Here is a 72,089-nt window from a genome sequence, read left to right on the forward strand (position 1 = left end):
AATTACATGATTGAACTTTTTGATGATATTCTAATTATATGACCAGTACCTGTATACATTTGGCCTCATGAACTCTTAAAGTTGTTGGACCTTCCCTTGCGGATTTTCTTAGGTCCTCTGTGACAGACGGTTCTGCAGATATGTCTTTTGCAAGGATCTTGTCAAGCAGTTTCTTCATAGTAAAGATGCTACAGCATTTTCTGTGATACAATATGGATGGTATTCTACCCTCAGGGAGACCTTTAGCAAGATCAAGGATGGGGCGATAGGCTCTTATTTCAGCTGCTCTCAGTAGTGTGTTCCATGACTTTATGTTCATACAGTAGGTGCCACAAGGTTTATCATCTGAACAATGTATTAAACACTCCCCCTGAATACCACTACTTCCTTCTGCCTTCTCTATTCTGGGATGTACAACAATTTGAAAGCAACCGAGATATGTCAGGAATGATGTGCTAAAATGAGGCCTTTTCCTACTCAGCAACAGTGTGTGTGACTGTGTGTGTGAGAGAGAGGGAATATATGAAGTGTGTGTGTGAGTAAAAGAAAGAGAGAGTGTAAGAGAGAGAGTGTGTATGTGAGGGAGATAACATCTTTGTGTATGTGAAGTATGTGTGTGTGTATGTGAGGAAGAGAAAGAGAGAGAGAGTGCAGTGGCTTGAGCTGTGGCTTGACTGTGCATCATCAGTATTCTGCCACTCTCATCAGTATTCTAGCCTACCAACTGAAACTGATTGATCCCGTGAGGGAAATTTGGTCTCTGCAATTTATCCCAATCCATGAATTAGTGAAACACACTCAGCACACAGTGAAGTGAAGCACACACCAGTGAGCTGCCTGCAACAATAGCGGCGCTCAGGGAGCAGTGAGGGGTTAGGTGCCTTGCTCAAGGGCACTTCAGCCGTGCCTAAGTCCGAAGCGCTAACCAGTAGGCCACGGCTGCCCCTAATTTTTGTCCTTTCTTTTGTTCACACACAAATTGGGGAAGTCTACAGTACGGTTTACAGCAGACATCATTGCTTGATAATGATGTTAGTACCTTACTTGGGCCGGTTGGGTTATTATATCTAGTCTTTCACAAGTAGCCTAGTCATTGGTCATATCCTTACTCATTCTCACACATCTGAATCATAACACAAATAAAAATAAACAGTACTCACCTTGTAATCTGTTTTTGACACTACAACAGCCATTGTTGTTCTGTAGCCTAGCTAAACTGCTTCCATCCACATACTGGCCCTGTGGCCCAGCAAACACCAACACCAGTGTTGCCAAATTGGGTTGAGTGATTTCCGCCCATTCACGCTCAAAAACCCGTCCTCTTCAGAAAAAAAACAAGCCCTAACGATTTTGTCATAGAGAACCATTCAACTCAAAATTTTATTTGCCCACCTAAAGCTTATTTCCCCGCCCGACGAAGTCAAAAGAAGCCCAATCTGGCAACACTGACCAACACACTCTAAAGATGGCAGTTTATATTTGTACTGTAGAATGTTCAGAAAAGAAATCTAATTCCAGACGAATTGAAAAAACAGAATTTAGGCCTAATAGTTATGCAGGATCTACATGCATTCTCTTTAGAATTGAAATATCATGGCATGTCCGATCATTGTAGTTTTGGTATCATTAAGGAAAACAGATTAATTACCCTAAAATATATTTTTCTGAGAAGTCTATATATTCTAGATGTGATATAATGTGCATCTCCCAACTTCCTCCATACTACTATACCTTAGTTCTGTAATGTATCTTGCATTACATTGAAATGCATTGATTTTCAATGGACAGCTTAGTTATGGGTCTAAAATAGCTGTGTAAAGTGTATTCAGCTATCTAACCCATATATTTTCTAAAAGCCTATACTCTCTAGATGTGATATAGCAAGAGTTTGGATTTGACCCACCCACTTTTAGTCTTTTGCCTCTATCTAATCCTATATTATATAGGTGAAAAAGTGTATGATGGATACATTTTAGCCTATGTAATTCATGGAAAGCTAAATTATCCATCTAAACTGTATATTTTCTAAAAGCCTATGCCATCTACATATAATATAACATAGATTAAGACATATCGTATCATCCCACACACTTGCATACACCTATACCTACACAAAGGCATGTATTGTGAATTGTACTGGGTATGGGTATAAAAGCCAGTAAAAATACAACTAAGCTACCACTTAGTAAAGGTTATCATACCAAAACATATCTCTCAGACATAGAGGATTACGAAAATCATTGCTAGATTTTGCCACCTTTGGTGATACCAACTTCTGCTCTGGCCCATGGACAAAATCCCTAGTTTATATGTGAGATTTCTGGATGATATTTTTGGCATTTGGGGTCATTCCGAGTCAGACTTTTTGGAGTTTATTGAGATTTTAAATGGTCATCATGCCTCGATCAAAGTGAAACAGAATCTTCAATCTGAAAAGATTGAATTCTTAGACACTGAAGTTTTTATTGTTAGGGAGACAAATGGATGGGGGAACCTGGGGACGAGAGTTTTTTGTAAAGCTACAGACACATGCACTCCTATATAAGTCTAGTTTCCATCCTAGACATACCTTCAGGGGCATTGTAAAATCCCAACTGATCAGGTATTATAGAATTTGTTCGGAAGCAGAAGATGTGGAGACAGCCACGAGAACTCTTTTCAAAGCTCTAAGAAATCGGGGTTATAGCCGAAGCTTTCTGCGGGGGATTTAAGTGGAGGTGAAACTTCTTTTTGATCAGGGTTTTCAACCTAGACAAAAGGAAGAAAATAATACTTTGGTCCCTTTCGTTTCCAAATTTAGTTCAGTTTCCCTAGCATTAAATCGAAAAGTAAAAAAGAATTTCAAGAGGGTACAGGACCAGGTGGAATCTCTTTCTCAATTTAAAAATCTTGCAGCATTTCTTAGAAATAAAAATTTGAGGGATATTCTGGTACATGCTTCTTTGAGTAGGGGTTCTAATAACAATAAAAAAGAAAGTTTGAATGATTTTTTTAAAACGATTAAATTTACAGAGAATCGATTTTCTTCTTTGGGTGCTCCGGTTTGGGCGGTGACGAGTCCGAACTCCAAGAATCTGGTATACTGTATTAAGTGCAGGATCTGTGGAAGACTTTACATCGGACAAACAAAAAACAGTTTAATACAGAGATTGAAGCAACATTTGTATCATATTGATAAAACAGTTAAAGATACTTACCTGTACCAACATTTTAGACTACGATAATAGTCTAATAATAATAAATAATAAAATACTTCCTTACTACCTTAACTTAATTAATTATATGCTTTACATTAGTTTTAGTATTATAGCCCAAATAATTTGCTGCATACTCTCAGTTTTACTCATATTGACCTATTAAAAGAGATTGGTTGCCAGACCTGTTTGGTTAAGAAACAAGTTCAGGAGAAGGAGTTATCTTAAAATATGGTTAGATTGAGATGCCTAGATTGATGCTCTTCTAATCGTTGTACTGATTGTTGCATTACATGATTTTTTTTCTTAGAATGGAGAAACATCCTTCTTTTTGTCTTACAACATCAATTAAACAGACTTTATTTGAGGAAGGAGACTGGACATTTACAGAGATGAAGAGGGAGATAAAGATATTCTAAATAGAAATAATATAAAATAGAATTTGAATAAATTGAAAATCATAATATTATATAATCATATTACTTTTAGGGTATTATATTGGATAAAAGCATCAAACCAAGATAACTAAGATCAGTTATGAATGAAATAAAGAGACTACAGAAATAAAGAGAGCAGGAAGTTATTGCTAAGTTTCTTCCAGTACATTACAGACACATAAAAGTGCCCATGATAATACATCACAATCTAGACCTTTATCAAATGTTGAAAAAGAATATTGAATGATTTGATAGAATTGTGCCTATTTAAATATTTACAAATATTTAATTATATATCCTCACATATTTAATTATCCTCACACAAAATGTTGAGTGTTGGTTTCCTTATTCCACTTAAAATTGCCATCATTTTGTTAACATGCAAATATTGCCTATGTATTTCTTAGGTGAGGTATGAGCCACCCACCTGTGTTGGTGGTTTGGCAAGGAATGTCCCTGCTCTTTGTCCTCACCTTGTGGATGCTGAACAAAGTTTGCCCATCATACTCAACATGGCCACAAGGAGGGGTTTAGTGAATTCATGGCATTACAGCTGCATGAAAAAGATGGGGGAGGAGCAGTGTTTGGGTGGGGGATCACCAACAAGGAAGAACCCAAGAGCAAAGCATTGATATGAAAAACTCCCTTACAGATCTAGTATTTGGATCAGATGCACATTTTTAGCATTTACCCTACTGAATCACATTGTTTTTATGTAGCCATGGCCTTTTAAGTGTTAAAATAATTCACCCAGCACACTGTTTTAGTTATTTGTTTTGTTAGAGGTGTTACCATTTATTTTATAGGCTAAATGTTATAACAGATCTATAGGCCTACCCTTTTTCTTAAAATAATATATATATATAAGCTCAGATATTTTTTATTTTTAATTAACACTCATGTATTTTCAAACTGTTCCAAGCATTTCAACAGGAAACAGAAATGCATAAAGCACCAACAGGGGGTCAGTGTGTGAGTGTTATAACTATGCATCACCACAAGGGGGCGACAAGACCTGACAAGACATTTGGGCAGGCCTGGCCTGTTGCATGAATGATGTGTGAAGTTAACACTCCCCCTCACCTCCTTGAATTTTGTATCAGGAACTATAGGGGACACAACACAGAATATACACAGAATATAGCAGTCATTATCTGAGTGTCCAATGCATCTGAATTTTAAAAAGGCTCTTTTTCAGCTAACTTAATTTTTTGTTTTTAAACCTCACAGTTTAGAGTTGGTATGTTTACACCAACTGTAGTATATTCCATTAGTATGAATTGGGAAAATCACAAAATGTATAACACTTAATTGAGTTACAGTAACATCACTGCTGTCAGCCCATATCTGGATGATGGTCTCGATGAGGCCCACTTTTGTAATACAAACTCATCCAGTTGATGACTTCACATCCAGTCAGCCCTCTATTGTTGCCATTTGGGCCCAAAAACAGCAAATGAATTCAAGTTTAAATATAGCCTCAGTTGTGCCGTCAAGCCATTCTGATCCTGTGCAGAGATTTATTGTCCATTTGAGTTTGGTTGCCAGGGGCAGCGGGCTGAGATGTGCCGCCTCGCAGACGGTTAGCCACACATGGCTGTCGCTGTACAGCGGGAGTCGCGGGAGAGAGTGAGAAGGAGAGAGATGTGCTCAGAACTGAGGGCCAAAAGCAATGCCGCCATTTTAACGACCAAGACAAACATCCAGCTCCCACGGCTCTTTAGTTCTGGAGGTGGTTAAGTGGGCACCTCATGAAAGACCTGTAGATGGGTGAAGTCACAGTTCTGTATTTAGAGTATGTGTGTGTGTGTGTGTGTGTGTGTGTGTGTGTGTGTGTGTGTAGATTGGTGTGATGAAGTGGAATGCACAGACACGATTCCTATAGGCACCTAAGTAGATGAGGAACAATCTATCTTTCTCATCTATTGCCTCTTGTTAATTGTTCTGCCTGTCATAAGAGCAAGCCAAGGACATTCTGACATACAATTTAATCCTTTTCGGACACAACGGAAGTAACCGTGACAACTGCATGTCCAGTTTCTCCCCTTTTTCCCCCCTCGAAGGGACATCTGTTTGTTTAAAGACAAGAAAGGCCCCAAAGGGGTAAACAAGCATAGGTCACTTAGGCAAACAATAGGTAGGGCTTACGTCACACTGACGTAACACACACACACACACAAACGCACACACACACACACACACAAACACAGGGAGGAGATGAGGGGTCGCTCTTTAAGTTTAAACCCTGGCGCTGTCCAGATCTCAGTGAGTACGGAGCTCTCAGGCAGATCAGGAGTCAGAAAGATAGGAGTCTCAGACAACGCTGTATCTCGCTACAGCTGACACACAGGTGAACTTAGACCCAATTAAACACACAGCTGGATTATATAAGACCAAACTCTTCTGCCGACTACTAGGAATTAATCTAACCCAAACAAACAAAAAAAAGCGCTATAATGGAAGTGGTCCTGACAAGGCTGAGAGATTTCTCATGCAGAGAAGCCACCTTTGATACCTGCAAGTCTGTAGCAGCCCTGCCTCACCGTGACATGGAGAACAGAGGATGTCTGGCTGAAGAGGAGCCCAGAGGTGGTAGCCCACCCCGAGAGACAGGCACCCATCAGCTGGACATCGAAACTGCCCTTGCCTGGTTGAGGAAGGAGCTGGTAAGACCACCCAGAAGCTAACTGCTGATACCTAATATTTTACAATGGCTGTGGCCACATGATGAGAGGAAAATCGACAAAGTAGTGTTCATACAATACTAACGTATTATTTTTTTTTATTTTGCTCGAAGATTAAGGCTATTTCCCTTAATGTTGTGATTACGGTTATTGACTGATAACAGTGTTTGGAAAGTATTCAGTTTAGTTCACAGTCAGGTTATTGACCGATAAGTGTTTGGAAAACATCCAATGTACACATATATGTAATATTGATGGTAGTGGGCAGCAAATACATTTTCCTGTGAATCCCACCGGGGAATTTCCTCTATTGCTTTCCACCCAGAGGAGGTGGTAGCCTTTGTGTTAGCCAGTGAGACAAAGGTCAGGCACACTCACAACAAATGTGTTACTACTCACCTCTTATCTAGCTAGGTAACAGGGAGATAAATTGAAGATTGGGAGGATGCAATGACAGGGTTAAACATACAGAGGGCCCCTTGTCTGTTATTAATATGTCTGTTGACATTCTCTCTCTTCCTCTCTTCCTGTTTTGAAAATAAGTTGTCATAATCAACAAGATTTGTTCCCTTCTCACGAAAGACCAGAAGACAGAGGCCAAGTAAAATGAGTGTGTGTTTGTGTTGGGGGTGTCAGACAGAGACAATAAATAAGAGTTATTGTCAGACTAATAAAGTTTTAGTCTGCGACTGCTGTCTGTCTGAAAGCTTTCCAAGTTGTGGCCATTCATGCCACTCTGACTCTGACTGAATGTTCAGAACTGCTGGCCAATATTAGTTTTTTTGTTTCTGACATAGTAGCCTACTGTGTGCTTTATTATTGAAACTTTTTATTTTACTATACAGCAACAAATAACAAAATATGTTTGGATTTCTAATGCCATGGGTAGTATGCAGACATGATTTGCATGCTTGAGAAATTAAAATAATTGAATTTCCTATTCACTTTCTATTTACAACACATTTGGATTTCTAAAACCATGTGTTTACAGACATGTTAAAATCCCATTAATCTAGATTTGTTTTTATTTGTCTTGTCTGGTCTTTGGAACCGTCATCTTGGTTGTTTGTCTTTTTTCAAATCCTTCCAGGATCTAATGAAATTGTGTCTCAGTGCACCCATTCATATTCATATATGTGATAGGTATTTGATTATTAAGTTTCTGTTCTTCAAAACATGTTTCAAACAACACTTCTCTAGCAGAAGTCACCCAAAATATACAGAATTTCAGCATCTCAACCAACAGGTTTCCCTCCCTCTCAGGACTACTCTCTCTTTGTTGCTGAGTTTTTTCTTTCCTTTTCTATGATGTACTGTATGTGCTCCGACGGTCCTTTATGACTCAGTCCAAGTAGAAGTGCTACTAATTACAGCCTTATGGCATCTGATCAAGTTTAAAGCCTTGGCTTCAAGAGATTTCTCAGAAAAGGAGAAAGAGAGAGCACAACTCCAGAGTGAACAAGCACTTGTTTTGGCATGTCTTTAAACAGGTTTTGTGTGAGTTTGAATTTCTTTCAAAAAGATACAAAAACACAAACACTGTTTTTCACTCTTTCCCATTTTGTTTTTCTCAATCTCTCTCTCTCTTTCTTTGTCACACACATAAACACTGCACAAAAACACATATAAGCACACTGTTATTTTGATCTCTGTAACCGTAAAAGAGAGTTTGTTCTTTTTTTTGGGCTGTTCTCCATACTCTCTGGCGCTTTTTGCTCTGACATTCCTCGGGCTGAGACAAACTCAGTTTACCGAACTCACTCTTATTCAGGATACTATATTCTCACAATAGAGGCAATTAGACTGCCTCAGCCACCATAAAAAATGAAGAATGCCAAGGGAAAAAAAGATTTGCATCTGAAAGAGGTATTGTCAGCCTGAAAATGGTCTTAACACTTTTCTCGCCCCAGTAAAAGGACATGAACTTTGTAAACTGTCTAATACATTTAGTTTCTCTTTCGTTTTTTTTTGTTTTTTTTGCTTAACAGGCCCTGTCTGTCTCATTGCCGGCTCGATTTAGAGTCGCGTCTTTGTCTTGTGTTTACTCATTCATTATATCCATGGCTGTGACCATGTTTTTCCCCCTTCTTTTCTTCACCATGCTGGTTGTGTCCATCCCCCGCAGATTGAGATGCGGTCACAGGATCAGGTGCTCATCCGCCAGCTGATGGACCTCCATGCGGGCATCCAGGAGCTGAAGCTGGAGTGTGCTGAGGCTGAGTTGGAGCTGGAGGAGGAGGAAGAGGAGGAGAGCAAGGAGGATGAGGAGGCGAGCTGGGATTCGGGCAGCGATGCTGGGGACAGTGGCAGCACACTGTCCAGCTCTGGAGAGATGGACTGCTACCTTCCCTCTGCCCCCTGCCTGTATCCTCACCACAGCCCCTGCTCGCCGTGTTCGCTGTGGGGCTCCCCACCCAAACGTCATCTCAGCAGGCGCAGCTCTCTGCCCTAAGCATTTTGCTAGCCCAGATGTGTTCATCTTTACAGTCACTCCAATCATGATGGAAGTCCCATAAGTTATATTTTCCTACATGACAAGTCCATATTAGCTGGATAGATAGAGGTACATGTTCCGTGGATAGCTTGTTACGGCCTTAACAATCCTTTTTTCTGACCTGTGCCTTGCTTGCATTAATCGGATAGCATCTAAAATAGCTACCCATCAAGATTATGTATTGGTTCACAGATAACATATTTGGACAGTTTTAAATATAATTATTGGGGTTTGAAACAGTATGTACAGTTTGACCATGGTGATCTAATCGAAGTCACATCCCAGTGAATAGAATATCCACACATTTTTATCTTTCTCATTCTCAGTAGCTATAACAATGCCACTCTGGAGAGGCAGCTCATGTGTAATCTGTGGTATGATGGAATGCTTCTTTTTCCTGGTGACAAAAGGCAGCGAAATTATGCCTGATGCTTTTGTGTGAATGTGAACGTGTACAGTTTGTAAGTATTGTAATTAGGAGAGAGCTTGATTCTGTAATCTCACACACTTTAATGTTTTTCATTTTTGGATGTGTGTAAGTAGCATAAATTCAAATACATGTAGCAGGCAAGAGAAATTATACATTCACTGTATGTAACTTTTGTAATGATTACATAACTCAGTCATACTGTGACAATAACAAATTCTTTCATGTTTCAGAGCTGTCTTGTGTAACCAACATGACAAATACATACATTGTAAAGTTACATTCCACCCAAAGACCACTGCATTATACACACAATGAGGTGGGAGTGGAGGGGGGACATTTTAATTGTACCATGCTGTGTGTTCAGTGACAAAACGGTGCATTGTTTGACTGGCCCAAGACAGAATCCCAACAGCCTTACAGTGAAAAAGCCTCTGGATGTTAAATTGACAGTAATTGTGTGGATCATACTGACGACCTTGTTGGGCCAGTATCATGTTTCCCTGCAATGCAAAGAGGGAACATGCAGAAAGAGCGATTACACAGCCATGGCAGTGACAATAAAACCATGTCAGATCTGTTTTCACTGAAAGGCTGCCCTCCCCTGGGACATGGACATTGTGTGGTGTCCGCAAAAGAGTTAATCCATTATGTCGGATGACAACCTGCTTTCAGCTATGGTGGGAAATGTTCAGGACAGGTGGACAGAGTGTTCACTGCCACTTGTTTGACTGATGCTCTGTTGCACAAAGTAAACATTTGTGTGTATTATAAAATAAATTAACTTGTCCATTTTTGGTCTTAATCTATTTACATTTCTAATACAATACACATGCTTATTTTGGGTGCTAGAAATACAATTACTAAAAATGTTGTCTTGATTATTCACTTCAAAATTCTTGTCTTTATGAGGATCATACAACAGGTACAGTAGCAACGTGTCCAGACTCAATTTTTTCGCATAACTGTCCACTGTCCACCAATTAATCCATTAGGGGGAAAAACATATTGTCCAATAAAAGCATAACGGGCAGGTTAACAATAAGGTTCCATAACAGCGTGCCCTTTGAAGCATGCTGGCATTTTAACGCAAGCATTCTTCCAGTTCATTTGGGCACTGCCAAAAGGGCACTCTGCGGTCAGTGCTGCCAACGCACCATCTTTTTCTCTCTTTCTCTCTCTAATACACACACACCACACAACACACACACACACACACACACACACACACACACACACACACACACACACACACACACACACACACACACACACACACACACACACACACACACACACACACACACACACACACACACACACACACACACATACCCTCTCTGTATCCAATGCCTTCCCCAAATCCTAAGTCTGCTATTCCCAATCGTCCTCTCTGTTTTCTGAGTAGGGGAAAGCCCTGCTCGGGTGAGTGGGTCAGTGGCTCTGGTTCTGGCCACCCTCTGGGTCTGGTGCAGTGGCGGCGGCGGCGGCGGGCGCTGCTCTCCCTCCTCAGCCTCTGGATCTCGCTGTTGAGCCCCAGCAGCGTCTTGGCCAGCTGCCGGTCCTGCGAGCGCATCTCCAGCTAAACACCAGTGACAGGAGCACAAATCAGGACTTTACGCCTAACCAACCCCACACTGGCTCAACCACCTCCACCCCCCCCTAAGAAGCAGCCAGTCCCAGCTTTTTCAATAGACAAACCCATGACATGAACATTTCAATTAAGAAAGTATAACATAGTAACATGATAACATGATAACAGCAGATAAACACAATTAAAATGTACAACATACTAGTATAGTTATATAGTTATATCCAGAGCCATATAAAGGCCTTTATATGGCTCTGGTTATACCAATCCAGATTTTTTAATACTATCACAACATGGTGAAATGTTCAGTTTGCCCAGTTAATTCACATCTCTCAATTGTAGCACACGGAAGGAAAGGGAAGTAAACAGGAAAGTAATCTCAAGTGTTTTCTCACTGTGAAAATATCTTACCAGCTCAGATCGTATCCAAGAAATTGCTCCGTCAATTTTTGCTCTTCTCAGCTCTTCATTGGCTTGAAAACTTCTCCCAACGCAGGTGGGAGAGGCACCTGAGCAGTCCGGGACAGTCCGCGCCTCTCCTGTTGCCCTAAACGCATGCAAGAGTTTGTTTTTGATGTTCTCCAAGACCATGGTGGACAGCATGTCCTCACACTGTGTGTCTGGATTCATTCTGGCCAAATCTCTCTTCTCAACCGTGACAGCTGCTGTTGTCACTTGGTCAGAGTAAATGAATATGCATGTAGCTGTGTGCATGTGCGTATTCTCTTTGCTTCTGTCCGGTCAGTCGCTCCTGCCAGCTCTTCGTTGGATTTAAAAACTCTCAAGTTTCTTCTTTCTCCTTCTCTTTTATCCCATCACGTGCCTCTGTCAACTCACTGTGGCACCCCTCTCCTACAGTCTCTATCCCTCTTTCAGCCTCTCCTGCTGCCGTGGTCTCTGAGCATTTCTTTAGCTTGTTCTCTCATCGCCCTCCCTGCCAACACTGGGACCAACGTGTTTTGTCACTGTTACTATGGCGAGCCAAACCCCCCTTTTCCCTCCTTCTTGTAACCCCAATAAGAATGGTGGGAGATTGTGGACAAAGGCCATTGTTGGCTTCATAAAGAACTGAAAAGATTCTCCCCCTCCGTTTCTCTGTTGCTCTCACTCCCCACTCTCTCTGTCTACCTCTCATTCATCCTGCCTCGGCCCATACAATGTGCTCCCATACATTTCCCCCTCTGTGAGAAGTGGGCAGGGATTGAGCATTCCTTTACATATGATGCTGACATACAGTCCGCATGGGGTGGATGAGGAATATTGGGTCACTTTTAAAACTGTAATGGATGGCTCAACAGTGTCTGCCCATCAGTTACACTGGCACACTAGAGGAAAATAAGCACATCCCTGGGGCTCCTGAGGCTGGAAAGTGCAAGGCAAACAAAATCACGCCTTTGTTAGTGGAGTCAGCCCAGTTTCTGTAGAAGTGGGATTCCACTGTTTTTTGGCAAGTTGCCTGCAATTCCATGGCTGTCTCCTATAGACACACAAAGTAAGCCTTGGACACTTTAAGCTGTATAATTAATTGAAGTACATCAAAAGAATGTTCCCTAAGTCTTTTACAACAAGAAAACTCTGGTATCACACTTTAGAATCTAATGATTTATCATATATGTCCAGTCCACCTCTAAATTTGCAGTTCCATGCATTTCTACTGCACAACTGCAACACTCTATGTATGTAAGATTATAAGACTACCGGTACATACACATCTCTATAAGATTACATTTTATAGGCCTACATGACTCCATCCTCAGGGTTAATTTATTCTCAATATTTATTTCCTCCGACAGCAATACACAAACCATGAAAAGGTCACACTAAATGAAAGTACTCACATTTTATGACAAGTGTAGTCTACCAATGCCTGAAATATTGTTGCACTTAAACTGTGGCCACTGAAGCGAACTTCTGGGATTGAACTTAAAGGTCAGAGAAGTAAGACTAATTGTGTCGACGCAGACAGAGCCTGTCAATTCAATTAGGTGATATACTTGGTGACGATTGTGAATTTGGTTTGATTCATTGCGTTTTTGGCTTGGCCGTTGCTTAAGTCAGCCCTTGCCATTTATTGTGATGGTGGCACTACTACAAGCAGTCCCTTGGAATCTGCTTGGTCATCATCAGCAGATAATGTCCCCATGTCCAGGGAAAGGGGAGGAGGGACCAAAGACCCCATGCAGACTTCATTTATACTGCAGGGACAATGTCAGCTCTTTATGTCTCGCCAAATACTGTTCCGGTTTTGTTCTGCATTTGCTGTCTATTGTGTTACAGAACTGTGCGCCCTGTTACATGTCAATGTCTTCTCAAGAGCAAATACACCTTCTAGAATCTGTTCTTCATAGAAAGCTGCTGATGAATTTGTGAAACTGTGACTGTCATTTGTGAGCAAAAAAAGGCAATTGAATATGATAATATATTTAAATAACTCAAAGTAATTGAAATATAGGCCTATATATTACTGCATCAACATATGCATTGCTGCACAAAAAGCATGTTATTGTTTATTTGCCTTTTCAAATGACTTTCTAATGATAAAGGTAAAAATCCAAAGAAAACAAAGCACTGAAGGAGTGGTGCAAGTCATGATGACTTACATCTTATGATCTTCCACATGATCGGGTGATGGCATCACACGATGTGTCACCCCTGGACTAACACAATGTGAGGGGAAGGACAACAGACTCGTTTTCTCAAAGGCAAATATTTCTGGAACAGGGGCGCCACCACAGGGTGGCCAGGGGTGTTCGCGGCCACTGTGTCATGAACTCTGGCCACCCCACTGCCACCATTTCATTTTTTTCAGTGTGTACTATTTATTCAAATGCATAATGTGTAAATTCACAATTAGTTATGCTGATAGGCAAAACAATTGTGCATTTTATGACTAAAGCATGAAAGTTTCACCATATAGTCTTCACCCATAAGGTTTAGTTTCAGACATGGAGGCACTTCAGATCTTACCTCTGGGGCTAGATTTGCTGTATAATACACACATCTTTGAGGAGTAAAATATTTGTACGTTGTAAATATTTGTAGGCCTAAGTCATTCCAGAATTTTACTGTGAAGATCTAGAACTTACATTAACTGTCATTAAAACTGGTTGCTTGAGTTCAGCCATGTGATTAGAATATTACCAATTTAAGGTTCAATTTGATAAGGCTGAACCAAAGATCCTTGATTACTAGCTAATAATGTTATTAAGTCTAACAGTGTATTTTTCGGAGATGAATTTACTAACTGTTATAACATCAGTTACATAGAAAGTCTATTTAAACAAATATATAATTTTTGTCTGTCTCAAAGTTCTTGCCAACTATGTTAACTCTTATAAAATTGCTTAAAATCCACAAAGACTTTTAATATGAAGCATGACGCTATAGACAAGTCAAGTCAAGTTTATTTATATAGCCCATTTCATACATAGAGGTCATTCAATGTGCTTTACATAAACAAAAGCAAATAGTAATAACAAATAAAAGCAGAAGGGCAATAGTCCAGTCAACTCTGTTATTGCGTTATTGGAGTGACACTCTCGTTCGATTAAAAAAAATCAATATTAAAATCCATGACACTGGTTTTATCGTGCGGTAACTATTTGAGGTTGTGGAACTAAGCTCCAAAATGATGGGAAATGTCAACTCTGTTATCATCAATTATGTGTTAATTCTACATAGATTAAGGAGAACAGAGTTGACAATGACTTACAGAGTCTTCAATAGAATTTAATTTGAGTGTCAACTCTATTTGTTTAAGATTTTGCTCTTAAAATGATGACTAAATAGCCTATGTATTTTTGTTTTAAATGTATATCAGTGTTACAACTAATATTTTTACCATTTACCTTTTAAATAAATTTAAAAGGTAAATGGTAAAAAAAAGATATATGTTAAAGCTAATAAATGTGTGTGTAAGGGGTGGTGGTGGTATGGTGTGTGGGTGGGAGGGGGATGATGAAATGGTGTGTGTGTGATTCACAAGAGACCTAGCCTACAACCAATAAAGAAGCCTAGCCGATCATCTTAAATAAATACATATAGGCCACAGCTCATAAAGAGCTCAAACAACTGTTGTCTGCCACAACTGGAAAAATATCTAACCCACACCAAAGAGTATAGAAGTAACAAGAGGCAAACTCTGTTGCAGTTTTGACAACGTTCTATTGAGTTTCGCCTCTTGTTACTTCTATACTCTTTGCCCACACTAACCCGTCACCCTAGATTGTATCTTTGTTACAATTTGTAACAATTACTTATAGGCTACTCCCTACAGCGTTCCGCTCGCAAATCTGCCAGATGCGCGTGTTGTCACTGCTACTTAGTGGTTGGGATGTAAGCAGGGGGGACTTGCTTGATGTGGTTAGTAGGCTATTCCATAACTATTAGAAAGGCTTAGATGGAACCCATGTTTGCAAATAATAATAAGCCTAGTGTATTCACACACACACACACACACACACACACATACATACATACATACATAGCCTACATACAGACAGGCACACATTAGGCTAAGACATTTATTATTTTCTTCATGCACATGGCTTATATCTGCCACGCCTACTCTGGCATGACATTAGACCATAAACATCCTGTAGATTCAAACCCCCTTTCGGCGGGCGGATGGAGAGCAGGGGGACAGCGCCATTTTGCTTATTTTGGTGATTCTGTAGGAGGAGGGGTGGTGGAAAGCCACATTGCGGCCGCCTGGAAGGGTAAACCCGGCGAAATTAGTTATTTGATGCAATAAAACGTGTCAATGTTATTGCATGCATGGTTGCTATGTTTTCATTTTGTCTTGCAAATACGTTATACAGCATGGCTTGCTGACGTATCCACTTAGTGACAGCTGAGGCTGAACGCCGACGCTGCTTTTAAAGCTAGCAATAGATATCTAGCAAGCAAGGTATTTTGCCTTTCCGTTTCTTTCGTATGTGGCGAGTTGATAGTCTTACTGCTGGCTGTGTAAATGGAACTGCATGGTTTTATTCGTGCGCGAGTCGGTCAACCTCGCGACATTACTGGCCGCTGTCAGACAGCTGTGGGCACTGCTGTCAAATTCTGCAGCATATCGGTTACAGTGTCAGTCGCTTTTATGGTATGATGTCCTAATCCACAATTTTAGACGGATATTCAGATGGTATGACGTCAACTAATGCGTCTAACCTATCATTCAAATAGCGCTTGTTAATCTTCAAAACATTAGTGATCTTATTTGTGCCGATACGCAAACGCCAGATTTCGTCAACACAAAGTCTGATCACTGATCAACACCACATTTCACAGATAAAAGTCACGTGTAAAATTCAGCCTTAAGTAGGCTAACCTATTTTAAATGATGGGCAGGAACTGTTACAGAGCTGTTACTGTCTGTTTACACTTGGAACTAGGCCTTATCATTTAACGATAGGTTGTCAGTCGTGCAAACTGTTAAGATGCCATTTCCACTCCTCAGGTTTGGTGTCCCCCACCCCTACCACCTGGTGGTCTGAGGTGCCAGGACAATGTTCTACGCCCACTTCGTTCTCAGCAAGCGTGGGCCGTTGGCCAAAATTTGGCTGGCGGCCCACTGGGATAAGAAGCTGACCAAGGCCCATGTGTTTGAATGCAACCTTGAGAGCAGTGTAGAGAGCATCATTTCTCCCAAGGTGAGGTCCTCAGAAAATTGCATGTAAGGTGGATCTCTTCAGTCTGCCAAAATATTAGTATGATGCAACACTTATGAAGTCTTGCAACATGTACTTTGACATTGTAGTATGCTTAAAATGGACATGCCTCAAGTGCATTCTTGTGAAAATGTTAAGTGTTGGGAATCATTAGTCCTTATGGGAACCAGTAACCTATAGAATAATAAATTTTGACAATCATCACATATGTCTGCCGAATACAAATAACAAACATATTTCTTTCTGTTAGATACATGCAGTCTGATACTAGTCAAGTTGTCAAGTTATGTATTTCATTTGTAGGTGAAGATGGCTTTACGGACATCCGGTCACTTACTCCTTGGTGTAGTGAGAATCTACCACAGAAAGGCTAAGTATCTGCTGGCAGATTGTAACGAGGCCTTCATCAAGATCAAGATGGCGTTTCGACCAGGTATGTTCAGATTAATTAATTGTTTATGGATTTAAAAAGCTTGACATAGCCCTAGGAAATCCCCAGTTTGAGTTATGCAATTATGCCATTTATGGGAAAACTGAGAAACTTCTTTACAATAATTCTTCACAGAACTGCATTTTTATTCAGTGCTAGGTAAGGTAACATCTTCTTTAGGCATGTCTTTGACTGGTGTTTGATGATGGTTTGGAAATTAAGGTGTTGTGGACTTACCGGAGGAGAACCGTGAAGCTGCCTACAATGCCATCACCTTGCCAGAGGAGTTCCATGACTTTGACCAGCTGCCAGACCTGGAGTGAGTGGGCTTTCTTCATTTTCCTCAACTGCTAGAGTATTGGACATTATTATGTAGTATGGAATACTCATGATGGCTTGATGTGTCTTGCAGTGACATAGATGTTGCGCAGCAGTTCAGTCTGAATCAAAGTCGTGTGGAAGAGATCACCATGAGGGAGGAGGTTGGTAACCTCAACCTGCTACAGGAGAATGACTTTGGTATGTAGCACTACATCTGTGCTCCTTATCGTCTACTGCTAGTAACTCTTTCTAGACCAACTAAAGATGCATGAAAGATCTTTGTCTTGTGATGCCTGCTTTCCTGGTTGAATTATGTTTAAACCAACCTTTTTCTTTTGCTCCTCCAGCTGATTTTGGGATGGATGACCGTGAGATGATGAGAGAAGCGAGCGCCTTTGAGGATGACATTATCCATGGAGCGTCTGCTTCCAACCTGCTCCTAGAGCCAGAGTCCAGCAGTGGGCAGATAACTGACAAGTCCAACCACCTGGAGTTTGACCAGTACAAGGACGACTTTGGTGACAATCCCATGGAGAGCAGCGAAGGAGGCATGCTGGGTAAAAATAAATAAATAAACAATGGCCAATTGATTTAGATGTTTGTGTGCATAAGTTTGGAAGAAAAACAATTATGCATACATTACCTATCTCAGACAATTAAGCACTAATCTCAAGCACTAACTAAATGAATTTCTGTGTGTGTGTAAACTTGTTTAACTTAAATCCAAGAGTTTAGGTGTTAAGCTCACATTTCTTAAGGACCTTGTCTTTAATGAGCTCTGTTGAAAGTTAAAATGCCCACATACTGAGGCCAAATGAATTAATAGAAGAGTGATTCTCAATCAGTAATGCGATGAAGAGGCTGAACATTTACACGTCTCCCAGTTGACAAGCTCCTGAGCAATGAGGATGGTGGTGGCATCTTTGATGACCCTCCAGCTATCACAGAGAACGTGATGATGCCAGCGGGAGAACCCGGCGGAGATGATGATGATGACTATGACAACATGTCAGGTGAGCGGATTAGCTGGGAGGGATCTCTGATCCTAAAATTTACCCATATACTTATGGCACCCTTAACCCTTAAAAAGATTAGCCCTTTGGGTTATCTGGTTGCGAAGCGCAATAATAAACAAACTTAATATGCTCTTTTCCTATGCCAGTTTCCAACCTGAAACTAGAAAGTTGAAAAGGTGTAAGGTAAAAGGTGAAATGTAAAAGAGTGAAAGGTGAAAAGAATCAGAGTGAGATCATGTATAATCATTAGGATTGTATGAAGGGGATTGTAGGTCACTAGTAGTTAGGAATGTAAAGGTTTGAATTTGGTGTCTCTCACAAATTGCAGTCATAGACTAGGATTGACATGTTTTGGGTTATGAATGGGTGTATTTTCTGATGGGTGATCCTGCAGCCGGAGGCCCTGATAGTCCCGACTCTGGACCAGTGGGGCAGCTGCCTGTCATGACTGACCAGACGGAGCAGACCACACTGGTGCACAACGAAGAGGAGGCCTTCGCCCTGGAGCCCATCGACATCACAGGTCAGAGCGCAGAGCAGCCTCTTTCTCAAAACTTGATCGCCAACTCCTTTTTCAGAGCATTGGAAGGCACTTGCTGTTGAAACCTAAATGAAAGAACAATTTGGAAAGTCTGTAAAGTTCATCTGAAGGAGGGGATAGGGCTTTTACAAAGGGGAATTTTCTAATAGTGCACTTTTCCCCATGACTGGACTGTTCCGTGCTTTAATCAGTATGTCATACCATACAAGCACCAGGAGGCCCGCAATCAGTTTATGTGCAGATATGCTTGAAAGCTCTTGAAAGGACTTTGATGTTCCTGAGAAAAAGCTAATGCTTCTCCTTTGACATTCCATTACACTGTATCTCTGGCTCAACAACAGTGAAGGAGACCAAGGCCAAGAGGAAGAGGAAGCTGATCGTGGACAGCGTGAAGGAGCTGGACAGCAAGACCATCCGGGCCCAGCTGAGCGACTACTCGGACATCGTCACCACACTGGACCTGGCGCCCCCTACCAAGAAGCTGATGATGTGGAAAGAGACGGGTGGCGTGGAGAAGCTCTTCTCCCTCCCCGCACAGCCGCTGTGGAACGGCAGACTCCTCAAGGTCAGGGGACGCGGCTCTCTGCTGTGACGACGTAACTCATGTGTCATGCAGGGTAATCACACATAATGCATTGCATAGCCTTAAGGATATTGACCCTCATTTGTCCTCATTGCCCCTCGTTTTATACTTGGTTGACTTGTGTTGTTAGTTGAGTGCTATGTTTGCGTTAGAAGCTCAGTTAGCCTGTATTATGTGAGCTAAAGTAGAACTCCAGACTCCATGAAAGATCCATGTTGGATTCAATAGGGAAAATTTGTTAATGGTCTGCACATGACATTGTAATACCATAGTTTGTGTTTTAACTCCTGTGTCCACTAGCTGCAGTTAATATCCATAATGAATTACTGCTGGGAAGTGCTATTACTTTTACTCTGCTTTTACATTTTTAGGACTCTGCAGGTCTTGTTGTGTAGTTCAGCTCAGTAGTTGAGTAGCCTGTGTGCTTACTGTATGTGTGTGTGTGTCGTGTCTGCACAGATGTTTACACGATGCCTCACCCCTCTGGTGCCGGATGAGCTGAGAAAGAGGAGAAAAGGGGGCGAGGCCGACAGCCTGGACGAGTTCCTTAAGGATCTGGAGAACCCAGAGGTTCCTCGGGAGGAAGCCATGGGCCAGCAGAGGGACATCATTGGTGGGTTTGTGGCCAATCAGTCTTCATGTGCTCACATCCACAATAATAACCAAGCCTGCTTGACCATGTGCTTGCTTCTGTGTGGTGAATCTGAATTTGTTTGCATCGTATGTTTCATTTATTTATTTAGCGTTTTTCTGATTGGAAATGCTAATCATATATACCGGTAGTGATGTATATTATATTGCTGTAATATAAAAAAATATTCTTTACATATTAATGTTTCAGTTGATAGTTGATGAGTGGCTTAACATGTGGTTAATATAAATAACATTTTGCATGACAGATCAAAGCGGTGTTGTAAAAGTCGATAATTCATTGTGTTTAATCGGGCATCTATAATTTGGAGATGTTAACATTTTGCATGACAGATCAAAGCGTTGTTGTAAAAGTCGATAATTCCTTGGGCAGGATTAGCCACAGGGTTACTCCATGTGGATTCACTCAGAGTCCAGAAAGATTAAACATCTCTGCCTTGCTTGTCATTAATATTGTATACATTCTGATAAATGAATTGATCCAAATCATCCCTTAATTCACCAGTAGGCCTACTCACCAGGAAATTACATTAAGTATTAATAAAGCATATTTTAAGAATGAATCTTTTCGCGCACCCAGACCAGACAATCCTGGAAGAGCCTAGCGTGCTGCAGACATCGGCCATGGAGGGAAGCAGGACCCTGGACGAGTCCATGATGCCCCCTCCCTCCTCACATCGGGGCCAGAAGCGCAAAGCCCAGGAGGTCCAGGATAACATGTCCGTAAGTGCTACTATGATCATGCACATCAGTATTTACTGCTGTAAGTGAACGGGGTTCTGAGCATATGGATTTGCCATTTGTTGTACTGAAGTGAACAATTCCAGAATAATGGATAGTTTTATACAGTTCTCATGTTAATCATATTCTATATTTGTATATTTGTAGTATTTGAGGTAAATCAATTATGTGAAAGTTGAGTGCTAACTACCGTTGTTTCCTACCGCTTTCCTCATGTGAGTAGATCATTGATGATGACCGGGCTTCCATAGTGTCAACCCAGATGCCTGTGCAACCTGTGGAGCTTCCCCCAGAGGAGACACCCAACCTCAGTCAGCTCATCCCAGAGCTGGACCTGCTGGGTGAGAAGAGCAAGGACAAGAAGGATGATGACGAAGAGGAAGAGGTGAGACGTCATCATGCACAATTCAGTGGACATTTTACATTCACATTTGTTAATTTTGCCGACACTGTTGTCCAAAGTGACTTATGTCAGCTATATAACAAGGGGTTACGTTGTCCCCGGAGCAATTTTGCGGTTAAGTGCCTTGCTCAAGGGCACAATGGTGGAAGCCAGGAATTGAACCCATAACTTTCAGGCTACTGCACACTAGCACAGCTCCTTAACCACTACACTACCACAACCGTACTTGTCTGTGCTTGTGTCATATACTGTAGAATAGATTATCCATTGTCATGGAGTTACTATGATACAGCGATACACAGGTAAATTGCACTACACTGATACACAGCTAAATGTTTCAGTTTAGGAGTGCACAGGCAAACACAAATTATTTTTATACCTTGACTCTGAACTTTCTTTTTCTCTTTTCTTCAGGAGGAGGAGGGTCAGGGTGGTGACCAAGATCAGGAGGAGAGGCGGTGGAACAAGAGAACCCAGCAGATGTTGCATGGCCTTCAGGTATCGTACACAGTATTTTGCTTCATTTGACTATTGTCCAATCGAGAATTATTTTATTTAGCGCAATTGATCTCCTAGTACATTTTGCCGTTATAGGCAAGTCAGTAGAGAAAAAGAAACTGAACTTTACCCTATCTGGTGTCTGTGTAGAGGGTTTTGGCCAAAACTGGAGCCGAGTCCATCAGCCTGTTGGAACTGTGCAGGAACAACAACAAGAAGCAGGCTGCCGCCAAGTTTTACAGCTTCCTGGTTCTGAAGAAACAGCAGGCCGTGGAGCTTTCGCAGGCCGAGCCCTACAGCGACATCATTGCCACGCCTGGTCCGCGATTTCATATCGTCTAGCCGTCTTGTCCACCCCCATCCTCCTAAGTCCACTCCTGCTTGTTGGGGTTTGATTCTCTCTATGGTGAACTGTTGTTACTGTTCAGAATGTTTTATTTCTGTTGGTTTATGAAGTGCCCGTTGTCCATGTGCTTTGTTTTTAAAGCTTGGAGTTCAGAAGTCTTATGTTTTCAGTCTAAATGCAGGATTGGACATTTTTTATTATGATAAAAAAAATGTTTTAAAAGAAGTTTTTACTCAAATAGTGTTTACAATAAGCATGCAGTATTAGCCCTGGATTTTTAAACTCATCTTTAAGAAAAATAGGTACATTTTTCTTTGCTCACCAGCATTTGTCTTACAGGCTGACTTATGGCTTAAATTCCACAGGAATTGCATTCCGTAAAATTAGCATGGGCAAAATGCTTTAGATTGTGTTTATGCTCAGCCTTGGACTTTTCAAACTTTTAAAACCACTGATTGTTGGAGATTATATCTTCATGTTGCATGTGACATGACAAAAAGTATTGTTTTTTAATGACTACTACACCATAGTAGTATTACATGGACGGCTGTCACGTCTATTGGTTTAATTTAATAATGCACAGTATAAGCTAGTTGTGTTGTCTCCAGACTTACAATAATGTCATACTGGCACGATAATGTCAGTGTGCATCAATCCCCCTTTGCATTTGTTTGTTATTGTTATTTATTACACCTGTAAGTTATTTACTTAAAACTTTTGTGGCCTGACAAGTAGAGCCAGATATACAGATACAGCGCAAAATCAATAGCGTACATAGAGTGCATGGGATGACTAATATCTGTCGCCTTTATATTGTCCTTGCATTGTTACCGAAACCTTTCTCAACAGAAAAAAACACTACACATTGCACCTTCTACCTAATGCACTGGAGGTTTATTCAGTGCTGCATGTCACTTTGCAGAATGTTAGTAGCATTCACAAAGTTAATTACTTATTACTTATTACTGTTATTATTGTGGCCGGCAAAGCACAACTATGGATCTACAAAACAGCAGTCGTATAAGTATATATACTCTTTTGATCCCCTGAGGGAAATTTGGTCTCTGCATTTATCCCAATCCGTGCATTAGTGAAACACACACAGCACACAGTGAACACACAGTGAGGTGAAGCACACAAACATGGCGCAGTGAGCTGCCTACTACAGTGGCGCTCGGGGAGCTGTGAGGGGTTAGGTGCCTTGCTCAAGGGCACTTCAGCCATGGATGTGGGCATGGGAGAGCGGTGCTCAACCAATTCCCCCGCCCACATTTGTCCTACTGGTCGGGGATCGAACCGGCAACCCTTCGGTTACAAGCCCGAGGTCCTAACCAGTAGGCCACGGCTGCCCCAGTTGTGTAAGGCTATAAGATTAGACTGACTTTGTTGTCCACTGTCATTTAACCTGAGATAATTTGTGTTCTGTGAAACAGTTAACCTCTCCTCATAGTCAGCACTATTTAGTATTGTTAATTCCTGGTGCTATTTGGTTCTCAAAGAATTCTCATGAACAAAGATGTGACCTTTAGACAGTTTCATTCAATGTGACAATGACTCCATAGTTCATACCTACATTTATTTGATGTGCCTGTCATTTTTTAGCAACCAAAATATATCATTGGAGATACCATTGCCAGTATAAGCTAATTGTTACATGTTGAGGAACTGTTTTGCTATAATGCCTGTAGTCTGGAATCCAAGCAACTGTGTAATATGTTTTTTGTAATAAAATGCTTTAAGCAAGTAGCTTTATTGGTGATTCAATTTCCACTTACTTCATGACTAAAAGCACTTCATGTGAGCAGAAAACCCATGAACCTACAACATTTTGATATCCGGGTTTAGTTACCAAAACATCAAACCATGTGCTGTTTCAGTCTTGTTTTTGCACGCACACACACCTTTCCATCTGGGTGCTATTTTGAAAATGACATTCAAAGTCCACGTGCACATTTTGATCCATTTGGTCCTGAAACTAGAGCGTATTTGGGTTGGCTGTGACAGTCTGTCCTCCTGCTCCGGCAACAGCAGGTTTTCGTTTCCGTTTTCTAGATTTCTTAGTCTTCTTCTCTCCATCTGTGCTTTGTTTGGGTTGTGTGGGCCCTTTCTTCTTCTTCTTCATGCAGCTCAGTGGATTTGGGTTACCCGACTTTCGCTTACGCTTGCGTCGGACACCTTCCTCTGCGTTGACTCCTTGTGCTTCCTTCAGCTTGCTGATGCTCTGCTGCTGAGTTGGAGTCACCATCTCCCCGGCAAGGACAGCCTGGACACGTTTGAGGGAACATTCGGAGGGCTTGTCCAACACCATGGTGTTTTGGATGACATACATAATTGGCACACCTGGTATTTCCTTGAGGCCTTTTGTCAGTTCATTATCCTGTATCAGAGAGGGGGGCCAGAGTCAGAAATAAAGCAAAAAGACACAAACAAATACACACAAATGGTCCTATAAAAAATCCGCACCTACACAAGTAAGGCAGCTTTTCATTTAAATTCATGGGTACCTGTGTGGCAATGAAATAGTGATGTGGGTTAGTGCCTTCCAGCATGGATAAGAGACACTCCGACGCTGGAACTGGTTCATCGAAGTGTGGGCATCTCCTGACCTGAAATCGCTGTAAAATGAGTTTGGCGCCGTACAGGTCTTTCCCCAGAGATTCTACTTCTTTCAGAGCGCAACTGAAAAAGAAGTGCACAGATAACAACATGAAGGTGAGAAATGGTTGGCATCTGATGATCTGATTAAAGCAATTAGCCTACTTGCCAAACCTAGCCTACCTGGTGGTACAGAGTTGCACCTCTCCCATGAGATACTTTAGCATTTGCTCTTTGATCTGTATTTTCCCGATGAGCGCAGCTTGGCAGAAAGTCCCGTCAAGTAATATTTGAAAAGGTTCCCGAAAACTGAAGTTATATTTGTAGAAACTTATGGTTTTCTTGGCTTGTTTTTGCCGTTTGATCTTCATGGTGGTCTTCTACCGTTATTACTGACTGCGTTGAGGTTAACTTACACGTATAATCTAACTGACATTAGTGTGATGACCAATCAATTTGCACTATATGAAATACATTTAATATAAAACAACAAATTAGAATATGTACAAATAATTTGATAAGTCTACACACAATTTAGAAACAACATGCCCAATACCATGCTGTTTCCGCCGAGTAACCTTGAAATGCGCTCGTAGGGATACAACATGATGTGTGCATTAACTTCGGTCAAAGCCTATAAACAATATTCAAGAGTAAGTGTTGGTGTTATTAGACAAGTGTAGTATTTCACCAGGATTTCCATTTAGTTTCGCGATTTTTCTCCAAATAAGTTTTGGTCAATGAAACGGAACTATTCTCAAAACCATGCCGGTTGTACCACTACCGGAAAAAGTGTAAAGCACGCTGATTTTGTGACACCACACTACCCCCTCTAGGAGAAAAGGGAGCACTGCAGGGCAGGCTTACGGACGGTGTAACTGTAACAAATGTATACCTTGCAGGTTAAATGTAGCCATGACATGGACACGTATCCTTTAGAAAACGTTTGAAAAGCTATGCACGTTTTGTGATAGATTTCCCGAAAGTATCCTAAAGGCAGGGAATAGGCTATCGCAGGATGGTGCCATCTTGTGGTGGAATCATTCCAGAGAAGGATCACACATGTAGTATAGAGCTAGAATGGCTTTTCAATATAGCCCTTTGGAGTGACTGCACTCACAAAGCATTCAATGAGAGCTCAGGCAGAAAAGTTACATTTGGAGTATTTCTTTCTCATAGAGAGTGAAATTAATCCAGACAAATACCAAAATAATCATGGCGTTTTCATTTCACTGGTGTGGCCAGACAAACTGAGGAACAGGTCAGTTCACTTTATTTCATTATTATTTTAAGATCAAGATGTGGACACATTGTTCAAGGAGGAGTCCAGTGCCTGAATGATACCTGTAAGTCAGAACCCAAACATTGGTAATGTTTAACCAATAGTTTCTCCTACGTGCGGCTGTGAAAGTGTGTGTGTGTGAGAGAGATATGCAGCCATGTCCTGTGAACAATGAAGTGCATCGTGAAGGCTTGCGTCCTCTTTTGAGTCTGCGAAGAATGACAACTGGGTCTCCAAAACTTGTGTAAGTCCTCAAAGTTCTTTCTCCTTTCATAGGAGTATGGGATTATTGCCTGTCTGGTGTGCTTACATTATTATGGCCTTTGATGAGATATTTCATTCTCTGATTAACTGAATCTTTCTAAAAGCAGTGTTGGCTGGCGTCTTTGTACAGGTGCTGGCCCTCCCCGGCTTACTCATCTGAGGACCTCAGATTTGTGTGCGTAGGCCTAATGCACAAGAAGCCTCTTGGCTAGTGAGGTCATTTCGGTGTGTATTACCAACTGGTGTTTGTCATGAGTGGGTGCAGGCTAAGGTGTGGGCCATTTTGATGTTGTGACCTGAGCATGTTGCTTTGCTGTTTGTGATATGGATCAGCCTGGTGTCGATGTCCACCCCATCCTCCCGAGGGCGGTGATGAACTGAGTATGGCAGGTAGGTCACGCCTCGAGCCATGTCTTTCACTAGCCTGGAAAAATACAAACTCATTCACAAAGTGAATACGTAGTCTGGTGACTCTCGATTGGAAAACGTTAATACTGGCACTAACTTTAAAATCATTGGTCCAGCCTTACCAATCACATTGATCAGAAAGGGAATTTAGGGAAGATGGTTTAGACTAGCCATTTTGAGGGGAGGTTGGTCATGGTTTGAACATGGCTAGTGCAAGAGGAACATTTTCACAGCACCAACAGCTGAATGTTTTTGATCATGTGCACTGACAAATCTGCACAGTATTTTTTTTCCTGACGTTTTGAAAAAAATTTTTAACCTCACATAGTAAACCGCTAACAGTATCCATATTGTAAATTAAGATGAGTTGTTGCTTTCAGTCAGGCCTAATACATTTATGATCAACAGCCAAAGCATGGAGACAATAAGTATTAGGGCCACATATGAAGAAAAATCATGATGAGATTAAACTCGACATGTCGACTTTAAACTTGACATTTTGAGATCGTCGTATACCGATTCTGAAGTAGGCTATAATTGTACCAAATCATCTAGGCTACACAAGGCAAGTAGTCATTGGTATGGCAGTCAGATACTCAACCATATAGAGGGAGAGCAGCTTCACAGAAGAGAACTTCTGATGGCAAATTTGAGGAAAAGTTGGTAAACCACACTTCTTACCTAATTTGAGGGTATATTTTGTTTACCAAGCTCAATTCTGAGATCTACGCTGCATAATCAGAATTTTAACATAAAATAGCGATTTTTTTTTTTTTTTGCTTATTTTTCCCTAAATTGGGTTGATTTCAAAAGTAATCACTAACACCAAATAAAAGTGTTCTCTAAATACATGTTTGAGCATTAAAGAAGCCATACTATAGTTTATTAACATATTTAATGGAAACATGATTACAGTTAACATGTAATGAACTCGGAAATTCTAATCAAAACACAACCATAATTTTTATTGCTAACATAGTGAGTCACTCATGTGGTGTTTAATGCATTTCATCACAATAACAAGTTGCACAAATAACCTTCAACTCAGAATATAGCCTACAGTACATATGATCTTAAATAGCGGGAATAAGCCTAATGCAGAACTGCATCTACCGTCAGCAACAACCGACAAGTAAAAAACATTTTACTTCCAGTAACACTGGATTTGGTATATATATATATATATAGTATAAGTATAAGTAAGTATAATTGCTACTAATTGATATTGCTACAAACGATATCCAAATCCTAAAATATCTGGAAAAGAAAGGACGCAGGCCTCCTCCAAGTGTATTGAGTCATTTGTGTTGAATTTGGTGCACTTTTGGTCAATTCTGGGTTTTAAACTTCTAAACTTTCTACATAATTATGACCTTTCTTTTTCGCATGTCCAAATTTCCGTCAAGGATTCCCGGGACACTGAAAGACCGGGGTAGACGAAACTTGGTGGGCATGTAACCCCATATGGATAGCATGGAACCATCGTTTTTTCGTTTTGATCTGTAGCCCCCGGCTGGACTGCAACCCCGAAAGGAGGGTAGGGCAGACACAGTTTTCTGTGAATATCTCGAGAACCGTAAGGTTTAGGAGGACCATTTTTTTTGTATATTGATCTCAATTTCATGGGGCCATGTCAACCCATTCCATAACCACTCATTTCATGTATAATCGCCACCTAGTTAAACACAAAAAAAGTAAAAATGAGGTGTTGTAATATCTGCAGGTATCTGTCCCAACATAGTCAAAACTGCACGAAATTGGAATGGTAGGATCATTATGACACCCTCTGAATGCACGCCAAGTTTCGTGGAATTCCGTTCATGGGGGGCCACATAATAAATTAATTAATGTTACTATACACCAACTGGCCTGTAGGTGGCCGGAGACAGTTTTCTGTGAATATCTCGAGAACCGTAGGGCCTAGGAGGTCCACCTTTTTTTGTATGTTGGTCTTAAGGGGGCATGTCAACCCATCCCATTACCACTTATTTCATGTATAGCGCCACCTAGTTAAAAATTAAAAAGCAAAAAATTAGGTGTTTTCATCACAATATCTCTGGCTGACATGGTCAAAACTGCACAAAATTGAAAGTGTAGGATCATTATGACACCCTCTGAATGCATGCCAAGTTTTGTGAACTTTCGTTCATGGGGGGCCTTACAATAAAATAATGTATGTGTACATTTAGTGACCGTACACCAACAAGGATTCCTGGGACACTGAAAGACCGGGGTACACGAAACTTGGTGGGCATGTAACCCCACATGGATAGCATGGAACCATCGCTTTTCGTTTTGATCTGTAGCCCCTCCGCTGTACTGGACCCCCCGAAAGGAGGGTAGGGCAGACACAGTTTTCTGTGAATATCTTGAGAACCGTAGGGCCTAGGATGACCAATTTTTTCCGTATGTTTGCCTCCAGGGGTCATGTTAACCCATTCCATGTGCACACATGTGCATAAACAGATACACACGCACACACATACATTCACAGTAATCATACGTATGACACATACTCACACAGTAGACATATGTACGCATGCATGCACATGCACAAACACACATACGCAGGCAAATACGCAGGCAAACACACAAGCACGCACACACACACACACACACCCACACCCACACACATAAACATAAACGTGTACACGCACACATGCACACAATTCAAGAATTTCTCAGAATTATGAACAGGCAAGATGGGGGTGGGGTTGTATAAAATCAATTTTACATGTGAAATCTATGAACTAATCATGTCTTGGTACTTGTTGTCTAGCAGATACCAGTGAGAATTGAGTGTGGATAATGCAATTTAGTGAGACAGTTAGAATCATATAGGCCTTTCAGCGTGATTTATTTTTGTGGAAAAAATGTGCTGGACTGGGCGGCGGTCATATTTTGTACCGCTCTGCGGTACATCTAGTTATTATTTTTGTAGTCAGCAAAATAGTAGTTTGTGTGTGATTAAGTCCTTTATTGTTTGTTATAGCTCATTTATATTGTGTGGTGTTTTGGCAATAAATTACCTTTAAATAGCCAAAGTAGGGTAGATCAAGGTCAGTGTTCAAATTACTGCATGCAAATCACTTAATGCTGTGCAGAAGAGCCTAATCTTAAGGCCATCTGATGTAGGCTATCCTAGGCCTTCCCGTGTTTATGGGATTTCTTTGACCGTTGCAAAGGGGAAAAAAAGTGAAGATGGTCTTCTTTGCTCCCAGTGTAATTTAATAAGTATGTTTCAACCACTCATGTCTTAATCAGATAGGCCTATACACCATTATCTTTTTTGCTATCATTTGCTACCACATAACAAATACCAAATAACAATACGAAAGTTTCTCACAAACTTTCCTGCATACCCTTAAATGTGCTGTAGTCAGATGGGTGTCCTAAAGACATATTGTAACTAGATCTTGAGCATCTAATACCATTGTTGAATGAGCAGTTTTTGCAGTGATCACTACTGGACATTCCACATTGCTAGACAGCACCTGTGAGGATAGACTTATTTCCACTTCACAAATAACCATCATTATCTGCAATAGCTACAGTACAGGGACATTAATCAGTTCATAGCTGAGGATTTGTCCTAGGTCCACTTTCCTTTCAGCATCATATGCAGTAATGATGCACTGGAGAATGTTTCTTTTTGTTGCACTATAAAGGATATCTTGTCTAAATTCTTTGTAAATAATGCAATCTCCATAGCACTCTTCAGCACTTCTCAAACATGCACATTCTTCCATTTTTCAGTGAGATGTTTTAACTAGGGCAAGCAGTGAGATGTTTTAACTAGGACAACTGTTCATAATAGTTAGTGACAAAGGACTTTCTACAGAAAATGAGCAGTATCAATTTATTATTATCAAGGAATCTATTTTGTTTCTAAACGTCATACTGACTTTTATCTATTATTTCAATTTATATTTTAATTTTAGCTTATTTTCACTTGCTACTTGAGGGTCATTGGGGGTAATTCCTGTCCTGTCCTACAAAATATCTGATACATAAAGAGTATATTAATGCCTTATTTTTTGCAATTCCTATGATATCTGATGGCAAAACCAAAAAGTATGTGAATTATGCTAATTAGCAAGCTTAAAACTCAAAATTGAGCTTGGTAAACAAAATATTTGAATTCAGCACCCTCAAATTGTGTGAAATAGCCCTACTGACATTTCCTCAAATTTGCCAACAGGACTTTTTCTGAACGTTTGTTAGCTATCTGCTCTCCCTCTAATAGTGATACACATACACACACACTCACATGGCCCAAGGAAACATTTCTCTTTGCTGTAGCGCTTGCAGCGAAAAGTGTTATTGTGACTTGTATTGATCTCCTTTCATTTTGGCTGCCCACGGCTGCTGCCAGTGTGTTTGCTCTTAAGTAAGAATTCGACTGCTTGTTATCCTGTGCCTTCAGGTTAGTTGGATAGTTTCCCAATGGCTCGGTCACAGCAATTCACTAAGGCCAAGACTAAAGGTCTGTGTTGAATTCATGGTGTGTGGATGAGATCTCATACAGCTCAGAGATTTGGACAACGGTAAATGCCACTTCAGACTAGTTCTGTGACTTTTCAGTTGCAGGCAGTATTTACAATCAGACTCAATTACTGTTAAATCACCCAAATAATGATTATGTTCAGTTGTTATCGAAGGGCCTTTGGCTTACTATTGACTTCAACAACTTTACATAAACCCCCTAGGCAGCAACATCAGAGGATGTTCAGAGGAGTTATCCAAGTGACTGTATCCATTTGTAAAATGATTTCAATGCGGATAGCACCAAATAGCTTACCTACTCACCCTAAAGACAGCCTCCTCTTCACTCATGGCATATGTTATAGATGCACAGGCCAAATGAATTCATACAGTAGATACCCCCCCCACACACACACACACACAAACACCTCACCAGACACACACACACACACACACACACACACACACACACAGACATGCTATCCATCTCATCTCCTCTCTCGCAAACAGCTGTGGATCATAAATCAACAATTTTACCCCCGTGCCAGAGGGCCAGAACAGCCTGTGTGCAGAGGGACAGTAGATGTGTGGAATAACAATTGAGCCTGGACATAAATCCCCCCACCTCACAGTCCTTCACATTATTTTCTCCTCCATCCATTTTGGAAAATCCCCCTCTCTGCCGCTTTGGAAAAGTGACGGTTTCAGCTTTAGCAGGTCTTCTGTGGTCTTGTGTAGTCCTTATGAGTCAGAGCTTGGCGTGCTTCGTCCCATGTGGAGGTCATAGGTCTTTCTGAATTCTGTCTTTCCTGGCTTTCGTCTCTCCCCCCTCTTTTTCAACCTTTTTGTTATAATCTTCTCTGGGCACCAAACCAATCACCAGTATCTTCTTTATAATCTGATTTATTATTTTAGGTTATGCATCTCACTGTCATTGTGGCATTTACTGTACACACACTGACCATTTAGGCTACATTACATGCTATGCTTAGGGTCTGGACGTGTGACATCCATTCTAATTCCATCATGTAAATGACGTGTTAGGGATAACAGGCACTGAGGTGTCCCGATACGGAATTAATGGACGAGGCGGAGTCAAAGAACCTACTCCGCCCAATGCCTGCCTGTATAGACCCTTTCAACAAGGTAAACAAAAACAATGCTTGAACGTTCTATTTGGGCCCCAATCTACTTCCTCTGCATTAAGATAACATATGGAATGTTAAAAAGGAAGCCTTGTGGGGCCAACTATGATGCTGATAATGGAACTCTCTTGAAAGGGTCCATACAGTGCCTGTCCATGAACTGGAACCAATCAAATTTTAAATGATACCCAAACCTAGTCAACATTATTAAGAGCTCTGCAGAAAGTTGGAGTTGGAGAAGCCTCCTCTCAGACATCCAAACAAGCATCTTTCAAATGGCATTTCTTGGTGAATCATACCATGGATTGTTGACAGAAAGCCAAAAAGCCATGCTTGATCAGTGAGGGATTGTGGTGGCATTGCATCATTTTAAAAAGTACAGGTGCTGACAGCGTGGTCTTACTAGACACTCCTGATTTGCCCCATTTTTAGCTTTTATGTATAGTGCACTTTATTCCTTTTCTTTCCCGTGTCCAGCTGTAAAATCAGTCACACACACAACAATGCTTTCTTTTTTTCTGAAATGAAAACTATGACTTGACCCCCTCAACCGTTTTGTGAATAGTCTATCCAGAGCTGAGAGTACAGAGCTGAGTAAAATGTTTGTGGGGTTAATTCAGGTCTGCTGAAATGCATCATATTTTGTGTGTGTTGCTGAGGGAGTTTCTTTTTTCTCCATCGTGTATTCTCATGGTGTTTGTCTCCATTCTCCTCATTCTTCAATGTTCTCGTAGGGGGTCGCAGATGAAGTCTAAATGAGTTCCAAATTATTCCATTCCATCCATCTGGTTTGTCAAACTCGTTTAGTTCTGCCTGTTCCATTCCCTCCTGCAATGAGGGTGCCCTATGAGATAGTTGCTGTCACAGAAAAAAATCTGTGTGTTGCCTGCGCGTGTGTGTGTGTGTGTGGCTGCGTCTGCGTCTGTCTGTGTGTATGTGTATAGTGTGTGTGTCTATTTGGCTACACTTGAAAAACATACTTCCATTAAATGTACGTTTTAAGAGTTGGTTTTGTGAGGGGAAATTGTTTTTTGACTGAGGAAGACTAACAGGCCAACAGGGATGTTTTTCAGAGGAGTTTGATGCAGTGCCCTGAGTGATCTTCTGGGTGCCATAAAAATCACACAGCAATGTAATAATGGCCCCCAGAGTGAGCGAGGGGAGGGAGATGGTGGCTCAGCCGTAGCTGCTGCAGACCACCAACAAGGCCAGCAGGGGGCAGAAGATCTCCACTGCTCTCGGAACAGAGTTTGAGAGGAGTCTAGGAGTTCAGTAAAGTTTAAAGATGAAGATGACACAGAATATGATCTTTTCTCTATCTGCCCAGAAAACCCTTTGAGCATGCAGTTGATGTTCTCCTAATTATTTTAGACTGAACACACCAGCGTAGTTGTCAACCAAAACCCCATCTTCCATTATGTCACAAGGTCGGTTCGTTCGCCGCTCACAGGCCTCGAACCCACCACCTTTACACACACACCGGCATGGGAGACGAACGCTCTAACCACTGAGCTAAAAGCCCAGGCTTCCAACTCAGCGGTTAGAAGCGTTCTTAAGGTTAGGGCTGTGAGGATTTACATGGGCAACTAGCATGCTAGCTCAGTCTGCCTCAGTTACAATTAGCCTGCATCTTAAACGATTAACATGCTAAAGAGAAGCAACAGGTCACACAAAGGACCATGGTGTCACAGGAGCAGGTAAGTATGGGCAAGGAGGGGAGGTCCACATAGGGGCACTGCCTGAGTGACAGCGAGGGCTTCCTGCCGCGATTAGCCATTCTGCATGGACGCCGTCTGCGGTTGCCTCAGGCCGGGGGCGGTCACTTCTCCTCATTACGATGCCAGCTGTTGGTGTTTTTCTTCTTAATCCCTTCATTTTTTTCCCTCTACCACAACACTACACTCCCCCCCCACCTCTGTCCTCTTCCTCCTCTCTTGACCCCCAGGAGCGAGATGGTAACTGCTACAGGGGCCTGTGGCAGAGAAGAGAGATGGTGTTGGTGGTGGGGGGAATGAGTGGAGAGTGCTTAGTCTCGCCTCCGTGTCAACAGGATGCCCCAAATAATTGGTATTTATTCCACACTCGATTAGGCAGCCACAGAACCAAAGTTTGCCGCTAATTAAGGTACCTTGTGAGTTTTGGGAGGAGTGTGTGTTGGGGGAGATGGGGTGTTGCTGCGCTGTGCTTTATTTCCTCTCTTTTTCTCCTTCCACCAGAGTTTGAGGGGATGTCGCTGTAATTGGATATTATTTACAAATGGCATGGTGCAGTGTCGATCGATGGATGTTTTAAAACAAGCATCTGTTCTGCGTTTTTTCCCCCCACTCAACCTCCTGTTTAATTGGCATTTGCTTAATTACTGCACTGATCAGCATAAGCTGGCGGAAAAACGCTGATGGCTCTGCAAAGGACAGTGGCATCAAAGGGGAAGGGGGGCCGAGGGGGCGGCTGGACTGGAGACAGGAGGCCGTATGCCTCTTTATTGCCCTTGGCACTTGAGGAGAAGTCTGGGCCCCGGTGCCCACTTGGTACACTCCAAAACCAGACAACCCACCATCTTGAGTCACGGGCACAGACAGTGATACAGAAGGGAACACAGGGCATCTCAGGATGTGTTCAGTATGTAACACATTGGCCTCTGTTCCACTTCCCTTTCTTCTCCTGTCTGCAGTAGAAGCCCCCTGGAGGACGCGGAAGGTAACGCGGAATAGTTAAGATGGCGGCCTTAATGTGGGTGACTGACTGGGTGTAAAGGGAGGTTTACAAGGGGAGGAAGAAGGAGGGGAGGTGGAGGCAAAGGTGGGGTGGGGTGGGTGGAGGCGGAGCAGTGTGCCTAGTGCGCCAAGGTGCAGATTGATAGCCGCGCAGAAAGAGTTGATTCGCTGAAAACTCCATACACTTGTGAGGCTGGCGTAAAAGAGATTGATGGCTGCATTGCAGTGAGGATGCCAGGGAGAGGGAGGGTGAGAGAGGGAGGGAGGGATGAGAGGGATGGAGGGAGAGAGAGAGAGCTGGCGAGTGCACATGGCCTGAAAGAAATAAACCAAACTGAAATTGCTGTGTGTCCTTGAGCACAGAGCACTGATTGTCCCAATCACCACCACCATCCTCACACATACACACACACACACACACGCCACCACCATAACACACACATACGGTATACAAAACTTCCATTTCCTCCTGCTGCTGCTGCACCTAAGAGCAACCTTCACCCACAAACACACACACATACACACACACACTTGCACACATATTTACCTCTCCCACTCTCTCCATTAAGAACATTAACATCACATGTGAGCGACAGCCAAATTCGCACCTCGTCAAAGTTCAGCTCCGGCAGCAACAATTAGAAAACACTGTTGTCATTACACGGCTGACTCATGGTGACTGAAATGCTTGAAAGGGCTGTTTACCAATGTCATTTTGGGGCACCTCATTTCCCGTTCTCAGTGTGTCGCTGAATAGTCCCGCTAAATGACAGCTGCTCCCAGCTAACATGCTCTCTCTTATTGTCAGATAGAGGGTGTGTATGGCGCATGATAAAAGCATACTAATTAGTAAAAGCAGAACAGTAATTATTCTTACATGAAAATGAACTAATAAGTGTAAATTCCCCCTCCTCTGTTTTTCTTTCCTCTGCATTTCTTTTATTTGTTTGCTTCCTGCATCCTCTGTCATCCTCCCATCCTCTGCTTTCTCTCTACATTCATTCCATCTTCAGTCACCATTCCTCTTCTTTTCCTCTACCATGTTCCCTCTCTTCCCCCATCTTCTTTTCTCATGTCTGCAGTCCCCTCTCGTCCTCACCTTCTCTAGTCTCTATCCCCCCTTACCTGGGCTGTGTTCTCATGTCTGGCCAGAGAGGAGTGAGGAGGTGGCAAGAGAGGAGAGGAAAGGAGTGGTGTGGAGGTGTGTCTGACAGAGGGACCCAGGGGAAGAGGGCTCAGCTCTCTCTCTCTCTCTCTCTCTCTCTCTCTCTCTCTCTCTCTCTCTCTCTTTCTCTCTCTCTCTCTCTCACCGCACACTCCCCATCTCCGGTCACTTCAGCCCGTTTGCTGCCAGAGTGATGAGATCTGAAAGCACCGTTTCACAGTGCCAGTCTGACAGGCCATGACACCCGTCTCTCTCTCTCTCTCTCTCTCTCTCTCATCTCTCTCTGTCTTACAACTCTCTCTCTCTAACATCTCTCTTTCTCTATACCCCTACCAATGTGCTTAGCCTTTCTCTCTTGCATCATCCCTTTCTTTTTTCCTCCCTCTCCCCTTTTTCACCTAATTCATCCTCTTTCCTCCCTTTCCTCATTAGAGTCTTCCTCTCTATCACTATCACGCCACTGAGTCAGACATGCTGTCTGGGTCTGTCTTTGTCACTAGTCACTGGCTCACTGCTCTCAGGTGTCTGTCATTGGTGCAGCCGGAGGGGAAGGAGACGCAGGACCCCAGCAGCACCATCCACAAACTTTTGGTGAAGTAGGTGCCAGCAGACCGCAGGGAGGCTTCAGTGACTGCTGGACACTTGACTGGACCTTATTAGCATGTCATGACCAAGTATAAGTATAAGTATAAGTATAAGTATAAGTATAAGTATATATACTCTTTTGATCCCGTGAGGGAAATTTGGTCTCTGCATTTATCCCAATCCGTGAATTAGTGAAACACACACAGCACACAGTGTACACACAGTGAGGTGAAGCACACACTAATCCCGGCGCAGTGAGATGCCTGCATCAATAGCGGCGCTCGGGGAGCAGTGAGGGGTTAGGTGCCTTGCTCAAGGGCACTACAGCCGTGCCTACTGGTCGGGGTTCGACCCTCCGGTTACTGGTCCGAAGTGCTAACCAGTAGGCCACGGCTGCCCCACAAGTAATAAACAAGTAGTAGCATTAGGCTAAGTTATAGTTTATCTTTCATTGTTATCAGTGCCGGCCCGAGCCTTTTGGGGGCCCTAAGCAGAATTTGATTTGGGGGCCCCCTCCCACAACGCAGAGTCACCTGTGCTTGGCGATAATTGACAACTTCACACTATAATGTCATTTTATAAATGAATACAGTAAGGTTATGTATTAATACAGTGACTGATTATGAACCACTGTCCCCCTGGACACAGATGCATAAGGACTCAGTAGGCTCATTTAGTAATCCATCCTTGCTCACATGCCAAAAATGTTTTGGGGCTCCGCTCTAGACTTCTGGCCCTAAGTGCTTGGTAAACCAATGTATTAGTTGTTATTTACCCCAACCCTGTCACCTTTTAATCTTAGAGGGTACTTATTGATTTATTATTTACAGATTTATTTGAAACATTCATATTCAAAGTGAAGCACTAAGGGTGGTTTACTGAAGTTGAATTGACAAATAACAAAATACAACAGCATTTGTATTTGTTGTAAACAAGTACATCTGTTTAATGACTTGTTTTTCAACAGATTTGCAGAACAAATCCGCAAATGTGCATTAAATGAGCAATCTTCAACTACAAAATAAAACCAAAATAGACAAACATTAATAATTAAAAATAAAATGTCCCAAAAATAGATACTTATTCCTACTTCTCCTGGCTTTCAGGTATCTGCAACTCTGCAGTGGACGAACCTGCAATGATTAAATAAATACATAAATAAATAAAACAAAACTATGTTAAATGTGTCATGTCATATTAACAGGCTATGTAACCATTTGCCATCAAGAAAACCTCACCTTCTGTGTCATCAGCCATGGAGGCAGACACTTGATGAGGTAGAGTTAGGTAGTGGAAGAGATGTGCTCCAAAGTACTTCAACAGTGTCTCTGAAAAAAAAAATATATATATTTTGATCATATTTGATCAAGCAGAATGAGTTTATTTTGCTATCATTACTTACACTCATCAACAAGCAATTCCACATGTAACAATTAATATTCTATTGGCAAATGAGGCATAATCAAAAGTAGCCTATACTTAATTGCAGTATGGTGAACGCTTAACATGGTGATCTACTGCAGCCTAAATATTAGGGTATCACTTGCCACTATCTTAATCAAATGTAAGTCTATTTTCATCACAGAAGTCTCCCCACCCAACATGGTATATTTTCTCAAACACTACCATCTCTCTCCAAAGATCTTAGAGCAGAGCGCACGTACTTTGCCTATGAAGCTGGAACGTTACCGATGCCCAGAGTCGCGCTAGTCAGTGGGTTGGGGTTGGGACTGGGAGCCTGGGCTTAGCCTGCTGTTGCTATCAGACTTACCACTATGTCACATATTATAGAACAGTAATAAACTATCAACACTTTCAGGTGCGAAATCAGAAACAATCCCTCTGTAGTAAATTTGCCTTCAGCTACAGTACGTTTTCATGTAGCTACTGTAGTGCTAATGTCCACTTCAGTCAGCTAGCTAACTTTAATTTACAACATAATCCCACCTATGGCTAGGGTACATGCTTGATTGAACATCCAAAACAATCCCACTATCCTTGACATCTGAAATAACCCTAGATAAATATATATTAATGGGAGACATTTCTCTGTTGATGGCGGGGATTTAGCTCTGGTGATGGCTTATATTAGATCATGACAGCTAGCTAGCTACCTCAAGCACAAAACATACTGTAAATTATAATGCAAACATACCTGTATCTTGCTCGTTTTTCTCCTCCTCTGTCATTTTCTTCTTTCTGTTTTCGGCACCAGAGGGATACGTCCTTTTTTGTGACTTTTCTTAACATTACCGTCTCTTTCGATTTTTGAACTTGATGCAGTGTCTGCACGAATTGTCTATGCACCTGAGGTGTCTAGTTTATGCGCATGACTCAAAAGCTGGCAGACACAGTAGAGGTAGGCAGGCGTATTGATCATGAAATCAGAATTTTCTTGTTTTGAATTATTAATTGTTTCATTTATTCATTCATTGATGTCACTTGTTTACGTTATTTATTATGTAAAAAAAAGAGAAATAAACTCGATTGGGGGCCCCAAGCAGCCGCTTAGTTCGCTTATGCCTCGGGCCGGCACTGATTGTTATTGTGATGTTTGTGTAGGTGTATGCTCGAGTGGTTTTGATTATGTGGAAATTTAAAGCCATGGCATCAGTAAAGCTTAAGTTGACAAGAAACCGCTCATTCGATATGATACTAGATGCTTACCAATTGTATCGATGAAACCTTTGTTTTATTTTACATTTCCAAGCACAGTTAGTTTAACTTTCCATTGGCATACATGCATTGAGTGACTTTGACACGACTCCACAGGTGCCTGATGGATATAGTACAGGTGAGCCAAGGGTGCAGTGGGCTCCCGGCCCTGGGCTCACCTGTCCCCTCCCCAAGGGGCCGGTCAGTGCCGACCCGGACCCCTGAGCCCGGGGCCTCTGCACTCCGGCTGCCATTAGTCATGCAGGGGCTGTGTGTGTTGGCACAGGGCGCAGCCCCACTGTTCATTATCCATGTAAACAGAGCCTGCTGTGGAACCGAACACACACGCACCACACACACACACACCCACACACACACACACACACACTTCCTCATTCACATACACAGCTATAAATACACACACAATCTTCTGAATGTTCCAATCTCTCTCTCCTTCTCTCTAACTCTCTCCCCTTTCCTCTCTCTGTACCTCTGTGCTTCCTGTACTCCTTACGTCTCCTTCAGGGCCTGTGACTTTGAGAAGTTGCCTCCTGTTTATTTCTGCTTATGCAGTCGAATCTTGTTGTGGTGTGCATCTCGCGCCTAAACAGGTCACGATGGGGGAGTCGGGGAACGGAAGCACAAGTGAACAAACAAACAAAACAATAAACAACAATTATAGGAAGAAAGAAACGGGGGAACATTGGCAGACCGAGATTGTCACTCAGCCGCTGGAAGAAGACAGATCTTATCCCTCTCAGTGTTTTGTTGGCACAGGTGCGTAGCCTACCACTAATAATCCCTTCTGACAGTCACTTTTTAAAAGAGCTCTAGTCTAGAGAACAAAACCTCTACTTTTGGGAAACTAAGAAGGTTTTTGTACAAATTCTGGATTTTTTAGGTTAGCAGTCACCGCCCAAGACTCAATTCATTGAATTGATGGCACTGTCTGCAAAAACAGATCCAGCTATGAAAAACAATTCTTTACCCTTCCCACATCCACTGTACTAAAAATGGTGGTAGGTGCCAACAATAGCCAAGTGCTTAATTGCCCAAGAGCCCAAGGAAATGCGGTTAAAATGTATTCTCTGTACAGTAAATGCCATTGAATTGAATACTTGATCACTGTACTGCAAATCCATTCTGAACTGAAGCAGTCAAGTTAAGGTCTTAAATGCCTTTCTTTGTCTTTCTGTGGCAAAGTTGTCTGCACCCCTTGCTTGTACTGTGGGTTCCACCATGCAGAGCACTGAGGCTCAGCAGCCTGGCCAACACCCAGAGCCCCCTAACACTGATAAACACACACTATCACCACAATATATGGCAATCCAAAACAAAAACGTCTGCTAACTGTCGGCGAAAAAGGGGCCAAAAAAAGCCAAAACACGCCTCATCACGTCGCAGAGTAGCTCCAGCCAAGCAGCCGAGTCATGCGTCCCAAGGTCAGGCACTCCAGAGAGCCCGGGCCTGGTGGCACATCTGGAAAGACAGCGGCCGCCTGCCTGTTTTGGAGGCCTGCCTAATGGGCCTCTGTGCCTGCCGCAGAAGCTGTCAATGTTATTGATCATCGGATGGCACCTCTCCAGCCGCTGCTGCTCGTCTCGAACAGAGCAGCACAGAGGCAGCGTGGGTAAATGGGGGGGGGGGCAGGATGAAGTGGCGGAGAACGGTCTGCCAGCCAGTGTGCTGCTCGGCTAACCGATCCAGTTCCCCCCGTGCCAGCTCCTGCTGAGTTCTGCTTTTTTTTTGCAGGCTTGATTACTCGAGCGTGAAGCGTTGGGTTTCTCGCACGAGTCGTGGGACATTATTTACTGTTCAGGTGCGCACCTGCCGCTTTGTGACCCAGCACTGTCGATAGCTTACTTTGTTCTGACACGGCCACATATTGTCTGACTAATATAGCGTGTAAGCAGGGTTTTTTTCTCTCTTCTGGCCTAAACAGGCGCTGTTGCATTTAGGCCAGGACCTGTTGCACTACGCCACCCTTACATAGCAGAGAACCTCTGGAATATGGAATATAAGTGGAATTCTCTAGCCAGCTAGAAAAAGGGCAGGAGTTCCATCCTTAATTAATAATACTTACTCTCCCAGCTACTCCCAGTTAACTGCTACCGGTTAAACCGTTACTGCCAAAATAAAATAGTTAGTGAAAATGTCTCAGTTGTGGAAGTCACTGATGTGTGGATGTTGGTAACATACTATGGTTTGTTTACCTTCTGGGTCCAATAGTTTTGATGTATTTTGTTTTTGTGTCACTCAATTAATTTGACACACACAAATGACTTGAATCCAGATGAATCTTCTAAGATAGGTTTGTTTGTCTAGACCAGGGGTGTCAAACTCATATTAGGTAGTGGGCCGGATTTGTTGCAATGAGACCTCGTGGGGGGCCATCATTGTCATGGACATTATCATTTTTCTGCATGGGTATCAGAGTGTTATATGATAATATCACTTATGAGCAAACACGTACAAATAATGTACTGCTGTCATATACTGCTCTTTCTCTCTTGAAATGCGCTACATCCATGTTAGTTTTTACACTTCTTCTTTCCTGAGGATGGTTTGTAGTGCTGTAATTAATCAATTTATCATATCATAGAGATATTGCTTATTACACATTGTTGACAACTGGATGTGAATATCTTTTTTTCTAATTTTCCCTTCCTACTCAAAACATCTAGGGGCCGGGGGGCTGTATGAAATCTGCTGGCTGGCCTGATCTGGTCCCTGGTCTAGACTGTCTAGCAATATAAGACTAACTCTGAGGGCCAATTTCAGTGTGAACAATATTAATGTTTAAACAATAATTTAGCAAGACCAGTAGAGGCATAGTGACAATAATTGGTATATATGAATATATCACACTCATCAAAGAGATAATACTCATATCTTTTGTCACAACCTTAGAGTAACAATGCAATACAATTTGAAACAAATACAATGAAGGGGGAAAATCAGGGTCATGGAAGACAGAGGTCTTATCTTTCGCTGTCCCATCCAATATAAGCCTTTTCAATTCAGGTTCCATTTCAAACAGTCATCGGCCGCCCAGACATTGCCCTGAGCCCTGTGTTGCGGTCGGGCCGATCTCAAACGAGTGTAGCACTGCTTGCTGTATTGATTTTTCTCCCTCTCTCCTCTTGTCTTCTAATCCAGGTCAGGCCCCTCTGAGCTGGGAGCAAGGGCCGAGTCCAGGCCTTTTGAACCAGGATGCTTTTAAGCTGGTGTTTCTCAGCATCCCTCACAAGAAAACACAGGCACACACACGCACACACACAAGCACACACAAGCACACACACACACACACACACACACACACACACACACACACACATCTTCTCGCAACACAGATTCAACACACCTAACACATGAACACACACAGCCCTCAGGTCCTATCCATGAAACCCCCATCTCTCTCTTTGAGGAGTTCATTTCTACCCTGTTGTTGTTGGTCCCTATATATTTTTGCTGTGCTGCTTTAGTGCAAAATTACTCAGAATACTTTGAGGAGAAACTTTTCAAAGAAAGAAAGTGAAATCACACTAAAAGGGAAAAGTTAAGTGTGATGAAGTCCGCCATTGTAGTTGTAGGAGCAGCTTTCCAGACCCCCCACCAACAGCAGACTGTAGGCTTTTGTTGGAAAGTTGTCAGAATGGACTCTTGATTGTGCCTGGATGAGGTTTTTCTGCTGAATCATTCCGGTTCCTCTGGCATTGATCGCGTCGTGGAGTGGTGTGGGCCAACCACCAACCAGCTGGATCACATTCAATTTCACAGACTCTGATAACTCTGCCATCTCCTTCACTTCACTCCTCTCCTTCTCTCTCTCTCTCTCTCTCTCTCTCTCTCTCTTTCTCTCCTGTCTGTCTTTGTTTCTGGACTTGTCATGGTTTGTCAGTAGCGGACACTCTACTTTCCCCCCTACTCTTGTTTGCCAGTTGTCTTGTTTCACTCTTTGCATGTCTTTGTTTATTCCCTTGACTGTCTCCTAAATCCTGCCTTGTAGAGAGACTGATCTTACAGTATTTGAGACACAAAATGTTTTCCCCCGTAGTCATTGCTTGCTTTTGTAAGATATGCCAAACATTCACCCTCTTAGACAACCTCACACCCATACATGTCCACTTTCATTCTCTCTCTTGTTGTTTAATTCCCACCACCCTTTTCACCTTTCTGTGTCCGATTAACTTCACGTCAACGTGTATTTACTATACGTCTGGTCAGTGTTTGACATTTACCTGTAATGGTGTTAAGGTAAATAATGAATGAATCTTAGATAAATAACTGAAAATTGATGGCACACATCTGGCGCGGCTTTACCACAGGTACCCAGGGTTGAAAATGGTTTGTTTTCACTGAGTTTGAAATCACAACGACCAGATGAATGCTACGTTTGCTTATTTTCCTCTGTCTTGCCTTTTCACTGTCTCACCCTCCCTCTTTCTCTCCGTCTATCAGACTGTCACTCACTCTCTCTCTCTCTCTCTCTCTATCTTTCTGATAGACCGCTGCAGATGGAAAACTACATAAAACAAACTCCCAGGAAGAGTGCCAAGGTTGGCGGCCGGCCGGTGGCCAAGTGCTTGCCCAGAGGGATGGAGCTCAGCGGCACTGCCCAGCCATCGTCGCACTGGTGCCCATGAAGGTGAGTGGCTTTGTGGGCAGCGCGCCACCCAGGAGGCAGACTGTCCCCATCTGATCCCCCTTCACTGGCCTCCCCTGGCCCCCTTTTTTGCCTAGGTAGGCTCTCTGTCCACTGGTCATTATTAAGGTAATAACAATAATGAACATCCTGGCTTTAAAATGTGCCCAGTTGACACAAACAGCCGGTACCCTAGTGGGAATGCAGTGTTTCTTATTGCTAATTTATGGCAATGGTCAACATGTCTCATTTGAACTGAAGTTTTTGAGTGTTGATTAGCATCGGACCAGTAGTCTGTCCAACTTAGTTGAAGAGACAGTATTCGTGTGTGTGTGTGTGTGTGTGTGTGTGCGTGTGTGCGTGTGTGCGCACGCGTGTGTGTGACCTGGCTTGTGAGTTTTACTAACCCACTTCAATTTAGATGGTTGGAGATCGCAATACTGCAGGGATGGTTGCTCAGGTTTTCCAACAGAATGGATGCAGACAGAGGCTTTGTTTGTTTATGTTGGCCCTATCCACTCTCCCAGCGAGTAACCCAGAAACAACAGTAGAGAAGGGAATCCCATCAACTATAGAAACAAAGGAGCAAAGATTAAGAGAGCAATGCTAAAAACTGAGCCGCTTTGAACAGTATGGCTAAACTAACCATGCTCACTTTATGCTTTACATATAGACATGGAGTTAATGCCATACCTAGGACAGTAGTACCAAAAATCCTTGAGTACTAACCACTTCAACCCTCTCTGGTAGTACTGCTGTGCAGGGTCCTCTCTGGCAGTCAAGGGAGAACAGTCCGGCTGCAGTCCTATACTTGTCCAGCGATGGGCAACTTGTGTACCAAACAATTTGGGAGAGAACCCCTTTGTCAGGAAGGAATTTACCCAAAACACACAATGAGACACAATTATTGAGCCAACCTGATCACACATGTAAAAGATCTGTGGAGAGTGTCAGTTTGTGTGAGTCTTTGGACAGTAATGGTAAATGTATGTGCATTTATTTCTCTATTCACACTCAAAGAACAGTAAAACTGTAAAACCAATGTAAACTGTGCCAGCTAATGTAAAGTAACCGAGCCAAGGTTCTGGCCAGTGTGGTCAGTTAGACTCTGTGTGTGTGTGTGTGTGTGTGTGTGCGTGCGTGCGTGTGTGCGTGCGCCATACCATGTCATGATTGTTAGTGTATACTGTAGTTTTGTTTCCCAGCTTCAGTAATGAGCAAGCACACAGATGCCTGCTCCTGCACCAGCACCACCAGCACCACCCCAAGTACTCCACTAATGAGACTAAATGTGACCTACACCTGAAGGCCAGCCTGTTCAGGGGCTGAGCATCTGCAGTGGGCTTTCCCTTGACATGCATTTCTGTTGAGGTCACGCCAGGTAGCTGTGCAAAAACAGCAGGTTAGTTAGCGCATAATGGTGGTAAATTGTATTTGCTCTCTCTCACTCTCTCTCTCTCTCACTCTCACTCTCTCTCCCTCTTTCTCTCTTTGTCCATTCTACAATAAGCCAAAACAGATGTAGTTGGAAGTTCAAGGCTCTCGGGCATCAGGATATCCCCTAATCTTAGCCCCTGTCCGTATGTTCGTGTTGTTTTCGCTGGTGTTAATTGGTGCTTGAGCAAGAGAGGAACTTTCATTGTTTACACAAAGTAGCCTCTCAACCCCTCCATGTTCGCAGCTTAGTGTGGCTCAAACATCAGCTTGGCTTCAAGCTCTGCAGCTATGCATTGGAAATGAGGGCCAGGCCTCCAGCAAGGTCACCTTTTTTCCCAAGCAATATGTCTTACACACACACACACACACACACACACACACACACACACACACACACACACACATACATTGAAGCTTTCACAGCTGGCTAGTTGCCCAGAGAGAGGTCTGCTACCTCATGAGTCTTCTAGACTGCAAAGGGGGTGTGGGGTGGAGCTCCATCATCAATCGTGTGATTAGCGCCAAAGAGCGAGAGAGAGAGAGAGGGAAAGAGAGAGAGAGAGAGAGAGGGGAGAGCAGGAAAGAAAGGGATTAAGACTCCCTGTAATCCGAGCACAGGGACCAACCATAGCCTCCCCAGGAGCTGAGAAATGATCCGGTGGCAGCTTCTCCCGCTATCAAAGTGTGTGTGTGTGTGTGTGTGTGTGTGTGTGTGTGTGCTTTTGATTGCTTGACACATTTGTTCACACTCATTCACCCACAAACTCGGTCTCTCTCTCTTTTCTCTTTCTCTCATTCTCTCTTTCTTATTCACCCATTCAGTCACCTACTCACACACACACACACACACACACTCTCATTGCTATACTGTAGGGTCGATCTCCCTTGTCGGTGTGGATGACAGATTGCTACTGAGAGTGGTTACCAAACCCCCGGAGTGTTCTTAGCAGGGAATGAATGCTTAGTCCAGGCCCTTCAATTTCCCTCTTCTTCTCCATCAAATGTGCTCCAGTATTCCTCTTTCCAAACTTTCTCAGCACTTTCAGAATTTTAGAGGAGAGAAAACAAGTAATAAATCTCATGTAATCTCTTCTCTTAATGCCAGTAAATCTTACCCAAATGTCATTTGTTACAGCGATTAGATTAATGTTATCTGGCATTCTCTGTGAATGTCCATGGGGTTATTTAGTGATTTAGCACCTATCACTAAATGAGGTAGAAGTATATCCAGAGCCAGACTCTTGTGAAAGAATCAGCCATTATCAAGTAGTCTGCTGGTGTATGGAGAGGATTCTTTTATGTACTGTAATCTTGACTTGCATACGAACTATGACTCTGACTATGACTTGAATTCTTTTTTGTCCATGTTTGTTTGACCAGGATTGTTTTTCTAGTGAAGGTGGTCCCCCAGTGTTATTTATCTCTCAGTCATGCATGAACAAATCCAATGGACTGGACCAGTCTAAAGGCCTGTGCTTGGAGCTTGTTACTGAAGCCTCCTGCAGCCATATTTCCTTTACTGGTGGTCAGCAGGGTTTCATGTAATAATGATGGATTGAGTTGACCTGTTCCCCAGGAGCTAGGAGATCAAGTTCATATTGTCCTCCTTCCTCACTTTTTGAAGCAATGTTTCATAATCCCCCCCCACACACACACACACACACACACACATACAAATTTAGCTGTGCGCTTCTTGGTATGCTTAGAAGGTGGGATACTGCTGCTAAATTGCAAGATTGTTGAGTTTGTTTTTATTTAAACTGGTTTTTACTGTCGATTTTCACCCACTGGGCTCTACCTGTCTATTTTCCTATCCCGCTGCAGTCTACTCTATTAGATGGGCTTATGGTTTTCTCCACCGTGTTCATGACTGTTATCATGCTCCCAGCTGGTTGTCTAGGGAGAGGAGTAGAGAATAGAGGGAATATCTGGAACGTTTCTACTATCCCACTGCCTTCCCGCATATTTGATTATACAACAAAGTGCGAAAGATTCTGACTGAAATAAAAGTAATATGATAATTGGCCAATGTGACTGCAACAAAAAAGATTAAATCAGATACTTCCTTTTGTGTAACAAAGCACAACAGTAAACACTGTGCAAAATAATAAACTATAAAGATGTTACCCTCAAGGGTATGTAATAGTGCTCCACGGTTAATGTCAAGAAGGCCTCTTGATTCTCTAGGCCTGCTGAGGACAGAGAGAGGAAAGACAAGCAGGAGCAGGAGGAGCAGGAGGTCTCCACTAAATTTGAGTGCAATGGAGCGCTCACCCTCTCTCTCAGTGTGTGTGTGTGTGTTTGTGTGTGTGTTTGTTTGTGTGTGTGTGTGTGTGTGTGTGTGTGTGTGTGTGTGTGTGTGTGTGTGTGTGTGTGTGTGTGTGTGTGTGTGTGTGTGTGTGTGTGTGTGTGTGTGTGTGTGTGTGTTTCTATCTAACTGTGCTAGCTTCCTCCTTGTTTCCTGGGGGTAGAGAGTTGTTAAAAACTTTCACAGCGGTGGGCGAGTCATGCAGAGACACGGCGGCACACGAGCAGTGAGGATCCACGGTGTGTGTGTGCGTGGGGGGGGGGGCATAAGGTGGCATGTCATTTCTGCCGCCCAACCAGCAGCACAAACACGCCCTGGCCCGGGAAGTTGGCTTGATGTTGCTTTTATTTGTTTTACAGGGTCGCTCTGGAGAGTAGTTCAGAGTGCCAGCTCATCAACCGCGTGGAGGCGGGGTGCCACGACGGAAACGGCGTCCCGTACGGGTGTTATAAAACGCCACACTGCACAGTCGACGACACCTTTACTACTCCCTGGACCTGCATGTCACGGGGACAGGGAGACAAAGCAGAGTTGTTAAGAGTCTTCATGGACCACCGAGATGCTTAGAGCACAACACATCAGCAGAAACACCAAGTCCTCTGGGCCCCTCAGGTGATATACTCATAGCGTATGAAAATGTCAACATCCAGCTTTTTTATGTAGGCTATCTGATTTTTAACCTCATTAGGCAGCAAGATTCCATGTCCTGTGTGTGTGATTGGAAGCTATTTTAAACCCTTGAGGACCCTTTTGAATAGAAATGAAAAGATATTTAGAATTTAAAAGTGCAAAAGCAGAGGCGATGTAAGAATCTATATATTCTACATTCTTGATCACAGCCAAGGGCAATACAGTACATTATGCTCTTTTTACGGAAAGCATACTACATGCTCATTATGTACTGTTTACTGCTTGCTATTATTTTGTGAAATGGGAATGTTATTTAAAAAATTTAGTGGTGTACACACAACAGCCATATTAAAGAGACCACATCATCATTTCATTTAAATTGGTTCACTATGTACAACAGTCCCCAATACAAACCTAATGTCAGTGCAAGTTCAGACCCCAGGAATTGATTGATGCCTTGACATGGGCTCATCAATGATACTATCAGCCGGATGTTGCAACCTTGACCGCAACTTTTGCCTCAGCGCATGTCCCGGCTTTCTCGCCATCAGATGACTCGATTGCCTGCACTAACGATGTCTTCGTTAAAGATCATTACCAAATGAGCTGAACTACAGTAAGCGCAGGAGGTCCCAGATTCTCCAGTGCCCGAGACCCCCACTTTGCCGCAACTCCCGCAAATTAGCCTGCCTTAATGGATATTTAAACACCGTCCTCTCATATAGCACTGGGACCTGAACCGCACCACTGCATGGAAGATGTCAATTCATTCCTTAACAAGCAGCCGGGTGGATCACCCGCCACCAAGACCCTCCCCTCTCAACCCCCCATTCCCCCACATCCTGCCTTTACGTAATGATTGCCTTATTTACTTATCGCAGAGTGTGTCAAAGCTCTCACTAAGACGTAGACTTATTTCATACCCAGATCTCTCTCTCTCTCTCTCTCTCTCTCTCTCTCTCTTGCTGTCTCACTCCATCTCTCCCTCGCTCTCGCTAATGAACAGTTGCATCTGGTTTCTGTGGCAAGGGCTTTCTGTGGTCAGAAAGGGGCTCAGCGTCCTCCAGTTCCGTTCCGTTCTGCCCTTCCCCACTCTTCCCCGGGGGTCTCTCCTCACCAATTGAGGCGGTGTGGCTTTTTGCTGAGGCCCGGATCAGTCGAGGCAGTGGAGGGTGCTTCCCCGGCTACCTGGGCCCGGCGATACCCCAGGCGGGGGGCTAACGAGATCGAGACAGAGGAGGGCGATCTTAAGCCTGCGAGCTGAGCCAAGCTTTGGGTGTCTCATCCATTGCCTCACACACTCTTGTAAGAACACACACACACACATGCACACACACACACGCACACATACACACATACAGTACTGGCATATCAGACATGAGCACACATTTGTGTGCACAAACACATACACATGTAAACATACAATCATATACTCATATCATACAGTATGCTATGCAGGAACCCCTAAATGTCCTCACGCACAAGCACACATCCGGTAGCATTTCTATAGACACACAAAAACGCTACACACACACACACACACACACATACACACAGCAGAGGCAACCCCACACATGTGCTCCCCTGTAAACCCTATATCCCCACAAGCTTTTGACAAGATCCTCCATCAAACGATTCCTGACACACACACACACTGCTAACTGCCCACAGTTCCTATCTACCTCCCCACACTACCTTCTCTCCCCTGCAGTGCACAGAAGGCAGATATGATTCCCAGAGGTCTAGGTGCCTTTGCTGTCTGCTCCCTCTCCTTTGCTCTCTCTCTCTCTCTCTTTCTCTCTCTCTCTGTCTCTCTCTCTCTGCTGCAGTGATGCGGACGCTAGTGATGCACACCGATGCCACTTGTTTACTGCACCGCTGTGTCTAATTATGGCCTCCGGCTCCAGCCGGCCTTTTTTCTCCTCTCCTCTCTCTCTTTCGGTCTTTCTTTTCTCTCTCTTTCTCTTCTCTCTCTTTCTCTCTCTCTCTTTCTCTCTCTCTCTCTCTCTCTCTGTTTGTCTTTCTGTCTGCATACGCATCACTCATTCCCTCAGTCCTTTCCCTCTCATCACCCAGATCTCTGCCTGTCAGCTCTGTCTTGTTCTTTGCAAACACAGGACGAGGCTTCAGGGGGAGATGATGGCTGCTATTTTCTAGCATTTTCTCCCTCCATCCATTTGTCTCGGTTCCATCCTTCATTCGCTCTGCCTCCTTTTAGAGCACTAGCTATTTTATACAGTGCGTCTGAGTGCAGTGTTTCCCCTACAATGTATTCATCAGCGGCGCAGCGCCGCTACTGGAATTCAAGCGCCAATGCAAAAAAAGTTGCCTAAATTAAAAAAAAACATGTGAACTTCAGGAACAGCTGCCATTCGTTCAGGTTTGATGTCAACAAATAATAGTAGGCTAACGTTGAAGGCGCAGTCAGGGATTCCACAGGAGATCATGCTTGTTTGTGTTTATGTTTAAAGTTTATTAGCAGACGCAATTTTGTGCAAAAAAAACGTAGCCTACATTATGTTAACCAAGGAACCAAATTAAACACGCCAGCAGGTAGCTCGCCTCTACCTTCAGTAGCCTATTCCCAGATAAATTCCACGATTGTTTCGCTTTTTGTTTGTGATACAGGCAATGCTTTCAAGCCCTGTGTTGCTAAAATACCTAGGCTGTGAAACTAAGGTCTAGCTAGCCTATTGGTGGGTAAAGATGAGCAAGGTTACCTGTGCAAGTTCACATAAGGACACTGACAAAGGCAACAATGTCCTTTTGTATCCAAGCCAATTAACAGAAAAAAATGTCAGATATCTCAATGAACCACAATGACATCAATAGATGGTAAGATGTTGAGTGTGTTTGAATTCCCTTCCCTTGTAGCATCCTTTTCTGCATTGCACAGTGGGGAGAAGTTCACCTTGTTTAATTAAATAACAATTATATTTCCTTATTAGCTGCATACTTGAGGTTGGAGATATTAAGGCAAGTCAAGTTTCTCACATACTGGAAGTTCAAGATATACAGCCTTATGATTTTCTTTATTCAGTTCTACACTGGACTTGAATTACGAAAATTCGCACAGATACACAATTATGATTGATTATAATGTGGTTAATTGTAAGTATAAGTATATTTTAATCTCTGCATTTAAGAAAATATAATCTCTGCATTAATCCCAATCCGCGAATTAGTTAAACACTCAGCACACAGTGAGGTGAAGCACACACTAATCCCGGCGCGAGTGAGCTGCCTGCAACAACAGCAGCCCGGGTAGCAATGAGGGTCGGGGTTCAATCGGCAACCCTCAAGTCCGGCCAACCAGTAGGCCACGGCTGCGAATTGAAAGCTCTGTCAGTCAAATTCAATATCAAAATGTTTTACTTTGGCCTTTTATGGGGTATGTATTGGCAGACAGCCCTGGTAACTTACTGTTGTCGTTGACGACCTGTTCCGCTTGACTGCCACTGCAAAGTAGCCTGTGCATTGGCATTCTCCATCCGTGTAGCCCGCGTGTCAGATTACCCTGACGTTTCTTGTATTGTCGTGCTGGCTGTCGGAATGATCAGCAGTACAAATAAGTTCGCTAAAATATTGGTGGGGACAATTTTGTCATCTTAAATTTTTGATTAGGACTAGTCCTTAGCGTCTCACCCTAAATCTACGCCCATGGTGGCTAATTACTAATAATGTAAATGAAAAGGTGAAAGAAAAACATGAATAATCCTGTTCAAGTACTGCAATAATCATGCTTTGTAAATGCTTGTGTTGATGGTTATGTCATAATTTGTAACACTCAATCTGTCCATTTCTTTCACAAAATCCACCAGAAGTCACCATTGAAGGAGTCATTTTTTCAAAAATGTATTTTTTTGGGGGGGTTCCTACAATCAATAGCACCGCTGTGTGTGTGTGTGTGTGTCAACATTATAGTTGCGTGTGTGTCAACATTAGGACATTAATACATTTTGTTGGATGTTATAATACTTGTTGCCGACAACATGAGTGACTGTAATTAGCGTTGTTGTGTCTGATGTGAGCAAGTCTGGACACGGCTGAGTGCTGGACTTCCAGAGAGAGGCCCACAGCAGGAGCATTAGCGCCCACCCGCCCACTCTCATCCTCTCCACTCCAGTCCATCCCTCTCCCTCCCTCACACTGGCTCTCTCTTCCTCCCCCTCTTTGTCTCTCTCTCTGTCTCTCTCTCTCTCTCTCTCTCTCTCTTCCACCTCTATCAGGTTTAAATGCAGTTCCAGTTCCCCCCCACCCCCACCCTACACAGATAGACCCCTCTGTAGCTCTCTCTCTCTCTCTCTCTCTCTCTCTCTCTCTCCTCTCTCTCTCCTTTCTGCTCCTATTAGTTTTGGATTCAGTTCCAGTTACCCCCCACCTAACACAGTCAGATGTACAACACAATTCCTCTTCCTTTTTTGTCTGCCTCTTGCTTCCTGCCCCTTTTTTACCCCTCCTCCTCCTCCTCCCTCCCTCCGTCTCTGTTGTTATATTGTAACAGGAGTCCTCCCCCGTGCTCAGCCCCTGTGTCTTTTTCATTAGTGGGATTTATCGGCAGTGGTAATTACAGAACACTCTTAAGCCCCAGACGCTGATGAAAAAGATCAGCCACGCTCTCACACTCTCTCTCTCTCTCGCTCTCTCACTCTCTCGGTTTCTCTCTCTCTTTCACTCTCTCTCTCTCGCTCTTCCACTTTCTCTCTCTCTCACACACACTCTTCCTCTCTCACTTTCTCACTCGGCAGCTTCCGCCGGCCAGAACTTAATTAGCGCCTCTTTTGTAATAGGTCTCTGGTAGTTCACGCCTGAGAGGGGGTGGTATGCATTGAAGTGTACATGTGTGTATGCACACGTGTGTATGTGTGTGTGTGTGGGTGTGTGTGGTTGAGGAGATTTGTAAGGGTCACACTGATTCATAGAATTTTAGCGGTGTGGGACGGGGAGAGTGTTAACTCTGCAGTTGTGCTCAAGGGCTTCTCTACTCAGAGACGAGAAAAACACAACTTCGGTGAACACGTACACACACACACTTCAAAGACAGAGTGAACTAGCGAGAGGGGGATGGAGGAAGTTGTTTGCAGTAGGACTGACAGCATGTCATGAAAGGTGCAACTGTGACATTATTGAGCTATACAGTAGCCACCGGCCTACCTCCCCATCCCCTCCCCCCCAAACTTGGACACAAAACTTTATCAACTTCTGGACCTGCATGCAGTCCTCTTGTTGGCCACAAGGTGGCAGTGTGGCACCACTCACTATCCCAAAGGGCTGTATGCAGAGCGCATAGTGGTGGGAGTAGGAGCTAGATAGATGTGGGAATTGAACAGATAAACACATAAATAATACTGTATATGATTTAAAGATTGCAGCTTCCTGCTGTCACAGAGGATACCGGGTGCATATTTCCTGGCAGAATAATGGAGACCTCATTGTGAAAATGATCTTGTTGATTAACATCAGGCCTGTAGGAGGTGTGACAGGAATGGATTGTCCATTTTTTCGTGGCTGCTTGTTAGTGTGTGTGTGTGTGTGTGTGCTTGTTAGTGTGTGTGTCTGTGTGTATGTGTGTGTGTGTGTGTGTGTGTGAGCAAAAGGAGTTTGATCACAGCAATAGATGCTGTGTTGGTGGAGAGTATGACTGAGGTGAAGAACATGACGAGTTGGTAACTGTGACGGCTACTGAGAAAAATGAACTGGTTATGGGAGAAGTGTGTGTGTGTGTCTGTGTGTGTGTGTCTGTGTGTGTTAGGATTAGTACAGGAGGCACAACCATATGAAGCACTCCATGTAAGCAAATAATACCACATGGTAAAACATGAATATGAAAACGTAATACACAACTAATGACAAGGGAAACATCAACACAGCTTAATACATGACTAATTGCACATAATCACATTCACACTCACACTGCATTGCTAGCCAAACCCACCAATGCTACAATACCCCTCCCCTTGCTGTCCAAGGCAATCGCAACCAGTCCAACACCCCTCTGGTCGCAGGCCATGATGGTGATGAGACCTCTCAGTCCCATCCATCAGTGCAGCTGTGATACCTGAAGCAAGAGTCCCACTTGCAGCTGGACCTCCAGGCCGTCATCGGACCCCCGAGCCGTCGGTAGCCCCTCAGCTGGCTGTGACAGCTCTGTAGCACTGTTCCCCTGCCCCAAGTATGCTGACATCCAGGGGGCCAGTAGACCCTGGAGCATTCCTTGCTCTTGCTGCTTCAACTTGGTCCTACCAGTCGGCCACCCCCCCCAGATTGAAAGGGCTTCCAGCTGCCAAATGAACACAACAATGCCTCACTGGCGAAGAGTCACAAGAAGCCCTTCCTTCAGGCAGTCTCGGGAACACACAAAAGCATCTGCCCACACACAAGACAGGAAAAAACATTGCGCAGACTTACGTCAACAGGAACGTGTGCAATCCAAACTTCAAACAGTCCACAAATGGCACTTTATGGAAGCTCCCAGGAAACCACGGCTGGACGCTGTCCTCTTGGCCACTGGCTGAGCGCCAGAGGCAGCCGGAACGGCAGCGACAACATTTCCACCACACGTTTCCGCTGGCGGGCTGTCACTCTGGAGGTTCTGATTCCGCAGCTCACTGTGGGAACCCGGGTGCTGCGGTCATCTCTGAGGTCGCCCCAGAGTTCACACTCTCTAGGGAATCTGAAGACAACTAAAGCCTTGACATCGGGGTCCAAGTTCCGAAGCAGAGGTGCAGTCCGGGATGCCTGATGCCATGACGACGGCAACAGCAACATCTGTGACAATGACACAGCGACTCTTTGGGAAGGTTGCACAGATCCTTCTCCGGGCTGGAGGGCCTTCCGTTTCCTGTCGCAGCTTGGTCAGCAAGATGACTAGCCCTTAAAAGGGTTCTTGGTATAATTCTAGTAGTCTTCGTCATCAGATGGTCCTCGACTGTCTTCTACAGAGCAGAACTTCACTTTTGGGTCTCCGAGCCCCAGGTTGGGCCTACTTCTGACACCAAAGTAGCTTGCAGCAGGAGGCTAACTTAATCTCAACTAGAATGAGCGATTTGATGGAGCGGAAGACACAGCTGGACATAAACCACAATATAGGGCAACATAGTTACATACACATGCAATGCACACTGGGTAAACACATACATCAACACAAGGATCAGTACAGGAGGCATTACACATTAACAAATATGCCACATGGAAACCAGCAGCGATGTTAGCACCAGCACTGTACCGGTACATAATGACTAAGCAAAGTCAGCAACTGTTATGAAAAAAAAAAGCTGGTAAAAATCAGTGGTTGTGAAACCCCTTGTGTGTGTTTGTGTGAGAAAGAGAGAATATGTGTGTCTACATGAATGATTGTCAGCCTATGATGTGCAAAGCTGCAAGCTCTCTCTACTCTTTCTCTCATCCCCCTCTCTCCCTCCATCTCCCTCTCTCTCCCCTCCCTCTCTCCCTCCATCTCCTCCTCTCATTCTCTTTTGGCTGGGTGCCTCACGCGCTGTCTCATTGATTATTTAAATGTTGCTATTGATCAAGCCTCTGTGTTTTTTCTCTTTTGCCACGGCGCAGTCGGCCCACGTTAGTGGTCCTCTTTAGTGCCTGAAAGCAAAGTTACAGAAGGACCCTCCGCCTTTAGAGGACCCTGAGGGGCTTTAACAGCCCGCTCCAGATCGGATCTCCGGCAACACGCCGAGGCAAACAGCCGCGAGCAAAGAAAACAAATGCTCCAGTCCTAAATTATACACACTCCGTAACCCCCCACCCCGCAGTTAGGAACGAGCCGAGTTGGTCGTGGCCGCAGGGTAGCCATGGCCATAAAAATATCGCTTTAACGGTAAACATGAGTACCCATCTGACCTCATTCACCTCCTGTTTATGTTGGAAGGATTTATTTTCCCTTCTTTCACCCATTTGTATGCTCTCCCTTTCTCTCTCTTTTCTCCAAAAGATTCATGTTGTGTTTCCTTAGAAGTGAATGGGAACGTGCGCAGTGCTCCCGTAGCTCAAGGTAGGGGAGGGAGGAAGGCCCTGAAGCAATATTAAGGTCGGGGATTAGACTCCCAAGGGGCACACACGCTGATACAAAAGTATTCCTTTTCCCATGAAAGGTGAATGCGTTTGGTGGAAGGCGAGTGAAAAGGATGGATGTGAAGAATGTGTGTAGCGGAGGATAGAGGTCAGTGCTGTGGGCTGCTTGTCTCCGCCCGCTGATAGTGATCACGTCTCCGCATAACTGCTTTTAACCGCATTCCCTATGAAACAGAAACCTTTCAATTTTGATTGGTTTTTGAAGAAATATGAAGTCAATTTGGGCGTGGATTCAAGGATTATTAAAGCAGTTTCTGCCACATGCCAACAGAATAAGAGCATGAGAGAGTGTTTTCACAGTCAGGGCCACTTTGATTCAGATGAAGGGTTGCTGTATGTCATCATGAAAATGAAGTACATTTTAAGAGCTTCTAAGGCTTTTGTGTCTCCCAGTATTGCTGTATAAACACCATTAAACCTGTAGTAGTAAATTAGTATCGTCTGAGCAGGTCCTATTTGTCTGTATCATTTGTGGTTCTCAGCTGCCAGACCGTCTAATCTCTGTCTCTCCATTATGTGGAACATTGAAACTCCAATCCTACTGAAACAGCAGCGGAAAGCCTCCCAGTATGAAGTGAAATGGCAAATGCAGCACCCCTAGCTTTTTTTATTTCTTTTTTTTTTGTTTTGCCTTCCAGTGATTTGAGATAATTGCTAAAGCTCATTTGAATTGCATGATGAGACACATAGAAGACAACAACTGGAAAGATAGCACACAGATAGTTTGGAAACACAGACAGTTGAGCAGAAACAAACTTTGAGAAACTGGTATGCTTTTCCCTCAGGAGCTTGCCATGTGGCACCCCTGAGGTTGTCCAGAGCACCACGTCAGTGCGAAAGGTTAAAGCATTGTGTGTGCCCGCCTGCTGGGATGTGCCACTCTGGGCTAGCGGGCAGCAGCAGGCCCTAATGAGTTCTGTCTGCTAATCGCCTCTTCTGCCTGAGCGACCGCGAGCTCATTTGCCCTCCGGATGCCGAGACGGGCATCCGTCCTGCTCTTCCTCTCCTCCTCTCCTCCACTCTCTCCTCTCCCCTTCATCTCTCTTCTTCTTCCCCTCCATCTCCAGAGCTCGCCTCGCAAAGCCCGGCAGCGGGGATTAAAGCCACACTTAATCTCCGGCTAGATCAGATCAGTGCTGTTCGTGCTCCCTCTCTCTCTCTCTCTTTCTCTCGCTCTCTCTCTCTCTCTCTCTCTCTCTCTCTCTCTCTGCCCTCAGGGTACTGCCTCTACTGGCCGTTAGCATCCACCCCCACCACCCAACCTCCCCCTCTTCCTCTTCCGCTTCCCAGCATCTCTGCGTTCCAGTGGTGCCGAGGCGCTGGCAGTAGAAATATGGGGTCTGAAACACACCACTCGGCCTCCTGTCTCTCCTTATTTTTATTCCCTCACTCCCCCTCTCCTCCTCCCATCCTCCTTTTTTTTCTTCTGGGCAGTTTTCGCTCCCCACTTCTCCCATCCCTGTATTGTACCCCTGAGTCTTATTTTCCTCATCTCGCTTTCTCTCTCTCTCTCTCACAAACACACACACACACACTCATCCCTCTCACACTCATCAAATGCTAGAACGGAGACGTGCATTACATACATATGTGTCTGGTTTTGTTAAATCCTGCTGGTGTGCGTGTGTGTGTGTGTGTGTGGTCATTTGTGACATGATGTTTTGATGCCCACGCAACCCTCCCTAGTACCCTACAGCCTTAGGCCACTAATGGAAATCCGCACCACAATTTCCCACTTTCCTCTCCTAATTTATGTTTATTTGTTTGTCTTTCTCCCACTTTCCTCTTTCTGCTTGTTTTGAATTGCAAATGCTCCTTATCTAGGTCTTGCGTGACTTTTGTAACCTCTCTTTTTCAGACTAATAAAGAGGGCACAGGGTGGTGTTACAGGGAAGCAGTGGGTCTGAATAAGTGGCCTACATCAAGACTGCATCCCCACTTTACACCTACTCCACTATTTCTGCCCCAGCACTTCATTTGACAAGTCAGTGGTTTGGGAGTAAGTGTGTGTGTGTGTGTGTGTGTGTGTGTGATTCAGACAGGTTAGTGTGATAGGATAGGAGTGAGTGTGTGTGTGTGTGTGTGTGTGTGTGTGTGTGTGTGTGTGTGTGTAGTGAGTGAGTGTGCGCATGCCTGTGTCAGCAGATAAACTTATCTGTGGCCGACACACACTCAGCCCACACTCTCTGCTTTTGAGAGCCGAGCCACTTTTGCCGGAACAGGGATTTGGAGCGGCCGAGGTTGTGTGTGTGTGTGTGTGTGTGTGTGTGTGTGTGTGTGTGTGTGTGTGTGGTGTTTGGTGCGTCATCCCCCTCAGTAGGATTTGTTTTTGCACCACAGCGACAAAGAGGATGTTGACACTAACTACACTGCTAATGACTCTTCTTGCTCCCAACATCACCTCCTCACCTACCGTGGCACCATCACACACACACACACACACACACACACACACACACACACACTCCCACTGCTCCGTTGGCACGGGAACCGAGGCAAGAGTGTGCTCCATGGAGAGGAGGCTGAGATTATTGGTGTGAGCCCAGAGGTTGGGTATGAGCGGTGAGCACCACCTTCAGAATCAATATCAAGATGATAAGACGTCCATTCCCCACTTTCCTGTCTCCCCATCACACTATGACAGAGTTGAGCCACAGCACAGCACTGAAGCACTGCAAACTGAACCTTCTTGGCAGCTCCACGACTGACAAGTCAATAACAGGTGAAGAGACAAGTGCTTGCTAATTTTGTTTTTAACATGTTTTTGGTTGCAAGCCACAGCAGGTTGTCTGTGTTGCTGACCCCATGTGTTATACTGGTGTAACATTACAGAAGGCTGCTACAGGTGATTAGCAACCCCACGTTGAATGCCCTCTTTTTAAGGTGAAGTTAGTTAGCTAAGATGGAGTTTCACTGAAGGGAAAGGGTCAATATGGTGGCTGTGCCCTCCTGTTGCTGCGCCAATGGTATGAATATTATGCAGTGTCAGAGGGGCTAATTAGCGTTAGCGCTGAGTGCTATTTACGGATGCCCCATGAGAAGCAGTGCCATGGCGCTAACACCTGCTAATCGCTTGCTAACAAACCACTAATGAGCTGCTAGAGCTAAGTTCAGCATGATTCTTTTTAAAAACGAGCCTCCCTGACCACATTGTAATAATCATTAAAAGGTGAGAAATAAAAGAGTTTTTTTTTTTTTTTTAAATATAAACCAAAGTTTTCATGAAAATCGGCATACAGAGTGAGCGAGCTAGTCAGTATGCCCAATGCATCTCCCAGAAGCATGTAGCCAGAGCTTGCTAAGGTTAAAGCAGCCAGAACAAAGCTGCTGTGGACAGAAACACAGTCTCTCTCTCTCTCTCTCTTGCTTGTCTATCTCTTTCTTTCCCTCTTTCTTTTTCTCTCCATCTCTTTGACCAAGCCATGTCTGTTCAGTGGAGCGCAAGTGTGTATTGTAGGGCAGTGCGCCGAGAATTAGTCTTTGTGTCGGCAGACGACTTGCCACTGCGGACACAATCCCAGAATCCCTTTTGTCCAGGGGAGCGTTCCAAACACACAGAGCACAGCGCTTGAGCAGTGTGACCGCTTTACTCATCTCCTAGGCTTTCTGCCCCAGCTGCCGGACAACATAAAGGCCCACCTCATCCCTCTCCCATTCCCTCTCGCGCCAACGACTTTTTGCAAAAAGACTCACCAGAGACCAACTAAAGACATAGACACAGACTCAAAGAGCGTCCATCTTTTATTCCACAGTCTGGGTTTTTAAACCCTTTCTTTGTTTGTTCATAGTACTTGTGTCATACTCTGTGGCCATCCGTGTATTTAGGCCTTTTCCTTTTTTTTTTTGGCCTGCTTGCTTCCGGGAGTTCACCAAAGGTTCACTGGCTGGACTCTGCCAGGAACCTTCTCCAACTTCTCCCAAACCAGCCCAGCCTCATATCAAGGCCACTGCCTCCGAGTTTAAGTTTTTTTCCCTTTTCCCGACATTTGGTTCACCCTCTCTGTGGGTCAGTGCCCCTGGGTGGAGAGAGGCCTCAGAACCTCACTGTCCCTTCACAGGGCTCTCCTCTCTGGAGGGTTCCCATGTGATCGGTGCTAAAGGCTAAACACTCCCTCCTCTCCCCACACCACTACCACACTGCAGGGCACAACGCTGCACCGCACCTTTCCGGAGAAGCCAAAGGGTCTTATCACCACAGCTGCCCCTCCCTCCCTCCCTCCCTGGCCCTACGGCGGCCACAGATGGCTTTCTAATGGGCGAGGGCTGATTTTATTTTGGAGGTGGTCGGGGGTGGGCCAGATGAAGGGGTGGGGTGGGGTGGGGGTTTGCGTTATGCAGCCTGACAGAAAACAGAGCAAGTGACGACGGATGTGGGTTGGTCAGGCTGTTTTCGTCGCGTCGGTCCTCTCTTTGGGTCCGGGCTCCCAGCCATGTGGAAGAGGGCTACCGCTCAGCTGGCTAACCTTGAGAGTCTCTTTTTTTTATAGATCGAGCATTATTTTACTGAGGGGATGGCTGTTCCTCTTCAAATGTTCTTCCATTCACTTTCTTCTAGTTATTTTCTTTTTTTTTAATCTCTTTCCACCCCTTTCTTTTTTGTCTCTCTTTTCTTTGTCACTTCTTTTCACTCTCCCTCTCCCAGGTATCTTTTTCCTTTTCTTTATCTTATAGCTTCAAGTGTCAGTGTCTCATTTTTTCTACATTCATTCAGTCATTTACACTGTTACTCAATCTCTCTCTCTCTTTCTCCTTTCTCTCTATCTCTCTCTCTCTCTCTCTCTCTCTCTTGTGGAGTCCAGAGGTGCATGAGACAGACATGATTGACATGTAATGAGTTTTAGCCTCTCCTAGCTGCACCGCTTAGCACCGCTTTGCGAGCCTAATTGGCTGGCTGTGTTTGCACTGCCTGCAGGCTTTGGGGCATATCATTTAATTGACTGCATTTCTATGTCCCTGTCACCATTGTTTTTCTTTTCCCTTTTTTGCACATAAGCTCACACACTCACTTACCCCCAACCGCACATAAAATACAAAAACACAAACACAAACACAAACACAAACACAAACACAAACACAAACACAAACACACAAACACAAACACAAACACAAACACACACACACACACACACACACACACACACACACACACACACACACACACACACTGATGCATACACACTAAAACTTCAAAGTACTATTAAGATTGGGACCATCTCAGGACATTACTAAGAAGATCAGTCGTAGCCTCAGAAGCTAGACCCATTACTGTGCATCTACCGAAGCAGGGACACGTCAGACCAAATCATAAAAACATATGGGCTAAATGCTACTTAACACTCTAGAATGTTCTCTAATGTGCACTTGGCTGCAGAGGTTGCACTAATGGATGGTGGTCTGGAGTGAGAGTGCCTGAGCTGGTACCCAGAGAGGCAGGGGATGCGGAGAGTAGATAAGAGCAGAGCTTTATGTTCCACCATGGGTCCCCCTCTAGCCCCCACCATGCAGCACAATTTGCTCCTCTTCCCCCTCACTGCTCCTTACTCTCTCATTCAGAGACAGACCACCGAGGAGAGGTGGGTGGAGATGGACATACCAATGCACGCCGATCCCTTCCTCATTGACACCTGCATACACACACACACACACACACACACACACACACGCTCACATACACTCACAAGTGTCTACACACTCATGCACACTTACTCACATTTGTCTACACACACACACACACACACACACACACACACGTGCTCAGACAGCACACATTCATTCCTCATCTCTATTCTTTTCTCTTCTCTCCTCTCCGCTCCTTGGGGGGAGGAAGGGGCGATGTAACGTGCAGAGATGGGATGATTGGCAGGCTGTTGTGTTGCGCGGAGGCTGATTTCTCTGAGTGTAGTTAAGATCCAGGGAGCATGCAGTGGGAGGGAGAAACACAGAGGAGAGAGTGAAGGAGAGATGGGGAGAGAGATGGAGAGGAAGGAGGAGAGAGAGAGAGGAGGTGGAGGGAGAGAGAGAGAAACGAGAAATAAAACCCAGCATTCCTCCGTGGCCCCTCTCGTCGAGCCCGCCGTTGCCCACTCCGCGCGCAGCGGTTCAGCCCCCTCGCCAGAGGGGAAAAGAAAAGGCGAGGGATGAGATGAGTGCTGCAGCAGAGGGAAGCAGCTCAATTGAGAGGTGTAGATTTGCCTGCTGCCCTACATTCGCAGTTTATTCTCAGCTGTCGATTCCGCCCCCTTCAGAACCCCCGCCACCCCTCCCCACACACACACACACACACACCCTCTTCACCCCTCAAGCCCTCAACTCCCCAACTCCCCCATCTGCTATTTCTTCATTTCTGCTCTCTCTCTCTCTCTCTCTCTCTCTCTCTTTTTTTTCTTTCTCTCTCTCTCTCTGTTTCTCTCTCACAGAGCCGCAGTCAACCAGCATCTTCAAATCAGCATCGATTTTTACTGGGCTTCTTTCAGTCACGTGCTCTGGGTCTGAGTCATCCATTCAGCCCAGAAAATAAACCTTGCGGTAAATGTATTTCACATTCCATCTTTATTTCAGCAGGCCTAGTAGGTGTGTGTGTGTGTGTGTGTGTGTGTGTGTGTGTGTGTGTGTGTCTGAGTGTGTGTCTGTACACACACAGACATCAGACGGCACTGCTCATGTGGCCTATGCATGTGCCACACAAATAAGGACGGCGGCGATGAAAAGAGAAAAAAAACAGATGCCAGTATTCATCACTAGATGGCGCCATAGCACCTTGGCAAGAAGAGAGAGACTGACCCCCCCCCCCCCACACCACACACCACTACCACCACCACCTCCCTTCTCACAGTCACAGGGAATAAAGAGGCAAGTAGCAACACACATGGTGGCATCAACCCTTTTCCTCTCTCCATCTCTTCTCTCCATCTTCTGCCTCTCATCAACATGAGCGCTGCTGTGCTAATGCATCAAGCTTTTGTGCAATTACATGAATCTAATTGTAGCATGATTGGAGTAGAGTGAGTGTCTTCTTACTTAAAAGCAAGCAAGAAGAGAAGCATGATGGCGTGATACAATGCGTGTTTACAAGCATTAATAATATGGGAAAATGCACGAACAGTATTTACTATATGGTGCTGTGTGTGTGCGTGTGTATGTGTATGTGTATGTGTGTGTGTGTGAATGTGTATGTAAAGTATATGTCTGTGTGTGTTTCTTCTGTGTGTGTGTGTGTGTGTGTGAGTATGTTTGTGTGTGTCTGTGTGTCTGTGTGTGTGTGTGTGTGTGTGTGTGTGTGCACTGGGGCTAGCACAGATCTGGCCCTGATCACTCACTCCCTGCTCCCTGCGCCATATCATTCGTCATCTGCTACCTTAACTTTCTTCAGCCACATCTCACTGTGAGCCTCAGAGGGAGTGAGGGGGACTGTGTGGAATCAGCCTTTCCACAAGAAGGCACAGTAATCCACACATGAAAAGTTCAAATTTCACAGTATTGATTGGGTTGGTACAATGCTAATCATCCAAACTGTCACCTGTTGTGAGAGACCTTTTCATCCCTCGTCTGTCATAAATCACCATGCTCTGGGTTTGTATGTCCTTCAGGAAATGTTCCTTTGTTTGAGTTGGCCCAGCACCGCAAGCTTATGTGAGATGAGAAATGAAATGTTTACACTAACCGAAGAGCTCGGTGTGGTAGCCCGCCACTAGTTTGGGAGCTTTTAATTGAAACTTAAGCACCCTGTCAAGTTGAACTGGAAGCAGAGCTAGTGTGATGCATTGCATCATAATTGCATCATGCAAAGCCATTTCCGGCCAAGACGTATGTGTGTGTGTGTGTGTGTGGAGCTGGGTATATAGTGCCTGTGTGTGTGTGTGTGTGTGTGTGTGTGTGTGTGTGTGTGTGAGAGAGAGAGGGGTATATTGTATTCCTGCCTTCTTGGTGTGAGAATTCACATAGTCTTCAGCAAGGTGCAGAAGTGGCCAATTTCTGGGACATAACAAGCTGTCAGTGGCTGGATTTCTCTCCCAAGTCTGCGAAAGCGGGTTTCGTCTAGCCAGTGAGACAATGCACAGGCAGGGAGAGAAAGACAGGTAGGAAGATAGATAGAAGGAAAGAGAGAGAGAGAGAGAGAGAGAGAGAGAATTCTTTAGGTCTTATTAGTGGCCTCACCTCATGGATTTCTGGAAACCTGAACCTTCTCTGCAGCCAGAAAAGGTGTCATTATCCAGCTTTGGTTTTTGGGCTCACTCAGTATTCCTTCACCATGAGAGAGAGAGAGGGGGGGGGGTCAGGGAAAGAGTCACCAAAGGTTAGAGAAAATACGAGATGAGGAGGAAAAGGAATGGCGTGTGTGTGTGTGTTTTGTGTGTGTGTGTGTCTGGTTGTGTGAGGAGCTGCAGCAGCCTCACCTTCAGATCCAACACACACTCCCGTTGCTCTGAAGACAGCAGCTATTGATTTATTCAGGGCCGAGAGCTGCACGATTAGAGTCGAGACAGGGCCCATCCATTTAGATACACCCTCATACTTCTGGTGCTCTCTGTCCCTCTGCTCTGACGCACACAAACCATACATATATACATACATTACACACACACACACACACACACACACACACACACACACACACACACACACACACACACACACACACACACACACACACACAGCTAAACACAACACAACAACATACACACACTCACTCACACATTCACATATTCAGATACACTGGCAGACACAAACATGCACAGATTAATACACCCATGCAGGTTATATTGTATGTTATATACCATTCAATGTGTATATAGGGAAAGGGCAATAATTATGCACACGTGCTACACAAACGCCTCTACACATGCTCATGCACACACCAGGATTTGCAAAATAGCACAGCGATCCATAGAAATCCCGTACGCACATATACAGCATACATGAAGGCACATACATATGAACCCTCGCATATGAAAAATGACTATTGAAGTCTTAAATGAGGCTAATAGTGTGCAAATTCAGCCTCCGTTTTCTGTGATGCACAACTTCCATGAAACCTCTCCATTTATCCTTCCCTCTCTCACTCCATTTTATATTTTTCTCTCTCTCTCCCTCTCTCGTTCTCCCTCTCTCTTTCTCTCTCTCTCTCTCTCTCTCTCTCTCTCTCTCTCTCTGGACTAATGGGCTGACAGCGCAGTGGTCCGCGGCTCGAGGAGGCTGATAAGCCATGAGGCATTTTAATATTCGGGGGCCGAGGCTCGCCGCCGCCGTCTCTGGCAACAATTTGGCCGGGGCAGATGCTGATGGGACTGCTGGCATAATGAACACTGAACCCATTTCCATTGGACACACTCGCCTTTTATTCTCCATTTAACACCATTCTCCCGCCACAACCTTCTCCCCAAACACACACACACACACACACACACACACACACACACACACACACACACACACAACCACACACACATACACACACAACGAAACACACACACACGGATGAAGAAGAAGATATTGCTTCTCTGCTTTCTGGGAAAATAAAAGAATTGTATTAAGAATATGAATTCACCCTCTGAAATGATTTTTTACTGCAAACCTTTTTTATTGGGTGGAAAACACATGGTGATGTATCTGTTTAGAAGTAAACTGGAGGCAAGTTCTGCTTGTTATACAGAGTAGAAAATACAAAAAAAAAAAAACAAAATGCTGTCAAATAAGTCTTGGGCAGATATAATTTAAATGAGTAAGTGTGTGTGTGTGTGTGTGTGACAAGTACTACAGCCCTCACTGTGGAGCCTTCGTGGTGGTCTCTGGGTGGGTGGGTGGGGGGGGGTTAAGAGGAACAGCCAATGGGAGTGGTTCGCTGTCTCTAGTCGGGATCATGTTGACTTATCAGAAATTATGACACACTCTTCATTCCTCTGGACTGCTAAAGCACTCACCAAAATCACAGGAAAATTATGAGTGCTGAAGGGAAAAAAAAAAGACAAAGAGGCAACAGACGTCAAAAACCTCAGACTAAGTCCACCGAGTGCACTGCGCACGCAGGCCAAGTGGCTTTCAAGCCCAATCCGCCCAATTTGGCTCTCACTTCTTCCTTCATCTCTCTTCCTCTTCATCTTTTTCCCCCCTTTCATTCTTCCTCCTACCCTCTCCTCCTCCCTTTCTTTTTCTTTTTACCGGACTCGCGCTCGCTCCGTCAGAGTGGCCTTTAATTACAGGACGCGATTGGCAAGACGCTCAATTATCTTGTTTTTTGTGTTGTTGTTTGAGATGTTTTGGTGGTTCTTTCGTTTTTTTCTCTCTCCCCCCCCCTCCTTTCCCAGGGGCCCTTGTTTGTAGTGCGCTGGCCTGCGTGCGTCTCGTTCGTCCTTGAGCGAGAGACCGGCTTGCGGTGGAGAGCGGAGCGGCGGCAGCCTGGAATGCTCCGTCGCGCGCCCTTGTCCCGCCTTTGATGTCGGAAAGGCGCTAGCGTTTGTGTACGAGTTTTTCAGTGGTGTTTTGGGGAAGCGGTACATTGTTGATTTTTTCCAGTTTTCCTTCTTGTTCTCTCTCTCTCTCTCTCCTCTCTCTCTCTCTCTCTCTTCTGATCTACACTGGCGCCTAGTTAGCGGCCAAAAACGAGGGAACACACATGTTGTACAAACATCCACCTCCGTCTCTGCCGGCTCCCTCAGGCTTGATGTACAGATGTCTGTCATAAGACATGGCTCCTTTTAACTGTCTGATCGGCCTCACATATCTCTCTCCAGCCAAGTCTGTTTGTGCCGCAAACACCATTGCATTTCAGGAAGTTTCCTCTCCCATCAAAGAGCCATCTGCGAGCAGGGGTTAAAGGCAGTAGTGTGGGACAGACTCAATCAGACTCCAAACGGTTCAACTGGGTGGGAAAACAGGTGCGTTCCGGTTCCACCGATGCAGGGCTTTTTTTATATGAAGAATGTGGTCGGGCTTTTTGCTTTTTATCTCTCAGGCCAACTTTTATGAACTTTATGAAGTCTTTTATGAACTTGTGATGGTGTGTGCCCATGTGTATCTACATAGGTTGGTAGGAGTAGATATCCAGATTTATGAACGGGAATGTGTGTGTGTGTGTGTGTATTTTGTGTTTGTGTTTCATAGGAGTGTATGCGTGCCTGTGTGTGTGTGTATGTTTATGTGTGTGTGTCTATCTGTAGTTTTTGTGTTTGTTTTTTAGTATATAGCAGTGTGTGTGTGTGTGTGTGTGTGTGTTTATCTGTAGTTTTTGTGTTTCTGTTTTAGTATATAGGAGTGTGTGTGTGTGTAACGCTGTGATTTTGTGCCTATGTGCGTGTGTGTGTGCGCGTCCATGTGTGAGGTGTCTCCATGTTCCGTCTCCTGTCCGAGGGGACGATTTATGAGCCTGTTTATGAAGACGTTGTCAGAGTTGCCACTGCGGTGCAGAGACGCACACTGGCTGAGACCACGCTCCTGAAATATCTCTACCCCTTCAACCGGCTGCTCAGAGTGGTCAGTGGGCCTCAGATATATACACACACACACACATACACACACACACACACACACACACACACACACACACCACAGCGGAGCTCAGTCAAGCATGGTTGAGCAGTGTGCCAGCACTGAACTCTCCAGACCACTGTCACCAGGCAGCAAAACCCAGTGTCTGCTTAAGGTCTGTGATACACACCCACACAAACACACCCTCAAACACCCACACCCACACCCACACCCACACACACACCCACACACACACACACACACACACACACCAATGCTAACATACATATATACAAACCTTAGGCTGTAGCAGGAACCAGGTAAATACATTCTCAGCACGACCACCCAACACTTGGGATATCCCACCTAAACAGGTCCTAGCATGCATGTAGACCACATGATACACTGAATACTCAGACTCACACACACGAAAACCTCAGCGAACTTGTGTTACTGTTTACACTCACATTCACTAAACACACACACACACACACACACACACACACACACACACACACACACAGACACAGGTCCAATTTCCACTCCCTAGACAGCCATCAAACAGTCACACAAAGACAGACGTCGCACAGCCCCTCCTTCTCCTTCATGCTCACCCTCCCTTCTTCCTCCTCCTTCCTCCTCCTCCTCACTCTCTTCCATCAGACATCCAACCCTCCGTCCACTGTGCCCTGTCTGCACATGTTGGCCAAGCAGGACTGAGACGGGCAAATAAATAAATAAATAAAAGAGCTGTCCTCAGAAGCCCTGGACTGGCCTGGACTGTCCGTCTCCCTCTCCCGTCCACTCAGCCTCCCGCTTTCTCTCCTCTCTCTCTCTCTCTTTTTCTCTCTCTCTCTCCCTCAGACACTTTCCTTTTCCTTCTTTCGTCCACCTGTGGAGCCTGAATCCAGTTGTACTTCAAAGACCGTGAAATCTTTATTTTTTAAAAAAGAGAGAGAAAAACAAACCTGGTGTGTCTTGAGTCCAGTGTATCGGAAGTGTGTTCATTTTTTATTCAAGTGAATGTAGACCCTGTCTCCCTCGTTGCAGTGTTCCTCATTCCGCACAGCTTGTCCACAAGCCAGTGAAGTTGCGTCAGAATGACCATCTCCAGCAAGACAACACTCACACCCTTACACGGACTCTTAGGCAGGATTTGGACTCTCTGGGAGGGATTTGGGGATTCATGTGTGTGTATAAGTGTGACTTGGGATGTGTGTGTGTCTGTGTCTGTGTGTGTGTCTGTGTCTGTGTGTGTGCCGGGGTGGGTGGGTGTGTGGGGGACAGAGGTCGGCGCTTCACAGACTTTATAGGGTTGAGTGGCCTCTGGACTTCTGGCTGTCTGGCCCTGAACGAACATAAAGCCTGATCTCTACTAAGACCTGGATATGTCATAATGGAGTGGTTTAGAGAAGTGTGTGTGTGTGTGTGTGTGTGTGTGTGTGTGTGTGTGTGTGTGTGTGTGTGTGGTGTCTAACTACTCTTTTGTGGGGTGACTCAAGAACTCTGTAAGCTGAGGTCAGGTTTGTGGGTTTCAAACTGTGTGCATATGTGGCCCTGTAGAGCCAGCGTCCCCCATGCCTGTGTCTGGACGGTGCGGTGGCCTGGTGACTGATTCGTCACTGTTTGATAGGTTGACTCTGACATTTAACAGGTTCCCATCAGAGCTAGTTGGTGGTGGCACTTTATAGTTTCTGGTTGCTTTGAAACGCCATGCCTTTTACATTGGTGAGGAACAGCTCTACAATACTCCCCCACTGTGAAACAACTCACAACGCTCTCTTCGATTATGCTTCCAGTCCGTAGAAAATGACAAAAATGGTTCAAATCGCTTTCCTTAAAGGAGTAGTCTCTCCCCAGTTATCTGTGGGGTTTCAGCACAGCCTCATTTCTGAAGAACCTTCTTTTTTCTGAAGAACCTTCTTCTTTCTTCTTTAGAAAAAAAGTTCACATAAAACAACAGTGAGTGATATTCTCTAGAATGGCTCTTTTTTACTGTGTAGATGTGAATGGTGGGTGGCCAGTTCTTCTCTGCTTTCTGAGATTTTGCTTTGTTGCACTCATTTTCTGCTGTGCTGACAAGAGAAATGGGTGACTGATGGCCTTTGCTTAAGTAGAGGAAGACAGAAATTCCAGAGTCAGAAATTACAGAGAACTATAGCCATATATTTGGCAGAGCATGTCTGCAGTGTTCGTCTGATAAAGGGCTTGCCATGTAACTTATAGTTATATGGTCTCAGAGATTTCACCTCTAACTTTCTCTTTTTCTTAGATTCTTCTTAAAACCTGCCAAGGATACCATTCAGTGCTGTGATGTTTAAGTGACGCTATGCCTGCTTCCATTGATACATGGTCCAAGATTGAGTGTTCATCAAATGAAAACACTTAGAGCAATTTCTCATTGTTAAGCACTCCTTACATTTTACATAGAGGAACGTGTTGGCTGGAAATAGGAGTTAGTTCCGTTTATCTTAACATCTTAATCTTAATAACATATCTTAGTGACAAATATTTTGTATTTATTGACGGAAAAAAGATAACAACATCTGAGCCATAAACAATTCTACACAATCAATATGTTGCTTTAGGGGCACAAGGGCATAATTTGATTGGATGTTGAGCTCAAATACTAACAACCTTTTGCCAGGCTCTACCTTAAATGTTGTTGATTTGCATTCATGTCATCTACTGCAGTAATGTAACACATTAGCCTAGCAGCTATTAATGAAACTCGTGTGGTCACATGGATCCTTTTTCCTAGAATATTCATCTGCTAAAAGGTCCCCGCGTGGAAACCCCCGTCCCAACCCCCCCCCCCCCTCCGTTCTGGGTGCACTCTGTTGGTGTAGTCGGCAGGATGGTTCCTCCGTTCGGCTACTCCAGTAGTTCAAACAGCCCTGTGTAATCTCTCCCCACCTTCAGCACACTCATTCCTGCCTAACTAGCCCGCGCCGCCACCACTGTCGCTGTTGCTGCTGCTGTGTTTGCCTTCCTTTCGCTTTCACTTGGCCCGCGAGCAACTGTTCCGGGGGACGGGAGGAGAGGAGAAAATGAGAGAGAAAGAAAGAAAGAGAGAGAGAAAGAAGAGCTTCTTCCCCCTCACTTGCAGGCCTCAGTGGAGAGCTTCCTCATGTATCACTGTCTCTATACCCCCCCCTCTCTTTCACACACACACACACACACACTTGTTCACCGTCTCTCTCTCTCTCTCTCTCTCTCTCTCTCTCTCTCTCTCTCTCTCTCTCCTTACTGCCAGTTTTCCTCCCCCTTCCACATCTCCTGCTCTATCTTTCTTTTTCTCTTTTTTGCTCTTCCTCCCATCTCCAGTATCTCGTATCCATCCCCACACTTCCTCCCTCTATCTCTCTCTCTCTCTCTCTCCCTCTCCCTACCTCCCTCTCTCTCTCTCTCTCTCTTTTCTTGGCTGTGCTGTGGCGGTCCCCCCTTGTGTAAACAGCAGGTCGGTGTGTGGACCGGCCCCAGCAGCAGCTCCGTCTAGACAGGGTTTCCTCCACTCTGTTTATTTTGCCTGCTATCGGAGCGCTGATGTGTACCTTCAGGAATGCCTGAGGGGGCTGTCTCTCTCTCTCTCTTTCTGCCTCTCTCTCTCTCTCTCTCTCTCTCTCTCTCTCTTTCTGCCTCTCTCCTTCTCTCTCTCTTTCTCTCCCTATCTCTCTCTTTCTGTCTCTCGATTTCTCTGGATTGTTCACACTCACTCTCTCTGGTCTCTCCATCTCTTCTCTTTCTGTCTGGTCCTCCCAACTTTCTCTCTCTCTCCCTCCCTCATTCTCTGTCCATCTCTCTCTATCACTCCATTACCTTCTCTCTCTCTCTCTTGCTCCCTTCAGTGGCTGGACCGATGCTGGCCCACCCTGTCTGTCTGTATGCTATGGATCCCCACCAGATGTCTGCTCAAGCCTACACCCCCACCCCCCCACTCTTTACCCCCTCATCTCCAGGGTGCTGAGGGAAAGCAGAGCAAATTTTTGGGGTGGAGGGGGTGTTGGAGATACATGCAGCTGCATTTATGATGACGGGTCTCTGTCTAGCTTCAGTGTCCCCCCAACCCCCCCTTCACCATCCCAACAATTACACAGACGTACACACACACACACACACACACACACACACACACACACACACACACACACACACACACACACACACACACCATATTCATACACTGCTATTCAATCTTAC

General features: G+C 44.1%; 3 protein-coding genes and 1 long non-coding RNA gene across 4 annotated transcripts; 3 read left to right on the forward strand and 1 right to left on the reverse strand.

Annotated features, from left to right (window-relative positions):
- The first annotated feature begins 5,863 nt into the window (after window positions 1-5,863).
- On the forward strand, window positions 5,864-9,468 carry si:ch211-153f2.3. The gene is made up of 2 exons (XM_048228982.1): window positions 5,864-6,297; window positions 8,441-9,468. The coding sequence occupies exons 1-2, from the start codon at window positions 6,088-6,090 to the stop codon at window positions 8,765-8,767; spliced, it is 537 nt and encodes a 178-aa protein (XP_048084939.1). The 5' UTR covers window positions 5,864-6,087; the 3' UTR covers window positions 8,768-9,468.
- Window positions 9,469-15,444: 5,976 nt separating this feature from the next.
- rad21b (RAD21 cohesin complex component b) lies at window positions 15,445-23,168 on the forward strand. The gene is made up of 14 exons (XM_048229574.1): window positions 15,445-15,545; window positions 16,286-16,478; window positions 16,800-16,929; window positions 17,149-17,245; window positions 17,339-17,445; window positions 17,595-17,804; window positions 18,132-18,260; window positions 18,658-18,786; window positions 19,146-19,369; window positions 19,847-20,000; window positions 20,619-20,761; window positions 21,003-21,164; window positions 21,597-21,680; window positions 21,831-23,168. Exons 2-14 carry the CDS (start codon window positions 16,335-16,337, stop codon window positions 22,020-22,022), a joined length of 1,905 nt encoding a protein of 634 aa, XP_048085531.1. The 5' UTR covers window positions 15,445-15,545; window positions 16,286-16,334; the 3' UTR covers window positions 22,023-23,168.
- Window positions 23,169-23,583: 415 nt separating this feature from the next.
- Window positions 23,584-25,212, reverse strand: utp23 (UTP23 small subunit processome component). Its single transcript, XM_048229714.1, has 3 exons — window positions 24,805-25,212; window positions 24,531-24,705; window positions 23,584-24,403 (listed from the first exon to the last, which is right to left on the reverse strand). The coding sequence occupies exons 1-3, from the start codon at window positions 24,990-24,992 to the stop codon at window positions 24,002-24,004; spliced, it is 765 nt and encodes a 254-aa protein (XP_048085671.1). The 5' UTR covers window positions 24,993-25,212; the 3' UTR covers window positions 23,584-24,001.
- On the forward strand, window positions 24,656-48,677 carry LOC125285315. Its single transcript, XR_007192011.1, has 3 exons — window positions 24,656-24,738; window positions 43,832-43,972; window positions 48,074-48,677. It is a non-coding gene; the product is annotated as an uncharacterized LOC125285315 (long non-coding RNA).
- Window positions 48,678-72,089: the final 23,412 nt, after the last annotated feature.

The sequence above is a fragment of the Alosa alosa genome, chromosome 20, assembly GCF_017589495.1.
Source record: "Alosa alosa isolate M-15738 ecotype Scorff River chromosome 20, AALO_Geno_1.1, whole genome shotgun sequence".
Taxonomy (NCBI): domain Eukaryota; kingdom Metazoa; phylum Chordata; class Actinopteri; order Clupeiformes; family Clupeidae; genus Alosa; species Alosa alosa.

Excerpts from the sequence above, each read along its gene's own strand:
- rad21b (XM_048229574.1), top strand. The coding sequence starts at position 16,335 with ATGTTCTACGCCCACTTCGTTCTCAGCAAGCGTGGGCCGTTGGCCAAA. Across the intron at positions 17,446-17,594 it reads GCTACAGGAGAATGACTTTG|CTGATTTTGGGATGGATGAC; the intron begins GTATGTAGCACT and ends TTGCTCCTCCAG. Across the intron at positions 21,165-21,596 it reads ATGATGACGAAGAGGAAGAG|GAGGAGGAGGGTCAGGGTGG; the intron begins GTGAGACGTCAT and ends TCTTTTCTTCAG.
- si:ch211-153f2.3 (XM_048228982.1), top strand. The coding sequence starts at position 6,088 with ATGGAAGTGGTCCTGACAAGGCTGAGAGATTTCTCATGCAGAGAAGCC. Across the intron at positions 6,298-8,440 it reads CCTGGTTGAGGAAGGAGCTG|ATTGAGATGCGGTCACAGGA; the intron begins GTAAGACCACCC and ends CATCCCCCGCAG.
- utp23 (XM_048229714.1), bottom strand. The coding sequence starts at position 24,992 with ATGAAGATCAAACGGCAAAAACAAGCCAAGAAAACCATAAGTTTCTAC. Across the intron at positions 24,706-24,804 it reads GTGCAACTCTGTACCACCAG|TTGCGCTCTGAAAGAAGTAG; the intron begins GTAGGCTAGGTT and ends CTTCTTTTTCAG. Across the intron at positions 24,404-24,530 it reads ACTATTTCATTGCCACACAG|GATAATGAACTGACAAAAGG; the intron begins GTACCCATGAAT and ends TCTCTGATACAG.